This window comes from Lathyrus oleraceus, chromosome 7, assembly GCF_024323335.1.
Source record: "Lathyrus oleraceus cultivar Zhongwan6 chromosome 7, CAAS_Psat_ZW6_1.0, whole genome shotgun sequence".
Classification (NCBI taxonomy): domain Eukaryota; kingdom Viridiplantae; phylum Streptophyta; class Magnoliopsida; order Fabales; family Fabaceae; genus Lathyrus; species Lathyrus oleraceus.
In genome coordinates, this window is record NC_066585.1 from 17746335 (window position 1) to 17818423 (window position 72089).

The 72089-nt window shown below is 38.0% G+C and overlaps 1 protein-coding gene across 1 annotated transcript; it reads right to left on the reverse strand.

Annotated features, from left to right (window-relative positions):
- Positions 1-26740: 26740 nt before the first annotated feature.
- Positions 26741-27796, reverse strand: LOC127101746 (uncharacterized). Its single transcript, XM_051039193.1, has one exon. The coding sequence runs from the start codon at positions 27794-27796 to the stop codon at positions 26789-26791; it is 1008 nt and encodes a 335-aa protein (XP_050895150.1). The 3' UTR covers positions 26741-26788.
- Positions 27797-72089: the final 44293 nt, after the last annotated feature.

Here is a 72089-nt window from a genome sequence, read left to right on the forward strand (position 1 = left end):
TTCAGACAAAATGACCTATAATGTTCTGAAATGAATGATGACCTTCCAAGCTTCAAGTGGATTTTTTGATGAACATGAAAGTTGTTCATATGGTTCTTAGGAACATTTTTTCTCTTGGGGTCATATTCATTTGACAAACACATCAAAAATTATATCTCATTGAACCTCAGATTAGTCAGATGACTTGACTGGTCAACTTTTCAAGGCCAAAACTTTCAATCTTGATGAATAAATGATTGAGGGGCCTCAAATAGGATCATATATGCATAAAATGATAAATGAAAGAACTTCTCGTGATTAAATTTGATCAGAGGTTGAGGTTGCTTCATGGGCAAGGCACAGTCAAAGCATATTGAAATTAGGGTTTCCTTGGGAAACAATCTTCAAGCCCTTTGGGTTATCTTCATCAAATTGGAAAATTGAGATATTTGGGAGACATATATAACGATTAGGAGCTTTGTGGACCATTTTCATGCTTTTTCTCTTCTTCATCTAGCCATTGCATTGGGCTTAGGAGCCTCCTAGGAGCATTGTGGAGCACATGATCAGTTGAGCTTCAAAACAAAAAGAGTTAGTAACATATTTTTGTGCTTTTGGATAGTAATCAAATAAGAAAAGCAATAATATACAATACAAGCATGCTTGGTGATTTCAAAACACTCAAACAAGTCCCAACCCTAGGGTTAAGAAGCCAAACATGCTATGATCCTTAAGGCAATGCACTTGTGCAATAACATGGTGCCATGAGGGATCTTAGGTTCAAAATTAGGGTCTTACAGATGCCCCTATTTAAGGTCGTTCTATCCGGAGATATGAAGGTTAAAATCTTCGTCTCAACGAGATAGAATAAGCTGAAATAATAACAAAGAGACGAATTTTTGTCCCTGAGAGACCTCATGATGCAAATGTATGCATGCAAAATAAAATCTTCATGGTGAATAATTGCCACAAAGGAAAAGAAATCGGGAGAAACTGAAGGTTCGTATGAGTAACACACTCACTAGGGAGACAAAGGCTCTGGGGAAAATAAGGTAAACAATGCGTGAGCAGGTCACGATTTGAAAACTTGCTGGGAGACACGAAGGGATTCCACGAAAATAAATCGATGGAAAGACTTGAGTTGACGCAAAGATGCATGTATTGGGGAATATGCCAATACAGCAAAACTATCCACAAAGGATACATCGGATAAAAATCCGGACTCAGACGGGGATGTCCACAAAGGACTCAGCTAAGAAAGAAACAACGAGATATTACCGGTTACTGGGTAATAAACTTAAAGAGAGACATGTTATCAAAACACCGGTTACTGGGTGAGAGAACAACACGCTCAAGGAGAAAGAATATCTAAGATCGGTATAAGGGTGAGAGATATCAATCATCCGAAATATCTGAGGAGGACCCAAAAGTCACATCTTAACTCAGGAAAAATCTGACTACACAGGGGACAATAGTCATTATAGGGAGCAGAAGGAAGGAACACCAGTGATATCGGTTACTGGGTATATAATAGGTGACCAACCAGGCATGAATTGGGAACATATCCAAGACACTCATCGTCCGAAAGGAGGGCTGAAAAAGCAAACTCGACTTACAGGATGGATATTCGATTCCACAAGGAAATACGAATCTTACTCGACTGGGGAAGAAAAAGACTTCGACTGAAGAGCGCATGAGATATATTATCTACTACCGTTATATGGGTAAAAACGTAGATAACATACTCGCATGGAAGATTATCCACAACCAGTTACTGGGTTAATAAAGGATAAATCGACCGAAAAGAAAGGACACCAGGATACCGGTTACTGGGTATAAAATGATGACCAATCAGAAGGAGAAACAATCATTACCAAACAAGGGTAAATGAAAGATGACTCGCTAGGGATGAATTGCCTGACAAAAGCAATTATCCAAGAGATATATCACCGGTTACTGGGTGGTATACTCAAAAATGAAGGAATATCAATACCGGTTACTGGGAAAAGACAACCAACAAAGAGGGGATTACATCTACCGGTTACCGGGTAGAAAACCACAGAAATAGGACTTACAACTACCGGTTATTGGGTAGAAGGCCGCAAAATCCGCTGGGGAAAGGATGAACAATTATTGGTTACTGAGCAATTGAACAACTGATCCATAGGGAACTGTAGGGGATAACAAGAAAGGAATCAATCTAGGAACAAACTAGAAAGACACAATCAAACCAGACTCAACCCGATGAGGATATAACTCAGGGGAGTGATTCCATCCCGATACACAACTGGGGAGGAAACTGAAACAATAATCATCCACGAGGACATAACTCAGTGGGGAAGAAAGGAGGAAAGATAGACACTTTCTGCCTATGAGGCTGACTCTATATGGAGAGATCAGACACAACATCTGCTTGGGGAAGAACATTTCACCAATAGCAGGAGATAACAAACAAAGATATATGGCAAAGAAATGCAATCATGAATATCTGAATGCTACGATTATGCATGTATATGCATGATTTGTGTATGATTAATGCTGACAAACAAACATATCTAACACAAACAAGTCCAAGAATCACGAACAGACACTCGGTAAACATCTCGACAAGAGAGGTAAAGCCTACTATGGAACTCAGCTTGGGAATAACCCGAGAAGGATGAAAATAAATCATCGGGGATATCAAACCCTATCCCAAAGCTACACTCGCTGAGGATACAAAGAAGATGTATTCAGAAGTAGCAGAAAAAAGATGACCCAAAACAGAGAACTCAACTATGATGGGGATTATCTCTGGAACAATAATAAACAAAGGAAGACTCTACCCACAACTGGGGATAAGCAAAGTCAAAGCTTCTAACTGCAAGAAATAACACTCTACACAGGAGAAGTCTTCCATGAGCAAACAATCCTGACATAAGGAAGATGCAGAAAGTCTGTCGGGGAGTTTCCATCAACTCTCTCGGGGACAAGTGGTTTAATAACAATAAGATCCGCCGGAGAAGAAACTCTACTGAGGAAACTTAGCAAGGAATGATGTGGAACTCCGTGGGGAACAACCACCAATCAGATGTACACCAATCAAAACACTCTCTTCTATCTGCCGGAGAGGAAACTCTGCAAAGGGGAATAATAGCATTTTTCTCCACTGGAGAAGGGAAATAAACATCTTCACCACCAGCTTTAAATGCTAGAAGAAATATTCAGACTCGGAGGAGATACAAACATCAAACTCTGATCTGGAAACCCTACTAGGGACAAGCTGCAAATGCTCTCGAGGGAACTACCCTGGCTGGGGAAATTGGAAATGAATCCTTCATCCACAAGCGACATACCGGGGATACCTCTTTTCAAAATAAATGAAAAGGGAAACAAGCCCTTCATCAACTGCACTAGGCAACTTCCTGCTAAGGAGGCAAATATCTGGAAAGATAACTCTGTAGGGAACACATGCTTACTCTGCTGGAGATTCTTACTCATGCTGGGAAAAGACACACTTCCTCGTGAGTAGGTAGTGTGGCAAGGAATATTCTCAACTTGAAGCAATATCAAATTTTATCAATCTATAAGGGGTTTTAGGTCAGTACACACAAGGGATGACAACCATACAAATGATAAAACACAAATGCTAGTGCCTGATATAGAGGGATACACATCTCTAAAAGATGTTGAGGCAAAAACTGGGAAAGAAGGGATCATTCACCGATCAACCACATACCAAACATGGATTGCTAAAATTCCACGAGAGAAACAAGTATGTATATAAACAAACTACCCGGGAATGTAGTGGAGGAACATCCAAGAATCCTACTAGGGGAAAGCAATCCATAAGACAGATCAATCCACTGCCACCAAAGAGAACTTCTCATACCAGACTCTCTGGGAAGCTGATGATGTATTATTCTTTCTGCGCTCGCTGGGGAGACAACTTAAAGGCTGATGAAGAGGATATAAGGAGCGAGATTATGAACAAATTTCTTACCCTTTGGTGATCATACCATCCTTGAGAAAGCAACTGAGGACATCCCACTTATCCTTTCAGTCATTGCGAATGTTCACTTTGTTTAAAACAATTTATTTATGAAAACTTTATTTGTTTAAAACACGGATATTCATCAATTAAAACATGCAAACATTTGTTAAACAGAAACAAATAAGAGTGCAAAGAATTGGATAAAGGCTCAAATTTATTTAAGAGAATGGTAGTCCGCAAATGGCGAGACTCCATGGATCTTTACAAGTTTGAAATTGGTGATATACATGGAAAAGGGCTACATTGAACATAATGACCGTTTCTCCTCCGAATCTGAATCCACTGTATTCGAAACTTCAGTTGATGATGACTGAGCGAGAATCTTTGACAAATGACAGTTGTAGAACAAAGTCTTGTCAGGATGCAGTTACTTGCCAAATCCCTAATTTTTGCGTAGATTGCCCCAGGGTGAGGTACTCAATCTAGCGGGATATATATTCATTTTTTTCATGTCTCTAACTTTTGCCTAGATCGCCCTTTTAGGTTTTCAATCCACCGAGACGCTCATTTTTGCCTAAGCCTCCCTTTCGGGTCTTCAACTTAGCGAGCTATTCTATTTTTATTTTTAGGCGAAGTATTTCTTGACTGCATCTGAATTCACAGGGCGAGTGAAATCCTCCCCATCCATAATTGTGAGCAACAAAGCACCGCCTGAAAAGGCTCTCTTAACAACGTATGGACCTTCATAATTTGGAGTCCACTTACCCCTGGAATCGGGTGCGAAAGACAAGACTTTCTTGAGCACGAGGTCACCTTCTCGGAACACATGGGGCTTGATCTTCTTATCAAAGGCTTTCTTCATCCTTTGCTGATACAACTGACCATGGCACATGGCAGTTAATCTCTTCTCTTCAATCAAATTCACCTGGTCATAACGACTCTGAACCCATTCAGCCTCAGTCAACTTGGCTTCCATCAAGACTCTCATTGATGGGATCTCGACCTCTACGGGGAGCACAACCTCCATGCCATATACAAGAGAGAAAGGGGTTTCCCCTGTTGAAGTGCGGACGGATGTACGATAGCCATGCAAAGCAAATGGCAGCATCTCATGCCAATCCTTATACGTAACAACCATCTTCTGAATAATCTTCTTGATGTTCTTGTTAGCAGCTTCAACAGCCCCATTCATCTAGGGTCTATAGGGAGAAGAATTATGATGTGCAATCTTGAACTCACTACACAGCTCTTTCATCATCTTATTATTCAAGTTAGATCCATTATCAGTAATGATATTGTCGGGCACACCATATCGGCATATGAGTTGGTTCTTGATAAACCTCACGACCACCTGCCTGGTCACATTTGCATATGATGCCGCTTCAACCCACTTGGTGAAGTAATCAATGGCTACGAGAATAAAACGGTGACCGTTCGACGCCTTGGGCTAAACCATGCCAATCATGTCAATTCCCTACATGGAGAAAGGCCATGGTGAGGAAATAACATTCAGAAGTGTCGGAGGAATATGAATCTTGTCCACATAAATCTGACACTTGTGGCATTTCTTCACAAACTTGCAGCAGTCAGACTCCATTGTCAGCCAATAGTAGCCTGCTCTCAACATCTTTTCTGCCATGGCATGTCCATTAGAATGAGTACCAAATGAACCCTCATGGACCTCAGTCATCAACAGGTCTGCTTCGTGTCTATCCACGCATCTGAGCATAACCATGTCAAAATTCCTCTTGTAAAGCACATCACCATTAAGGTAGAAATTGCCAGATAATCTCCTCAAAGTCTTCTTGTCTTTAACAGATGCCCCAGGCGGGTAAGTCTGACTTTGGAGAAAGCACTTGATATCATAATACCATGGCTTATCATCTTTCACCTCCTCAACTGCAAACACGTGAGCTGGTCTATCGAAGTGCATCACGGTAATATTTGGGACTTCATTCCAATAATTGACAGCAATCATTGAAGCAAGCGTAGCAAGAGCATCCGCCATCCGATTTTCATCTCGAGGAATATGATGGAAATCAACCTTAGTAAAGAAAGTTGAAATCCTCCTCGCATAATCTCTATATGGGATGAGGCCAGGCTGATTCGTCTCCCATTCACCCTTAATCTGATTAACAACAAGGGCTGAATCGCCATAAACATCAAGATGTTTGATCCTAAGATCAATACATTCTTCCAAACCCATAATACAGGCCTCATACTCCGCCATATTATTCGTGCATTTGAAAGTTAGCCTTGCTGTAAAAGGAAAATGTGTGCCTTGAGGAGTAATAATCACTGCCCCAATACCATTTCCATATTGATTGACAGCACCATCGAACACCATACCCCATCAGGAACCAGGCTTTGGCCCTTCATCGAGTGTAGGCTCATCACAATCTTTCATTTTCAAATACAGAATCTCTTCATCAGGGAAGTCGTATTGCCCAGACTGATAATCTTCAATTGGTTGATGTGTCAAATGGTCAGCCAAGATACTACCTTTAATAGCTTTTTGAGCTCGATACTCAATATCATACTCAGATATCAACATCTGCCAACGGGAAATCCTCCCAGTTAAAGCAGGCTTCTCAAATATATACTTGATCGGATCCATTTTGATTATCAACCAAGTTGTATGATTCAACATATACTGGCGTAAACGCTTAGCAGCCCAAGCCAAAGCACAACATGTCTTCTCAAGCATTGAGTACCGAAACTCACAGTCGGTGAACTTCTTACTCAAGTAGTAGATTGCATATTCTTTCTTTCCTGATTCATCTTGTTGACCAAGGACACAACCCATGGAATCATCAAGCACGGTCAAGTACATAATCAACGGTCTCCCTTCAACAGGCGGAGACAGAATCGAAGGCTCGGACAAATACTCTTTGATACTGTCAAAGGCTTTTTGGCAATCCTCGGTCCAATCATGACGCTGATCTTTCCGGAGGAGCTTGAATATAGGCGCACATGTGGCAATCATGTGGGATATAAATCTCGAAATATAATTCAAGCAGCCAAGAAAACCTCAGACTTGCTTCTCAGTTCTGGGCGCATGCATCTCTTGTATTGCTTTGACCTTGGCAGGATCAACTTCAATACCCCTCTCGCTGATAAGCCCAATAACTTGCCGGAACGGACTCCAAATGTACACTTGTTCGGATTCAAGTAGAGTTTGTACTTCCTTAAATGCTGGAAAAGTTTCAACAAGTTTTCTACATGTTCAACTTCCGTTTTTGACTTTGCAATCATATCATCGACATACAGCTCGATCTCCTTGTGCATCATGTCATGAAACAAGGTAGTCATAGCACGTTGATACGTTGCTCCCGCGTTCTTCAAACCGAAGGGCATTACTCGAAAACAAAATGTTCCCCAAGGTGTGATGAATGTTGTCTTCTCCATATCCTCGGGTGCCATTTTAATCTGATTATAACCGGAAAATCCGTCCATAAATGAAAAGACATTGAATTTAGCCGTATTGTCTACCAACATATCAATGTGTGGTAAAGGAAAATCATCTTTTGGACTAGCTTTATTCAAGTCACGGTAATCCACGCACATTCGGACTTTTCCATCTTTTTTAGGTACAGGCACAATATTTGCCACCCATTGAGGATATGTAGAAGTCACCAGAAACCCCTCATCAATTTTCTTCTGAACTTCTTCTTTAATATTCACTTCCATATCAGGATGAGTTCTTCTGAGCTTTTGCTTCATATGCACACACTCAGGCTTCAACGACAAGAAATGTTGCACGATATCAGTATCTATACCAGGCATGTCTTCATATGACCAGGCAAATACGTCGACATATTCTCGTAGCAACTCAATCAACCCCTTCTTAACAGACTCTTCAAGGAGTGCCTCAATCTTCACTTCACGAATGCAGTCTTCAGACCCCAAGTTGACTGCTTCCAGATTCTCAAGATGTGGGTGAATGATCTTCTCCTCGTACTCAAGCGGACGGGTAATCTCATCAGGAATGTCTTCAACATTGTCTTCTTTTTCCTCAAATACAGGTAACTCAAAGTTGGGAGATGATGTTGGATCATTATGTTCAATGAGTTTGATTAACCTGCATAATGATTTTGAGTATAAAAGAGATTTCATAATTCAAACAAGGCAAATCATTATGCAGATGAAGAATTGATTTTATTATCTTTTTTAGGGTTTTATGGTGATCACCAATTTCATGCGAAAAGTAAAAAATGAAAAATAATTTGAAAAATAAATATTTAACATGCGATTATTGAATGAATATCATTGTATTGGTCAATTATGCCAACAATGTCTTCACTTCTCCTTTTGGCATGGGAGAAGGGTTTTTAAACAAAATGAACATATTACGTTGACTTATGGATAACTGTTGGAATGTCCACAGCGACCCAATTATTGCAGATCCCGCCAGGTATGACAAAGTTGCTGAGGTCTTCCTCTTCATCTTCTTCAATGATGGCAGCAACTTCTTGATCTTCATTGGTATGGATGAAACCTCCACTCTGAAACAGCCCAAGATCATTAGAAACACTGGAAGAATACCCTATACCAGCCCGAGACTTATTATCTTCCATCTTTATCATTTTCCCTAAACCATAAGCTGCGCCATGCTCGATGGCTAACTTCGCGTCTTTATAGGAGACAAATGAAGAAAGTCCTTTCCTAGAAGGCTCAGCAATAGACAAGGCTTGGAACGGAGTTCCAACCTCATCCTCAGCATCAATGTAGGAAAAGGAAGATTAATGGCTGACCAAGAGAGCCTTCTCTCCCCCTATCACCACCAACTTCTTGTTCTTGACGAACTTCAACTTTTGGTGCAGGGTGGATGTCACGGCGCCTGCCTCGTGAATCCATGGTCTATCAAGTAAATAGTTGTATGACGGATGTATGTCCATAACCTGAAAAGTGATCTGGAAATCACTAGGTCCAATCTTGATCGGGAGGTCTAATTCACCGATCACGGTCTTACATGATCCATCAAAAGCTTTTACTACCACTCCACTCTGCCTCATGGGAGGCCCCTGATATGAAAGTTTGGCAAGAGTGGACTTTGGCAATACATTAAGTGATGACCCTGTGTCCACCAACACATTGGACAGGGCATCATCTTTCCAATTCATAGAGATATGTAAAGCCAAATTATGGTCTTTTCCCTCCTCGGGAAGATCATCATCACAGAAGCTCAAATTGTTGCAGGCAGTTATATTCGCAACAATGCTATCAAACTGTTCAATTATGACATCGTGATCCACGTACGCCACGTCCAACACCCTTTGCAACGCTTCACGGCGTGGCTCTGAATTCATCAACAAATATATGACAGATATCTTTGATGGAGTTTGAAGCAACTGCTCCACAACATTATACTCGCTCCTCTTGATGAGCCTTAGCATCTCATCACCATCCTCTCTCAAAATGCCAGACTGGCCAACCAGGATAGGAGTTTTATCAGCTTTGACAACAACAGGGTCAACACCCTTCACAACAAGAATAGAATAATTTGAAGAAGAAGTCCCCACGGGACCGACAGGACTGACAACATCTCTCTTCATGACGTCTTCATGGGATTTCAGCTTAGCCGAGAAAACACGACCACTACGGGTCACTCCACTAACATCGAAAATGCTTACAACAGAGGTTGAGGGCAACGACATCTCCTTCCCATCTTCCAGCATAACAACATTATAACGGTACGAGACCGCTTTATCTGACACATACGGGACAGGGCCCGCTGGCTTAATCACAAGAGTGGGCACTGCCTTCTTCTTGCTGCCATCATGCTTAATGACAACAGGATCAGGAATATTGAACACGGGGGTGATAACATCAACTTCATCCTCATTACGATTCTGAAGTATCTCAATCATCCCTTGGTCTAGCATCTCTTGGATGTCCCTTCTTACTTTGCGGCATCCTCTTTCACTAATAGTGCACACATGGCACCTATCATGATCGTGCTCATAGTGACTGTGCTCACATAGCAGCTTATGCATCTCTACTAAGGACTGCCTTATGTCATTCACATAAGGACTTTATATTTGCCTTCCCATGCTTGGGCAATGGGTTCTTCTTGACATTTGGGCCTACATCTTCAAAGAATAGTATCCCACTCCTCACAAGGTCTTGCACCTTGGTCTTCAACGGAAAGCAATTCTCCACATCATGTCCGGGAGCACCAGAATGATACACACAATGATGTTCGGGCTTGTACCACCATTGAGGATTGGCTGGCACAGCAGGAGGATCACGTGGAGTTATCAACTTCCTATCGATCAAGGAAGGATACAATTCAGCATAAGTCATAGGAATTGGGTCAAAAGTCACCCTCTTCCTCTCATAATTATTGGTGTTGTTGTTGTTATTGTTGCGAGGCTGGTAAGCCTGTTGTTGTTGACGAGATTGTTATTATGGTTGTTGATCTTCTCTGAAAGCAGGTGCTATATGAGCCACCTGGTGTTGGTTGACGACGGGTCGCACTTCCTTCCTCCTCACAGAGGGCCTCCTTTTATTATGGGAAGAAACAACATGAGTCTCCCCTTCCTTCTTCCTGGCAAATCCTCCATACTTCTTTGCCGAGGAATCATCACGGGACAGATGTCCTTCACGGACTCCCTCTTCTAGCCTCATCCCCATAATTACCATTTCGGTAAAGTTCGAGGGAGCACTAGCAATCATGCGCTCATCGTAGAAAGAGCTCAAAGTCTTCAAGAAGATATTTGTCATCTCCTTCTCCTCCAAGGGTGGCACTAATTGAGTTGTCAATTCTCTCTACCTCTGGGCATATTCCTTGAAGGTTTCTTTATCTTTCTGGTACATCGCCCTCAACTGATCTCTGTCTGGAGCCATGTCCATGTTATATTTATACTGTTTCACAAAAGCCTCTCCTAGATCATTGAAAGTGCGGATGCTTGCACTTTCTAGCCTCACATACCAACGGAGCACAGCACCTGTCAGGCTATCCTGGAAATAGTGAATCAGTAGTTGATTATTATCTGTTTGGGTCGACATCTTGTGGGCATACATCACAAGATGACTGAGTGGACACGAATTTCCCTTATACTTCTCAAAGTCAGGCACTTTGAATTTGACTGGGATTTTCACGTTGGGCACTAAGCACAGTTCAGCAACACTCTTCCCAAACAAATCTTTGCCTCTCAACATTTTCAGTTCCTTGCGCAGCTCAAGGAATTGGTCCTTCATCTCATCCATCTTCTCATAAATGTTCGGGCCCTCAGATGGCTCTGAGTGATAGATGGTGTCATCAACACGCGACAAAGTGTGCACAATGGGAGGTGGCACAGACATGACCGGGCTAGATGTCGACATATAAGCAAAAGTGGGAGCGAAACCCTCTGGCACAAAATTGGGTGGCATTCCCCAAGGGAATCCAGCAGGCAAATTCGGAGCGAAGTGGGTTGTGGCAGCAGGCACTGTTGAGGTAACCACTTCAGAAATGACAGTCCTCGCGGGAGAAGTTGCAGGAGTTAGAGAGGCTTAACTCTGAGCAGCAAGAACTGACTCCATCATGGCAGTCAGTCGGGCAATCTCCTCTTTCAGATCTTGGTTCTCTTGCTCAAGGTGTTCCATGATCTTCGAATGATTTGCTCGAGTGTTGTACCGGTGCGTCAGCTTGTCTTCAAAATAAATGAAGAGCAAAGAGTTAAACCACTGTATCAAGGGCTCGGGACCAAAATCTGCTTATGCATATGATGGATGCAATGCTCGTGCATATGATTTGTTTTTTATCAGAGGAACTTTTATAAGGATCTATTTGCAAATGTTTTGAAAATATTGAACTTTTTAAGACATACGTGGAATACTCATAGCAATATAATATTTGGAAATTTTTTACACCAAAGAAGTAGTACAATCTCGGTAACCAAATATAATACAAGAGAAAAGGAGAATAAACATCCTATGGAGCCCTAAAAGCAGTCGTCCAAAGCCTTCGAGATCGGAAGATACGTCGCACGAAGCCTCTTCACCTCTCTCTCATAAGATGCTTCCATGTCGGCCTTCTCTTTGGCGAGCTGATCATATCTCTTCTTCCAAAACCTAGATGAGTGAGGTAGGAGAGAAGTAACCACATCATCGGGCTCATCAATAACCTGATGCTCTAGAAACTCGATCATTGCATCCTTATCCTTGAGCTGATGAAGAAGCTCCTCACGCTCACGAACCCAAGCATGCGAACAGTCTTCGTCTCTCAACTTCTCTACTCCTTGATTAGGGAGGGTTGAAGGCCCAACCATAACCATAAGGGTAGGTCTCGGATACTCATACGGCATGCGGTACTCGAGGGCTCTCTTCCTTACCCAAGAGGTGTAAGGCTCTAAAGCAACACAGTTCTTCAGACCAAGCTCATTCCTCCCTTTCCTGTGAACCTTGCACCAGGCGTGGACCATCCTACCCTTCAAGTTTTGGGGATCTTTACCCTCTTGAAAGAATAAGCCTTCCAACAAAATGTTGTTAGGTTTGTCCTTTAAGGGGAACCCAAGCTGACGGCGAGCCAAAGCAGGGTTGTAGTTAATTCCACAACATGTACCAAGAAGAGGTACATTGGAGAACTCACCACAATAATCAATAATCTGTACGCCATCATAAACACGGTTATACCAAGAGATATCATCATTAGTGAGAGACATAAGTCTCGTGGACCACCGTAGACATCCCTTGTTCTCCTTGAAGGCAAGCGTCTGAGACAAGTGCGAAATAAACCACTTGTACAACAGAGGCAGACAACATACAATGGAACCACCACCCTTTGCATTCCTCATATGCAAAGAGAAATAAGTGTCACCCAACAGATTCGGAACGGGATTAAGAGAAGAGAAAATCCTAATAGCGTTCACATCCACGAAGTTGTCGATGTTGGGAAATAACACTAGCCCATAGATGAGGAGTACAAATATGGCTTCAAAGGCTTCCTTACTCATGGCCTTCCCAAACAAGATAGCTTTGGCAATCAGAAAATCACACGGGAGACCTTGAATTCCACCATTGGTAGTCATATTGGCAACAATGTCGGCTACCTCCACATGAAGCATGTCAGCAATCTCTTGAGAAGACGGAACCTTCTCCAAACCACTGAACGGTAATTGGTCAAGAATAGGTATACCCACATGATAAGCATATTCCTCCAATGTAGGCAAAAGTTGGAAATCCGGAAAAGTTAAGCACCGATATAGAGGATCGTAGATCTGCACCAACACACTCATCACACCCTCATCCACCTTGGTAGAGAGAATAGCTAGAAGCTTCCCATGGCGAGCTTTGGACTCCAAGGGCTCTAATACATAAGATGTCAGACGCCTTAACTCTTTCAAGTCGGGTTGTCTGAAACTGTACTTCTTCGTATTCCTTCTTTGCTTATCCATGTCTGAAATTCGCAAATAGACCTTTTTAAGTTCCTTGTAAAAATCTTTATTGTTGATTGTAACACCTCAAAATTTGCCCTCCTCTTCTTGGGACTAGTTTAGCATTGCATTTCATTTTAGGACATTAGGCATTTCATTTTGCATATCATTTGAAAATAAAAAAAGATCATCCTCCAAAGTCTTTTTCAGAAGATGGAGGAGTTACATGGTTCAAGCCTGGGGGTTTCTATGGATTGATGATCAACCATCTGAGGGTTGCACTTCAAATAGGGTTTCCTGATCCTTCAAAGGTCTTGAGTATTATTTTGTTTGCAAGGATATGTCACCATCATCATGGTTATGTCATCTTCAAGGGCTTCATGATTCATGTTCAGTTTCCTTTGGATTAGGGTTTTGACCTCTGGTCAACCCTAATCAATTGCATTCTCTCAGCCAGGGCTTTTCAAGGAGATGAGGTATTTTTATGAGATGAAGATCATATGATTATCATGAGGAGCTTACTTGAGCTAGGGGTTCATTTCTAAGCAATTTTCCTCAAGTGGTAGAGGCTCAAGCTGATCAGAGCATGGCAAGGTCATCTAAGGACCTATATAGTCAATTGTGCAAGAGCTGAGGGCTATGAGGTGGGAAAATGAATTTCTTCATCCCAATCATGTCCAAAAGAGGTCCATTCATCATTACAAACATATATCTTGAAGAATTTGAGGTCATGGCAAAAGTTTCCCAAAATGGAAAATGACCTGTAATTGAAAGTTTCCAAAGATGGAAAGTTTTCAGTCCAATTTCAACTTGACTTATCAATATCAAAGAAGCTTCAAATGGATTTTTGGTGAACATGAAAGTTGAAGATCTTTCTCTCTTCTTTCCAAAAAGTCCAAGATCATGAGCATCTGATGAATGGTTGAGGAGTTATGGCCAGATGATTGCACAATATGCTTGGAACTTCAAAATGGCATAACTTTTGATCCAAAACTCTAAATTGATCCACTCTTTTTGCAAAATTCTTGTCTTAACCAATACTTTCCAAGTCAACCTTTGCATTGCATGAAAAGAGTTCACATGATCAAATGTCTATTCAAGTGCATTTTGGAGGGAAAATGGAGAATTCAAATTCTATTGATCATACATGAAAAATACCAATGTCATTGTGTTCCTTGGATGATTTTGCGTGAGTTTGAGCCATGCATGTGCACTGTTCACGCATAAAATTTTCATGCACCATACACTTGCCAAAATTGGTCATTCACCTTACATTTCATTAATCCCAATTAACCAATACAAATTTTGATTAGCAAGGTGATTAAGACTTGGTATAAATACATAATCATAACAGAATTTGCAGAGTTTTCACATTCTAGATCTAGAAATTTCACTTCCCTCCAAAAATTCTCTCAATGGAAACTTGAATTTTCTTCACATAACTCATCAATATTATTGCATATTCTGGTTTATCTTGTGTGATTTATGAAGAATCAAGGCTTGGATTGAAGAAATTGATCAAGATTCGTGCACCTTCAACACATGAACATGAACATGGAAGTTTGAATTTCAGCTAGATCCAGATCAATTCAAGTGTTGATTCCTGTTCAAAGCTTCAAAAGAGGTGTTAGAGAGAAGATCTGGAGCTGGAGAAGGCTTAACCACAAGGATTTGGTCACTGCAAGTTCAGGTTGGTGAAAATTCGAATCTCACATTTCTCCAATTCATTGCCATGATTAGATAGATCTTTCATTGCTGGTGATGCTGATATAAATATCTTTGAATTTGGATGAAAAATGAGTGAGATATGATGATTTCAAGTTTAGATCTAGAAACTTCTTTGCTTCGATTCAGAAAATCCATGGAGATTTAGGCTTAGCTAATAGGATATTTGGAATGTGCATTCAAAGATCTTTCCAACGGTATAAAATTCACTAAATTCTGCGTTTGGTGACGGTGGCGCTCCGCCGGAGACGGCCGGAGAAGACGGTGGAAACCACCGTCCGCCACCGCCTGTTATAACCTAGGGTTAGCTTCCCAAAACGGCGTCGTTTTATCCCAAGCCCGCCTTGAACCCTTGGGTCGTCTGTTCGATCCTGGCTGGGAGCGGTTGTTCAATTCCAATTCATGTTTCCCTTGGACGCGCCTAGAACCTTGATCACTTGGGTTCGATTCCCTCCCATGTGCTTTCTTATTTTATTAATTCAGCGCTGCATTAACCTAGCTGACCAGGGTTCGATCCCTGGCTTTGCTCTTTTCCTTTATTCCAATTAATTTTCCTGAGCGCGCTGGTAGTAACCTCATAGGCCCTGGTTCGATCCTGGCTGATGTATTTGTGGATTTTATTCCAATCTTTGTTTTCTCTCCATAATTGCCATGCATTTCATTTTATTTTCTTCAAATTGAAAAAATCCTAAAAAATAGAAAACTAATCCAATTTGATCCTAGTTTTTTCTCATGTTCTTGTTTGAATGTCTAGTATTTTTCTATGCTAATTGCATGATTTTTCTGTTTCTGGATTTTTATTGGTTGATTTTTGATTACACATGATGCCATGAACATATGTTGTGATCAATTGCTTGTAAAATGATCATGTTTAATCCAATTGCCTTGAAATTTGGTGTGCTTAATCTCCTCTCATGATCTGATTTGTTGGCTTTGGTTTGGCATTTTTAGCATTTGTTATCACTGTTTGGGACACATGAACTTTAGGTGTGACAATTTGTGTCACACATTTGGATGTTGCTTGTGTTCATTTTCATTCCTAGGTCATTTGATCTCTTCTGATTCCAATTTTTTGCATGATGCTTGTGTTTAATGTGTTGAGCTTACATAAAAAATTTCATGATCATTGGATTCATTTCTGTTTTAATATGGAATTTCTCTTCTTGATGTCCAATTTTGATCACCTTTGCTTGCTCTTGCTTTATCTTGATCATTGGATGGCTTTGCCTTATGATTTGAGTTTGATCCTTTTTAGGACATGTTCTTGCTTGATTAAATGTGCTTCATGTTGAATATTGGCTGCTGTTTTGACTTTTGCTTTGCCTTTGACCCTAGTCTTTGCACTAGTGGTTTGTACTTACCTTTTGAGCTTTGTATTTCAGGTTCAAGCATCTAGCTCTAGTGGTTGATATGATCTCATTACTTGAGATGCAAATTACTTTGTCCACTAACCTTTGTTGTGTTGTAGGTCCCTTGGTGATGAACTCACTTGAGTTGTTTACACATAGGACTTGTATTGTGCACATATTGGAAATGTCCCACTGTTGTTGACTGTTTGGTTTGTCTGAATATGATATTGACTTGTTTGACTTTTGTACAGGTACATTAGTCGCTTTTAGCTCATTGCTTGAGCTTTGATTTGGTTGTGGTTGGTATACCACCTAGGTAATCATTCTCTAACTCCATGTAGTCTGGAAGCCCTGTCGTTTCTTTTGGCAGGCATTTGGCTGAAGTCCTCCTTAAGAGGCAATGACTGTGATTGTTTATATTTGTGTTGTTACTTTGTGAAGTCCTCCTAAGTGAAGAGGCAATTGACAGATAGAAGGGACTAGCAATCAGTCCCCTGTTAGTCGTTGAGTCGTTCATTATGCTCGCACTACGTGCTGAGGCTCTTGAACCTAACCCAAGATCTTGTACAGTGTCGGTCAAGTGGAGTAGGGTCCCTCATTCTGGACCCCCACGTTTTCTTTGATTCAAGCTCACCCAGGTCAGGGTTAAGAGCTATGAGGTCTAACCCTCATTACCTTTCATCTGCTCACCCTGACGGTCAATGTCAGTGGTTAAGAGCCTCAGACACCCCTTCCAGTTTTGGCTTGTTTGTCGAGGTTGATATGACCCCTTGACTAAAGCCTAGCCTTGTATGAGCCGCTTGTTTGCATATAGAGTGTGATACCTGTTCACATGTGATTGATGCTTATTTGCTGTTTGAGCTAGCTTGCTTCCTGTGCGAGTTAGGTTCTGATTAGAAACTTCAACCTAGGGCTATTGTGGATTGCATGACAACTATTAGGCTCGAGTCAGTCTCCCTTTTAGTTTGTTATTCCCTGGTCTCTGGTTAGGAGAAAGTTTCTCCCCTGTTAAGGGGAACTACGTCGCCCTGATCCTCATACCAGATGAGGTACGTAGGCAGGAGATCGTGTGAGATCTCTCCGGGCGCCCTTTTCTTTTTTTTTGCGTGTGTTTTGCTTGACAGCTATTAGGTCCGAGTTCCAGACTCCCTATTAGCTTGTGTGTTCAACCTTTTGTTTCTTTTGACGACTCAGCGTCTTCTTGGTGTTGGCTTGACTATTAGGCTCGAGTTCCAGACTCCCTTTTAGTTTGTCAATCGGAGAACTTTCTTCTTTGGTGTTCGCTGGTTAGCGATTGCTTCTTTGCCTAGAGTCGGATGTAAGCCCAGCTATTGGAATTCCGTTTCCTTGTTTGCCTTTGTTTGGAGTCGGATATAAGTCCAGCCATTGGCATTCCGTTTCCTTGTTGAGTTTTTCTTTGACGTCTCAGCGTCCCTGTGTTGTGTTTTGTTTCGGCGTGCGTTAGCCGAACTACGAAAGCTCTGATTCTCATTCCAGATGAGATACGTAGGCATAGGATGCGATATCCTAGCGAGCCTGTTCCCCATTTCCCCGAACTACATCGACTCTGATGTTTGTTTCTGACAAACTACGTAGGCCCAAGATGCGACTTCCTGCCGAGTCCGCTTCCTCCGTTTTCTTCCATCTGTTTGTTCCAGTGTGTGCATTCTTTGAGAAGTCTATCAGCAACCTTATCCTATTCTTTTGAGCGTGGATCCCGTCGAGTACGGCGGACGTGAGGGGTGTTAATACCTTCCCCTTGCGTAACCGACTCCTGTGCCCTGCATCTCTGGTCGTAAGACCGTTCCTTTCCCCTTTTTCAGGTTTACTTCGAGCGTTTCCTTTCCCTCCTTTGGGATAAATAACGCACAGTGGCGGCTCTGTGTTTTTTTCCGCCGGTTGTTTTTCGCGTTACACCATTGATGACATGAATGCGGATGAATGCATGGATGCATGGGTGAAACAAACACACTCAAGGATCAAGCAAGTCACACCACACAAAGGTCACGGGATGGCTCAAGTCATCGTCAATATCAATCATCCATTTTGGTGGATTATGGTTTACACCTTATCAACACCCAAGTTCCATTGATTTTGAGGATATACGAGAACGGATCGACCGCGAATCACAGGTTTGTTATGAGTCACGAGCATGGAGTCTCGGTTAAGAACCACCCAACGGGAGTGTACTATGGTTAAACCTAATAATCATGTTCTAAAAGGTTCCCATAAGTCATTATCCCATCTTTCTGATATTATCGGATAAAATGACTACTCGTCCTCCAAAAATATTCTCAAGAGGGACTCTTATGAGTGTAGTATCGCGTAACAATCGCATCAAGTCTTACACTTGAACGACCTTCGCACTACGTCCTAAAATAGGCTAAGATGGGCTAGGTATCTAAGGTCCTTGGTTTCTAAGGTTCCTATTGGAAAGAGTAATGCCTAACCACGACTACTTGTGTGACATTAGTGATCCCAATAAGACCTCCACCAAGTGAATGGACTTGCAAGCTAACTTGTTAAGGAATAACTCCACACAAGTCAACAAGACTATGTCATTCTCCTATCATAAGTGCACTCGAGTTTGGGTATAGAACTCATCTCACAAGAAACCACCAAGCATACGAGCAATTAGTATATCAAGCAATTCATACATTACAAACAATACATTCATCCCAAATTTGCACAAAAATATGCCACAAATAAATATAAACATACAACACATACAAGCAAAAAGTAGGCTAAACCCACGGGGCAAAGATCAATATCCTCAGCAGAGTCGCCACTTTTCTGTAGCGGGGTTTTCATTACCTCTAGGTTTATTGACTAAATCAAAAGTCAACATACAATTCGAGTCGCCACCGCACTTTTATTTGTCCAAAGGAAAGGCTAAAAAGCGAACAAAAGCCAAGTAAAAAGTTTTTCAAATAAAAAACTAATAAAAATGTCAGAGATCTAGGTATGGGGGTTGGTTATGAAATGGGAAGGTTTTATGCACCCAAAACATCCTTAGTGAAAAGATTTGTAGGTTGGTATTTGTGAAAAGATTTGTGCAAAAGATTGGAGGGATGAGAAGATAATATATTATATTTACAAATTTTGTTGTTTGAATGGATGAACCCATTGCCTACGTACCATCACAAAGGAGGATCAAAACCTCGTAGTTCGGGGGTAAAAATCTCAAAGATTGGTAAGGGGCTACTACAACTTAGAATTAGGAGTTTTTATGTACTTGGATCAACAACTCAACAATCTTGCCAGAATCGTATTTGCAAATTTAATTTCAAATCAGTTTTTAATTCAGCTTTTAATTTCAAGTTTAAATTTATTTACAACTTTAATTTTCTACTTTGTTTATTTCAGTCTCTATTTAATTTCTGCTTTTATCGTATTCATTGGTTATTGTTATATGTTCTTAATTTTCAGTCAAAATTATTGCCCATTGTTGTGTCACTAAATTTCTAGTTCTAGTTCATTTTGCTTTTATTATTCATTGCACCATTCTAATTTACATATCATTTTGGATTTATATTGTACATATTGATTCAATTGCATGTGTATATGATTAGTCACTTACAGGTACTTCAATATATATATATATATATATATATATATATATATATATATATATATATATATATATATATATATATATATATATATATATATATAAAGTGTTTCTATTTTTATTTACTTAAGAATGAATTCATGTTTTGATTACTATATTCAATGAATAATAGGATATTTCTTTCAAACATGTCCGACTAAACTCTTAGAGTTTGGAATTTGAGGACCGTCGTTTTGACGGAACTCGGTAAATTATACGACATTGATTTTTAATATTAATTTATTTTTCCGATTTTGAATTTTATCTTTCTAAAGTTAAAAAATTTTGCACGACGGCGCAAGCACTTAGATACTGATCAATAGCTGGGCATTGTGAGACCGGTATTCGATTAATAAAATTTGAATTTTTAATTTCTAAAAACAACGACAATGCTTTATTAACTAATTAGGACTTATCGGTTTTCAAAATTAATTTCGAAATTGTAACTTGCAGAGCGACATCATGGCATTTACGGTTTTAAAACACAACACGAGCTGTGCGAAAGAGATTATATTTACAAATTTTGTTGTTTGAATGGATGAATCCATTGCCTACGTACCATCACAAAGGAGGATCAAAACCTCGTAGTTCGGGGGTAAAAATCTCAAAGATTGGTGAATTGATTTTGATCAAAAGCCTTAAGGTCTTTTGTTATCAAAGGGAAAAAACTCATCCTAAATCAACAATCCACCATGTGAGGAAGGCTTCAACATGCTAGTGAGGGATTAACCCTATAATAAGCATGGAAGACTTATAATCCAACACTAAGGATGAGGTGAGATTTACATCAACCACTATGATAACTCAAACATATTACTCGTATTTTGAAAAGGTTTTAACAAAGTGGCCATTGGAACCACAAAACAACTTGAAATGGGTTATACTTACAAGTTAGATTTATTTACAAAATGAAGTCCAAGTGGGATTAAAGTTTGTTCACAATGAGTATTTATGAAAATGGTTTTGAAAAAATCAAAGGCCTAAGGCCTAGGTTTCTATTTTTGAAATAAAGTCAAAGTTTGAAAATGATTTTTGGCTTGGTTAGAGTGGGGAGAAGATAGAAGGACTATTCCTAAAGCATACAAAGATAAGAGAGGAAAGAAAAACCCTTGGAGTTCCTTTTCTTGAAGTCATAGAGATGACTCAAGATGCTCCTTTCCTTTGAACTTAGCACGCAAACAAGCAATCAATACTTTGAATTCAAGCTCCTAGGATCTCCATTTGGCCTGGCTCTTAACTTGGCTACTCATGACAATGGTCCTCTTTTCACAATCTTAAGATGGGATCCCTATCACACAAAAGCAAACATCAAAAAGCTCATAACACAATAAAGGAAATGGACAAAGAATAAGTTTGAGGAGAAATCCTTTGAAGTCAACTTTGAGTTTTAGCATTCTAAAGGCATGAGGCCTAGTTGCTCTTCAACAAATTTTGCATTCTAAAGGCATGAGGCCTAGTTTCTCTTGAACTCCTTTAAGCATGGGTAAAATCCTAATTCTAAGTCTTTTCTCCTTTTGCATTTGGTTCACATCAAAACAAACACAAACAACACAAAATAGCAATATATTTATATACAATAATGGGCTCAAATGAGTAAAAGAAAAATGACATAAACATAAAATATATGCTCAATTGAGAAAATATGAAAATCAAGATGAATAATGAGCAAGAAATAAATGACATTAAAAGTAAATGGCAAGAAATTAAAAGCTCAAATTAAAGTTAGTAGTTAGTAAGGTTATGTTAGCTTGTCATAAGACAATATAGCGCTATGTTAAGCAATCGTAAGTGGACTAATGTAGTAGTCACACCTATCTGAGGCCGGTCAATAAGAATATAGGCAAAGAACACAAGTTAGAGGTCATGACTAGTAAGCCAAACTCCATAAACTTGCCATGCCAAACAAAAGGGGAAGGGCCTTATATTGACTTTTGGTTATTTGCTTGATCAAGAAGCAACCTATGTTTGACACAAAATAACTCACTTGATCATGGATCAAGTTGAATTTGGTTTGGATCAAAGAAGGTTAAACTTCTTATTTGTCAAGACCAACCTCAAGACTTTAACTCATTGGCCATTGAGGGAAAGAAAGGGATGAAGATGAAAGGGAAGGGGTAAGAAGTCAACAAACAAACCCAATTGATCAAGGGATAACACATCCTTGATCAAATTCATTCATCTTTCTAGGTGATGATCCTTAAGGACTTTCAAACCACAAGATCCAATGAATTTGATACAAGTTGAATCAATTCAACCTCAATCAACACCAAACAGAAGAGAAATGAAGACAACAAGTCAAGAAGTCAATGATATATTTTTGGTATTTTTTTGAATTAAAATAAAATAGAAATAAAAAATAAATAAACCAAATGGAACCTCAAATTCAATTCAAAGCAACTTCAAAAAGTCCAATTAAATTCTCATAGGTTCAACATAGTCAAACAAGCTTTGACTAATTTTCTCACAAATTTTTGAAATCAAAAAGTAATTAAAATCAATTAAAAACAACTAAAAATAGCATAATATGAATTAAAATCTCAAATAATCTCAAAACAATCAAGAAATTGTTGAGACAATTTTTCATTGACTTATCATGATCCATAGATGCTATGAAAATATTTTTGTATTTTTTAAAAGTCAGAGATTATTTTAAAATGAATTAAAATCATTAAAAACCAAGTAATTCATAAAAAATATCAAATGAAGTCACAAAAATAATTAAAAGTCATAATATGAAACTAGATTTTTCAAGAAAAATTTTAGAATTGGTCTCATATTTTTCTGACTTCAAATGAATTTTTAATGAATTTTTGAAAATAAAAGGAATTAACAGAAAATAAAAAGAAAATGGAATAAGCGAAAAATGCAGAGCCACATGATGCGCTTCATTAATTGACGTGGCACTTGTGTATGGTCCAGATCTGATGACACACGGTGCTCTCAAATCAAACGCGAAGCATGGCGCATTAAAACAAGTAATCAACATGGATGATCAAGATTAGATTGTGAGAACAAGATCCAAGGGTTATGAACCAGTACACGTGGTGGTGGTGGTGGAAACTACCATCTTCTCCGGCCAAACACAAAACTCCGGCGAAAAGTTGCAGAGAAATTAAACTTAATGAAAATTAAAAACAAGGCCATGGAAATGAATCTCGTGTGATGTAGATCATCACTATACCAATGGATTTCCCTCACTCTTCCTATATTGAGATAAAGATGAAGGAGAAAATCATGGTGTCCACACGGATTGTTCATGAAATGATAAATTAAACGCACCAAAGGCATGCCTCAAGTATGAGGACTTCAGAGAACCACAGAAACACAAGCAAACTACATTGAATTAGGAGTTTCAGATCCAAAAAGTTTGAATGGATACCTTCAAATTGATGAACTTCTGGCCACGAATCCTCTAAGATCCTTGCTTCTCTTTGATCCTTGAGTGTAATGGAAGTGATTGGCTAAGGAATTTGGCTTTAAAACTCAGCTAATTGTCGCACCTCGAAAAAATGGGGATACGACTTCAAAGCGAAGCGCGATCGCACGCTCGCAATGATGGACTGGACAGAGTCGCCACCGAACTTTATTTATTCCTAAAAAGGAAAGGGGAAATATTGATAAAACCCAAGATAAAAGAAAGGATAAGATATGGTCATCGCAACCAATATCAGGGTTCGGGAGTCGATTATGCAAGGGGAAGGTATTAGCACCCCTCACGTCCGTTGTACTCAACGGGAACCATTAGGTCAGTTGTGTGCATTAATGTTAGTTTGAAATGTTAGGCTTTTCAATTTATTAGGTGGGAAAGAAAGAATAGAAGACAGAAGAAATGTTTTTGAATTTTTTAGACAAAGGACTAAACCTAAGTTTTTTATTAGTGGGCCTGACAAGATTTAAAAAATCCTTCTCCTACGTATCTCAAAAGAGAAATCAAGGCTTACGTAGTTCTGGGTAGAAAAATGTTTGTTTGTTGGTCGATTTTAGCGAAAGCTATATTGTATTAACTGACAAAAACATCGTTTTACCCAAAACAGATGAGGAGTAGACGCATACCACACATCGAACGGATTTATAAATCTACATTCGGAAAAGCGTCATTTATCTCTACTCAACAATCGTGGCCGAAACATTGTTTTGTAGTACTTAAGACAATATACCTTTCGTTTATGAAAAAGGTTTTTGGCTAATCGCACGGCGGCGAGAAAAAATTTGATTGGTTGGATGTATTTTGAGGGATGGCGAGAACTTGGATGAGCGAGATATACATCTCGAATCCTAGCCTCAGGAGTGCATGGTATACACCATGTTCCATTTCCATCTTTATTAAAAAAAGTTAAGATAGGAATTAAGTATTTTTGGAATTTGATTGGGAAAGGGTTTGAAGAAACCGCATTGACAATTTTAGGCGATGGCGAGAGTTAAGATTGGCGAGGCATACGTCTCGAATCTTAACCTCAGGAGTGCATGGTATACACCATGTTCCATTTCCACCTTTATTGAGAAAGTGTTAAATAAGATTTAAGTATCTTAGATTTGATTGAGAAAGGGTTTGACGAAACCACATTGACAATTTTAGACGATGGCGAGAGTTAAGATTGGCGAAGCATATGTCTCGAATCTTAACCTCAGGAGTGCATGGTATACACCATGTTCCATTTCCACCTTTATTGAAAAAGTGTTAAATAAGAATTAGGTATTTTGAGCTTTTGTTGTGAAAAATGACTTGACACTAGATCAAGTATTGATGGACGTTTAAGAGAAATTTGAATGAGTGTTTGAGAGAAAACAAAATGGATAAATTTGGATGATGGCGAGAGCTAGGATTGGCGAGATATACATCTCGAATCCTAGTCTCAGGAGTGCGTGGTATACACCACGTTCCACTTCCATCTTTATTGAAAAGGTCTTAATTATGAAATAATATTTTTTGAGTTTTTGATTATGAAAAATGGCTTGACGTTGGATCAAGCATTTGATGAAGTTTTTTTTTGAAATGGGATGGAATAGGAGGGAGAAATGAGTTGATTTGTTTATTGAGAAAAAGCTCGACGTTGAATCGAGTCATATTTTTGTATTTTTTAGAAACGGTTGGTTTTATTCTTGTGTTAGCATCTAAAACAAATAGAGAAATAAAAACAAATACAAAATTATATACACATTGGGGAAGTGGGGTACATTTTGTCAAATGGGGATTCAAAAATCATGAAATAATTAAATCAGGCCCAAACAACAAATGATGCGAAATATGAGTGTAAGTGCAAGAGAACCGGCTCATTGTAAGAAAGCCCAAGAGTAAGCTATGTGAGGTTGATGGCGATGCTTAAAAAGCAATCGACTTACAAGGGTGTGGAAATGGGCTCGATATTAAATCGAGAAAAGAAATGATTTTTACAGTTTTAAAATGGTTTTGCATGCATGATGAACTTAATAAAAAACATAGACATAAAAAATATTAAAAGAAACAAAATGCTAAAGAAAATGCTACATATGAGTATTGAACCCCCTCCTCTTGAGACTATGGAACTACCCTCTCTCCACTAGGCCATTTATCATTAGTTATTATTTTAATGCTATTTTAGATATATAAACCAAGATAGATTAGACATTAGAATAAAAATTAAGATAAAAAAAATTTGTTGGACTACCAGGAAAATGAGCAAAAATCAAACCCAGCCGCTTGGCTGTTGGGTTTTTCAATGGGGTATAAATTGGAAATAGAAAAAACAATTATTAACTAATACCTAGGAAAATTAAATGAATTTTAATAGTTTTTTTAAAAAAATGACTTATTCTGAAATAAAATAAATAAACACCCCTCACTTGAATAAAAAAAAATTGAAAAAAAGAAAAGACAGACTTCATCGTCCTCGTCTAGCTCTCTCGCTCTCACCTTTCAAACTTAACCTTACCTTTCTCTCTCTAGCGCGTTCTCAATCGCTCATCTCCCTCACGTCCTTAATCGCTCAGTCATCGTCTCTCAATCGAAATCTCTTTCTGCTCTCAACCTCACTCAATCGCCCTCAACCTCGCGTTCCAACCTCTCTCTCGCGTCCAACTCTCTCTCTCTCTCTCTCAAACTTTACTCTACATGCAAATAGAGGCAAGGGCGGTTGAAAAGGGCTCACCTTCGACGGTGACGGCGAGCTCAGGTAACGCTTGAGTCCTCCTTTCCCCTCTTTAAACGCTGGTTTTCTGATTTGGGATTTAGGGTTTTGATTCGCTTTTTTAGTTTCAACTCCGCCTCTTTTTTGTTTATGGTCGCCTCTCACCTTTTTTTTCTCTCACGAACTCCCTTCCCCTTTTATGCTCACAGATTAGGGTTTGAATAGGTATCTTTGGTGTTGCAAGAAGTTACTCTGCGAAGTTCCTTTTGTGCTCAGAAATTGGAGTGGCCTTTTTTGATGCTAGAATTTGTTAATAGGTAATCTGAGCATCTGAGCATTCCTCTCTGTTTTGTTTCTATTCCAATTTGGGAATATTTCTTGAATTACTGCCTTGGCTACTTACTCTATTTTTTTTACTGCAGTGAAATTGGTGAGCATTGGTTTCGGTTTTCTCACAGCCTTGTTGGTGTACTCGGTTTTGGGTGGCTCGTGATTTCAGTTTGGATGTATGAGGATGGTGTAACGTTGATTAGAAGACGTGTTGCCGTAACTTCCGAATTGAAAAGTGTATGGTCTGGGTCCAATACAAAGCACAACTTCCTAGCAGCAAACATTCCGTTCTATTCTTCAAGCCTCTTAGTTCTCTCTTGTTTGGTAAAAAGATTTGTGGGGTTCGTTTGCTTCCATGCTTAATCAAGCTTGACATTAGAGTAGAGAAGTGTGTCCCTTGTGATTGGCATATACAAGAGGTAACATGTCCCCATAAGAGTTGAAACAAGCAAAAGTATCCCTGTTATCCAGGCAAGGGTTATCCTAACCAGTGCCACTTCTGCAAAAGTTGTATTCAGTGCATTTGCTTCTTCCAACATGCGCACCTTATGGTAGTCAGAAGGAGTAAAGATCACATTAAACGTCTTGCCAGACTCTTGAGGAGTGGCAGTTTGACAAAAGATAATTCCAACAATTTGACCTTTGTATGCTTCTTGTAATGAGCCAAATATCTTTGTCAAAGACACAAGTAACAATTCAACTCCATGCTGAGCAATACTTTCAGCTTCACCTTGCTCTTGCAAAACCTTAATGCCATCGAAGCATCCTGTTAACAACTCAGCCGGACTTAGTGTACTCTGTAATTGATGATGCATCTGAATTGCTCTTTTGGCATTTTGAGCAAGAGACAAAAGACCTATCACAAACATTCTTTCTACTTTCTTTGACATATGGACATTCACAAAGGCACCATTTGCCAAAGGAATGGTAAGCACTCCATTGACTGGCTCTACGGCATCAGGGGCATATGATCCACCTATCAAAGATGAAAACTCGCTAATTTCTTTGTCTGTGAAATATTCCAATTGCTCATCCAACGAGAACACAGAAGCGTCATTTTCACCTGGAAGTTGAATGTCAACTTTATCTGAACCAATAAAATTTGCCTCCCATGATGACTTACTGAACAGTGCATTATCCTGGGCAATGCTTTCAAGACCTTTGATTCTATTCACTTCTAGCAGAAACACAGCACGAGGCCTATTGAATGGATCAGGGATCAAAACCTCATTCAACTTGGATGAGCTGGAGGCTGAAAGGGTGGAAGGAGGTGCGAAAACGAGCAAGATTGACACAGCAGCACCAACTTCTTGAGGCAAAATTGAAGGATTCTCGTGGTATGATACTGAGATGACTTCGGAGGTCATGAAGACTGATGTGTAAAATATTGATGTTGTCTATGTGGATACTTCCTTCTGCGGGTTCAATCAGTCGAAACAAGGCTTGAATCAATGCAGATTTGCCACTGCCGGTTTATTACTTTATGTTGGCTGTTGTACTGCTGTTATGTTAATTATTGTTTGTTGCAGGTTGGGGACGAGGTTCTGAGCATGTTGATAAAGGAGTACCGGCAGCGTGTCGGCGCTGGTGCTCCTGTATACCTCGCTGCCGTCCTGGAATATCTTGCCGTTGAGGTTCTTGAATTGGCTGGAAATGCTGCAAGGGACAACAAGAAGACTAGAATTGTGCCAAGGCATGTTCAATTGGCTGTTAGAAACGATGAAGAACTGAGCAAGCTTCTTGGTGATGTTACCATTGCCAATGGCGGCGTGATGCCCAATATTCACAACCTGTTGCTTCCAAAGAAAGCTGGTTCCTCCAAGGGTGCTGGTGACGATGAACGATTCTTTGATAAAAGTTGATTTCGTTAATGGGTTTACAGTGCCTGTTTCGTTTCATTTTTTGTTAGAGGCTGATCGTTCAGATATGTAGGTTCTGTTAGTCATGTGAATACATTGGTTTCAGTTTGTTCCTTTTGATGAGATTTGGTGAAACTTTATAAAATTTATCCATTTACTATTTGGTGTCATCCCTTTTTATTGTGAATGGATATGCAATTATGAAAACAATGGATTTAATTGTGGGTTTAAGGAATTTGGATATTTGATTATAAAAATGGATATGGATTCTAGAAATAATCCGAGACTAATCTAAATATCAATTTAAATAATAATAACAAATCAGCAAAAACCAAATAAAAATCAAATTAATCTATAATTCGTTAAAATTACTTTGATATCAACTCTAACATTCATTTGGAAATTAAAATCAAATAGAGTTTGAATCATTAGTAAAATAAACAATTAAGATTAAATTGAAATTTGGAATTAAACTTAATTCGAAATTAAAATCAAATTGAAAATTAAAAAAAAGTCAAATAATTAAAATCCATTTTATAATAAAAAAAAAACACCATGATCAAGAAGCTAGATAATGACCAATGTCTGTAAATAAAAAAAACGGATTTGGGAATGAATGTATGCAAATGAATTTTAGGCCAAATGCCAAATAAAAATAAAAAAAATTCAGGACCAAAATCGGGGTATGACACTAATGATACTGAATTTCAAGCTCGAAAGTATGAAAAATTATGAGTGATTCCTTTGGTGAGGGTTATGGTATCAATTTTGTAGCACTTGGGATCTCCAAAAGGTTTTTAAATGAAGCTCATGAAGCCTCTATTTATAGCTGAAGGTATCAGATCATCACACTTCTCTCATGTGCATGAAGTTTAAATTTTGGATTGCATGGGCCTTTGGGAACGTGTAAAAGGCCCATGGATGGCTGAAGCAACTTGATGATATCACATGAAGGGCATTTGGTCATGTGCATTGGACTGAAACATGCTTGCAATTCAAGTTTCACCATAAAATATCAAAATGCACCTAAATGAAAATAAATTCGAATCTCCCAAATGCTGAATCCAAAACACTATTGTGAGTAATGGTTGGAAAGCCCTTAAAATGAGGAACAAAAGTCATTTTGGGAAAAAATAATAATTTGGCGTGTGCAAATTAATCAAAACTGGCTGGGAAAATTCAGGTACAAAACATATTCAAATCATTTTGAAAAAGTTCACCAAAAGTAAGCTTGATCAAGCCCCTCTGTCTTCATGATACAAGCTTCAAATGAAAAACTCTTTAACATAAAAGTTGTATATCTTTTCAATATGGTCAATCTAGACTCAAAGTTTGCATCATTTGGATTTTCTATGACAAATTTAGGGGCATTTGAAGTTGGGTACTTTTTCAAATTCAATGAATTAGGTCCAAGATGACCTATAATGTTTTGCATTATCACATGTATTTATTTTAGGATTATGAAATTTTGTCCAACATAACATTTAAAGTAGAGATCTAAATATTTCCAATTCCTTTGGTCTCACCTCAAAATCATAAAAATTAAGGAAGTTATGCCCTTGGTAAGTTGACCCAAAATTAGGGTTTCAGTCAAAATGACCTATAATGTTTTTAAATGAATGATGACCTTCCAAGATTCAAGTAGATTTTTTATGAACATGTAAGTTGTTAATATGGTTCTTAGGAACATTTTTTCTCTTAGGGTCATCTTCATTTGACAAACACATCAAAAATTATATCTCATTGAACCTCAGATTAGTCAAATGACTTGACTGGTCAACTTTTCAAGACCAAAACTTCCAATCTTGATGAATAAATGATTGAGGGGCCTCAAATAGGCTCATATATGCATAAAATGATAAATGAAAGAACTTCCCTTGATAAATTTGATCAGAGGTTGAGATTGCTTCATGGGCAAGGCATAGTCAAAGCATAGTGAAATTAGGGTTTCCTTGGGAAACAATCTTCAAGCCCTTTGGGTTATCTTGATCAAATTGGCAAATTGAGATATTTGGGAGACATATATGATGATTATGAGCTTTGTGGACCATTTTCATGCTTTTTCTCTTCTTCATCTAGCCATTGCATTGGGCTTAGGAGCCTCCTAGGAGCCTTGTGGAGCACATGATCACTTGAGCTTCAAAACAAAAAGAGTTAGTGACATATTTTTGTGCTTTTGGTTAGTAATCAAATAAGAAAATCAATAATATACAATACAAGCATGCTTGGTGATTTCAAAACACTCAAACAAGTCCCAACCCTAGGGTTAAGAAGCCAAACATGCTATGATCCTTGAGGTAATGCACTTGTGCAATAACATGGTGCCATGAGGGATCTTAGGGTCAAAATTAGGGTCTTACACCGAAGGTACATCGCCAATTACATTCCGGTCTCTATTTATTTAAATTCTAAAACTAGTAATTTACATCCGTTCTCAAACAAATCAAAATTCGATTAGCTTTAGATTTACAAAGCGTCAATAGATCATAGTAGGTTGACATTGGTCTCTGTGAGTTTGACATTTTTATACTATAATTGATTGTTTCGTGCACTTACAGATTTAACACATCAGTTGGGTAGTGGAATATATGAAACTTAATTGTTTTACTTATTGCGTAACAATTGACGGTAAAGAAAGAACAATTAATCGTTGCAGATGAATGAATTAATGATGAAGATATGATAATACAAATTAATATGATTTAGTGTTATATGGATGTTTATTCGATGTGTAAATATATGATGTGGAGTGCAAGTATAATTATTGAAATTATTGTAAATACTTGCTGATGATTGTTGAGATGCGTAGTTTAAAGTGATAACTATTGTTGATGTGTTTAAATGCATGATTTATTTACAGTCAAATGTGGGGCTGTAATCATTGTTGTGTTGTTATCATTTCATGATTATTTACATTCAGATGTGGGGTTTTAATCATTGTTGTGGTGTTGTTATTGCATTATTGTATGCCATACATCATATATTGTCGTTGTTATGAATGAGGTGAGTCACAAATTCAGATGTTAGGACTAGTGATTTGTCTCAAGCTTAGATTAGGGGGCTTGATGCTCATATGAGGGGGCTCAGGGTTCATATGTTGGACCTAGTTCGTATGAAGAACCATTGTTGAGTTGGTACCACATGCATATAGAGTCGAGGTGTTATCACATTTTATACAAGTTGGCATTTATGAACCAATTATTGTTGTGTGAATACATTAACTGTTTATGATTGTTGTTGTTGTTTAGGCTACTCTTCCTGATCTCTTGCACTATTAACATATTTGAGCATATTTTCAACCCTTTGTTGTTTTGTTTATGTGTTGATGTACAATGTGTAAAGATACTCAGAAACATGAGTAGTAGCTGTTGTGAGTTGGAAGATAGCCTTGGAGCTCATCTTACTTTACTTTATCGTTTATCGCTTTTTAGTCAGTTAAATACCATGATCTCTAACATCGGGAACAAGGCTTTTTTACTATGTTTTAAGTTAATGCTGAATTATATGGTTTAAAGTCTAATTCTTTATTTGAAAATTTTAATTTTGAAGTTATTGTGATATGAGTTTTCGCTGCTTGTTGTCAAATGTGTTGTTGAGTTTTTGGATGATTGTCGTAGTGACACCTTAAATTATCGATTAAATCTTTTTATATAAGTTTCAAAGTTTAGGGTGTTACAACAAGTCTACTAGTATCATATATCAGTCATCTCCTAAACAGGTTGATTCTATAAGGGAATTTATCCTACAAAACCTACCAGGAAAAAATAATATCTTAGACGGAACCCAACTACGCCAAATAAAGAAAAGGATATGAATTTAAGGCAAAATATGGGTCATATAAATAGATAACCCCCCCCCCCCCCCCCCCCCCCCCCCCGGGACAAGGTAAGCGGAGGTCACTGAAAAAGAACTATCTAAATAGGGCTTCCAAATCCATATCATATTTGTCTAGGGTAAGGATAACATCTCTAAGCAAGACTCGAAACTCCTCAAGAAAAGGAAATTATTTAAGGAAGAAGGTTCTCCTCCATCTAAGATTACATGTCAGGATTCCATTAATACTAACTCCTATTGAGATGATAAATATAATCCAAGTTAAGTTGTGTGGTCCAAGCCCGAAACTAATTAGGATTTAGGGTTTGTTACTTAATTTATTATTTTACTTAGTATTCAAGTCACTTAAGTGCATGTAAATAGACACTTCGCAATTCAGTATTATAATTCAATTTAATAATACAATCATTATTTCCTTATTCTCTCTTTCTCTCCTTACTAAAAGTGCATCAAGCACTAACAAATTGGTCTTTAGAGCTCCGGTTAGATTCTTGATCGTGTTTTCAAGAATCACACGTCAGGGATCGTGTTTTAGGGATCGTGGGTTGTTGTTGATCAATCGCTGCAAAGATGAATGGTAACGAAACTTTACTAAACTCTCTTACAACTCTTGACTGCAAGAATTGACTTCGATGGAGAAAAAAATGCAATCTCTATTTGGATTTCATGAAACCCTAAAAGTGGTTACTAATGGTGTTCATGTGGTTGATGAAGATGCAACCGACGCACAGAGAACCGCTCACAAGGATGCCTAGAAGAAGGATTACAAGGCGGCATTTTACATCCAATTGGCAGTTGATGCGGCTAATTTTTGTTAGTGTAAGCCCTAAAGGCCAATACTTTTGGTACTTGTATCAAATTATTTATTAATAATAAAAGGCTTTTTCTTTATTATGTTTGTCTAATAAAGTCCCTAGAATAGATAGTCCGTTTAATGTATCAAGTGTGACTTAATCATGAGATCACATTAAACATAAGGACATTATTCTTAAAGTATCCATAGTCGAGCTTTATTGTGAAGTGGGATAACATTAAAGCATTAAGACTATTATATATATAGACTGATGACCACATCTCATGGATCATGGATAAGGAGTTATCAAGTCTTAAATATAGGTATGAATATTAAGAGTAATATTTATACTGGATTGACCCGCTATGAGAATACTATTTAGAATGTTATGCAAAGTGTCATAAGTTATTCTCATGGTGATAATGGTGTATACCACCCTTCGACATGAAACCACTATCGACCCTAGATGTAGAGTCGAGTGCCTTATTGCTGATCAAACGTTGTCCGTAACTGGATGACCATAAAGATAGTTGATGGGTACTCCACGAAGCACGCTAAGGGACATGAGTGACCTAGATGGAATTTGCCCATCATGCGTAACAGGATAAATGTCTATGGGCCCAATATTGAACTGGACAAGGATGACACGGTCTATGCCTTGTGTTCAATATAGACATAAGGGTAAAAGGGTAATTATACACATAAGTATTATCACAAAAGGATTTGTCATATCACATGACATTTTCGTGTCTTGGGTAGCAGTGATGTGTTTCTAGATACCGCTCATTGTTTATTATGTTAAATACGTGATTTAATATAATTGCCAATGCCGCGAAAACCTACAGGGTCACACACAAAAGGACGGATTGATGAGAGATAGAGTAACTAAAGAACACCATAAGGTATGGTGCACTTAAGTGAATTGTAGAATATCGTAAGGTACATTGTACTTAAGTAGAATACGAAATATGGTAAGGTACCACGCGCTTAAGTGATTTTGGCATATTATAAGATATGAGCCACATACACTTAAGTGGGCTTTTTTAGCTTATAGCCCACACAAGTGGTTCTTTAAATAGAACCCTTGTGCAGAAGCATTTGTGGAGTTGTAATTTCGTTTCTCTCTCTCTCTCTCTCTCTCTCTCTCACACACACACACACACACACACACTCAAAGCCTTCATTTGTAGCAGCTAGCACTGAGATTGAAGGAATCCGTTCGTGTGGACTGAGTATAGGCGTTGTCATCGTTCAACATTCGTGATCGCTCCATAGATCTGCATCAAAGGTTACAATCGCCACAAGAGGTAACGATTCTATCACTGATCATGCTCATTCGTAAGGATCACTAAAGGAGAAATTTTAAATTCCTCTGGGTTTTGGATCGCTCTTCTCCTTCAGTGGTATCAGAGCCACTTACGAAACCATGCATCTGATAGCTATTTATTTTCAGTATTTTCTGTATTAATACGATTAAAAGACAGAATGAATCAAAGAATAAACGAGTAACTAAATTTGGCATCATGTGTGTACGATTTGGATGATTGATGTTGACTATGCTTCGGAATCCGACATTAGTATGGTGAAGCAGCGATACATCGATCGTACATAGGTTATGCAATTGAGATCGATTAAGTTATATATATGATATAAGTAATCCTGATGCAAAATATGGTATATATGATATATTGTTTCTGTTTCGTTCATTCAAACACTTAATGGTTGTTTTCCTTTGAGCGATCAATGGTTGTTTGCTTCTTGATCCGACATTAGTATGGTGAAGCAATGATGTGTTGATCAATCATACTGAATTAACAATCGAGGTGTGTTTGACGGTCTGAAATTGGTGCATTAGGGTTAATGACGGCACAAGGGGTGTGTTGTCAAAGAGCTATGCGATTAGGGTTGTGACTGCGCAAGAGTTGTGCTTTAAAGTATCAAGTGTTGATGCGAAAAAAGACGTCGATTTCAAATGAATTGTTCATTAAAAATTTCGGCCAGGGGCGCTTCCCCCTTGACCCCCTTCCGCTGATCGGTCAGCGGAACCCCCGTCCCGCTGACCGGGCAGCGGACCCCCGGCTAACTCTGCGTAGTGTGATCGGTCGCCAAAATTTAATTTGGTATTAATTAATTAAAAGAATTAAAATTAATAATAATAATAATAATAATAATAATAATAATAATAATAATAATAATAATAATAATAATAATATGTTTATTATTATTATCTTGTGGTGATCGGTAATGGCCTTAGTTTTCTTTTATTTTGTTTTGGGTTTTTAAAATACGACATGCGTGTCGTGTCTCTCTTTTAATCTCATAATGTAACTTCTTTCTCATCTCACTCCCTCGTATGTAAAACGAGTTTCTTTTATGTAATGTAATGTTATGAAGAAAGAAAAGAATTAAAATTTCAAAGGAGGACAACCTTGAAGATCTTGCTTGGAGAAGCTTAGATCGTTATTAGGTTAGCTTAGGTTCTCTCATTGACTTGGGAGAACAATTGCGCTAGGGGCGATAACTGTTTCATTATGTATGTTGATGCATGTGAATGTATGTTGATGCATGTGAGAGACGATTTATATGATAAAAAAGCCGATGAGATCAGAATAATTGCAAATTCCCTCAAATTAAATATTAAGTTTATGTTTTCCAAGTTTTAGCACTCATCAAGACTAGTATCGAATAATGTAGGTTTCGCCTACGCGAGGTGCATGTTCTATATTATTAAAGTGCGATGGGATAATTGTAATATCCAATTGCTAAAACAATGGGTCAAACTTAACTAAACAAATTATAATAAGATTATATATGTTTAGAAGCAAGAGTTGGAAATGATTCATGTGATGGATTGGAATAAGGAGTTATTCGCCCAACTAAAATATTCGGGAGTTATATTAGATACAATTGGAAGGAGTCCCTACCTAAATAACCTAGTTTTGTGTAATCCGCCTACGCGGACTTAAAACAAAGTGAAATGTGGATCTCGACCCACTAGAAAATCTTCCAATGGGATTTTCCGAATCAAATGGTGAGGGTCATTTGTTTTGAATAAAATAGTGGGAGCATATTTAATTAAAGGCCTAATTAAATATGTTATTGATACTTATATTTTCATTATTTTCATGTAGATTACAATGACAACAAAAACCTCTAACAACATTTTGCGATCAATCCTTGACAAGGAAAAATTGTCTGGGATAAATTTTCTGGATTGACACCGAAATCTGAGGATTGTCCTCAAACACGATAGAAAGCTGTATGTCTTGGAGAAACCTGTTCCTGAAGAGGAACCTCCTAGTTCTGCACCTAAGGCAGAAAGAGATGCTTATAAGAAGCATGTCGATGATGCCAATGAAACTGCTTGTCTCATGCTAGCTACCATGAACTCAGAGTTGCAAAAGCAACATGAAAACATGGCAGCGTTCGATATGATCGAACACCTGAAGATGCTCTATCAAGAGCAAGCGAGGCATGAAAGGTTTGAAGTTTCAAAAGCCCTTTTTCAAGGCAAGTTAGCTGAGGGAGCCCCTATAGGTCCCCATGTGCTCAAGATGATTGGGTATATGGAAAACCATGAGAGGTTGGGTTTTCCCCTCGGAAAGGAACTTGCGACTGATTTGATCTTGCAATCATCTCCAGATAGATTCAGTTAATTTGTCCTAAATTTCAATATGAATGATATGGACAAATCTCTTCCTGAACTGCTATCCATGTTAAGAACTGCTTAGTAGAATCTGAAGTCAAAAGGGAAGTCCATTCTGATGATCAGAAATGGAAAGAGACAGAATAAAAGACCCACCAAACAGGGTGATAAAGGGAAAGGCAAGGAAGTTGCCAAACCCAAACCCATTGTTGCTGCTTTGAAGCCTAGTCGAGGCATAGCAAAGGAAGGCACCTGCTTCCATTGCGGTAAGACCGGACACTGGAAGAGAAACTGCTCAAAGTACCTGGAAGATAAGAAGAATGGAGTAGAGAATTCAACTTCAGGTATTTTTGTTATTGAAACTAATTTATCTACTTCTGCATCATGGGTATTAGATACTGGATGCGGTTCTCACATTTGTACCAATGTGTAGGGGCTAAAAAGGACTAGAGATTTGGCAAAAGGTGAAGTTGACCTACGAGTTGGCAATGAAGCAAAGGTTGATGCTTTAGCCGTAGGAACTTATGTATTGACTTTACCTAGTGGTTTAATAATTCAGTTAGAGAACTGTTATTATGTACCTGCAATTAGCAGGAATATTATTTCCGTTTCTTGTTTGGACAAGTTTGGTTTTTCATTTATAATAAAGAACAATTGTTGCTCAATTTATTTGAATGATATATTCTATGCTAATGCACAAATGAACAATAGACTATATGTCTTTGATCTTGAAATGCCTATTTATAACATTAATACTAAAAGGATGAAACCTAATGATTTAAATCCAACTTACCTTTGGCATTGTCGATTAGGCCATATAAATGAGAAACACATTTCCAAACTCCATAAAGATGGACTCTTGGACTCTTTTGATTATGAATCATATGAGACATGCAGATCTTGTTTAATTGGAAAGATGACAAAGTCTTCATTCACAAGAAAAGGTGAAAGAGCTAATGATCTTTTGACCCTCATACATACTGATGTATGTGGACCACTGAACATACCAGCCAGAGGAGGTTTTCAGTACTTCATCACATTTACTGATGATTTCAGTAGATATGGTTATGTGTATTTAATGAAACACAAATCAGAGTCCTTTGAAAAGTTCAAGGAATTCAAGAATGAAGTACAAAACCAACTAGGTAAGAATATTAAAACTCTTCGATCAGATCGAGGTGGTGAGTATTTAAGCCTAGAGTTTGATGACCATCTGAAAGAGTGTGGGATCCTATCCCAACTTACTCCTCCTGGAACACCCCAATGGAATGGTGTATCTGAGAGAAGAAATCAAACCCTGTTAGACATGGTCTGATCCATGATGAGTCATGTCGATCTTCCAAACTCCTTTTAGGGACATGCACTATTGACAGCAGCTTACACACTTAACCGTGTTCCATCCAAAAAGGTTGAGAAGACACCATATGAGATATGGAATGGTAAGAAACCACATATGTCTTACATGAAGATTTGGGGTTGCGAAGTTTATGTGAAACGACAAATTTCAACTAAGCTTGAGCCCAAATCTGACAAATGCTTATTTATGGGGTATCCTAAAGAAACAAGAGGGTATTAATTCTACAATCCTTCTGAGGGCAAAGTGTTTGTCACTCGAACTGGAGTTTTCCTAGAAAAGGATTTTATTTCCAAAGGAATCAGTGGGAGGAAAGTAGAGCTTGAAGAAATTCAAGAATCACAAAGAATTGATATACCTATGGAGGAATTAGAGCAGGAAACACAAGTAGTTGTGGAAGAGCAACCTGCTCAAGTAGAACAAGACCAACGTAGGTCAAGCAGGATATGTCATCTACCTGAGAGTTATGGATATATCATAACTGATCAAGGTGATGTATTACTCATGGATCAAGATGAGCCTATGACCTACCAAGAGGCCATAACTGGTCCCGAGTCTGAGAAGTGGCTAGAAGCCATGAAATCCGAAATGGATTCCATGTACACAAACCAAGTTTGGACCTTGGTAGAGCCTCCTGTAGGAGTTAACCCTATAGGATGCAAGTGGGTCTTCAAAAAGAAGACTGACATGAATGGTAAGGTACATACCTATAAGGCAAGTCTGATTACAAAAGGATATAAACAAATTCATGGGGTTGACTATGATGAAACCTTTTCACCAGTTGCAATGCTTAAATCTATTTGGATTTTACTCGCTATCGTTGCATATCATGATTATGAAATATGGCAGATGGATGTCAAAACTGCTTTCCTTAATAGGAATCTTCTTGAGGATGTGTACATGACACAACCTGAAGGGTTTGACATACCAGAAGAAGCCCAAAAGATATGTAAGTTACAAAGATCAATCTATGGATTGAAGCAAGCTTCCAGAAGCTAGAATCTTAGTTTTGATGAAACATTCAAACAATATGGATTCATCAAGAACGAAGATGAGCCTTGTGTCTACAAGAAGGTTAGTGGGAGCATGATCGTTTTCCTGGTATTATATGTAGATGACATATTACTCATTGGAAACGATGTCCCTACCATGCAACAAGTAAAGTCTTGGTTGGGGAAATGCTTTTCTATGAAGGACCTAGGTGAAGCAACCTATATATTAGGAATCAGAATCTACAAAGATAGATCACAAAAACTGCTTGGCCTAAGTCAGAGTACGTACATAGACAAAGTGTTGAGACGCTTTAATATGCATGATTCCAAGAAAGGATTCATACATATGTAACATGGCATGTGTCTATCAAAAACACAATCCCCTTCAAATAAGGAAGAAAGGGATCGCATGAATAAGATTCCATATGCATATGCAATAGGATCTATCATGTATGCCATGTTATGTACTCGACCAGATGTCTCGTATGCTTTGAGTGCAATGAGTAGGTACCAATCTGATCCTGGTGATGCTCATTGGGTAGCTGTCAAGAATATCCTTAAGTATTTGAGAAGGACTAAGGAATCATTCTTGATATATGGAGGTCAGGAAGAGCTGGCTGTAATTGGATACACCGATGCTAGCTTCCATACAGATAAGGATGACTTTAGATCGCAATCTGGTTATGTGTTTCACTTAAACGGTGGTGTTGTGAGTTGGAAAAGTTAAAAGCAAGATACAGTTGTTGATTCTACAATCGAGGCCGAGTATATTGTTGCCTCAAATGCAGCAAAGGAAGTTGTTTGGATCAAAAAGTTCATTAGTGAACTTGGCATAGTTCCTAGCATTGTGGATCCCATTGGTCTCTATAGTGATAACAATGGTGCTATCGCACAAGCTAAGGAACCTAGATCTCACCAACGATCCAAACACATACTTAGGCATTATCACCTCATTCGAGAGATAATAGATAGAGGAGATGTGAAAATATGCAGAGTACCTACACTTGACAATATTGCTGACCCGCTGACAAAGCCTCTTGCGCAGCAGAACATGATGGCCATACTAGATCTATTGGCATTAGGGGTATGCCTGATTGGCTCTAGTGTTAGTGGGAGATTGTTGGTGTAAGCCCTAGAGGCCAATACTTTTGGTACTTGTATCAAATTATTTATTAATAATAAAAGGCTTTTTCTTTATTATGTTTGTCTAATAAAGTCCCTAGAATAGATAGTCCGTTTAATGTATCAAGTGTGACTTAATCATGAGATCACATTAAACATAAGGACATTATTCTTAAAGTATCCATAGTCGAGCTTTATTGTGAAGTGGGATAACATTAAAGCATTAAGACTATTATATATATAGACTGATGACCACATCTCATGGATCATGGATAAGGAGTTATCAAGTCTTAAACATAGGTATGAATATTAAGAGTAATATTTATACTGGATTGACCCGCTATGAGAATACTATATAGAATGTTATGCAAAGTGTCATAAGTTATTCTCATGGTGATAATGGTGTATACCACCCTTCGACCTGAAACCACTATGGATCCTAGATGTAGAGTCGAGTACCTTATTGCTGATCAAACATTGTCCATAACTGGATGACCATAAAGACATATGATGGGTACTCCACAAAGCATGCTAAGGGACATGAGTGACCTAGATGGAATTTGCCCATCCTACGTAACAGGATAAATGTCTATGGGCCCAATATTGAACTAGACAAGGATGACACGGTCTATGCCTTGTGTTCAATATAGACATAAGGGAAAAGGGGTAATTATACACATAAGTATTATCACAAAAGGATTTGTCAGGTCACATGACATTTTCGTGTCTTGGGTAGCATTGATGTGTTACTAGAAACGACTCATTGTTTATTATGTTAAATACGTGATTTAATATAATTGTCAATGCCGCGAAAACCTACAGGGTCACACACAAAAGGACGGATTGATGAGAGATAGAGTAACTAAGGAACACCGTAAGGTACGGTGCACTTAAGTGAATTGTAGAACATCATAAGGTACGGTGTACTTAAGTAGAATACGAAATATGGTAAGGTACCACGCGCTTAAGTGATTTTGGCATATTATAAGATATGGGCCACATACACTTAAGTGGGCTTTTTTAGCTTATAGCCCATACAAGTGGTTCTATAAATAGAACCCTTGTGCAGAAGCATTTGTGGAGTTGCAATTTCTTTTCTCTCTCTCTATCTATCTCACTCAAAGCCTTAATTCTTAGCAGCTAGCACTGAGATTGAAGGAATTTGTTCGTGTGGACTGAGTAGAGGCGTTGTCATCGTTCAACGTTCGTGATCGCTCCGTAGATCTGCATCAAAGGTTACAATCTCCACAAGAGGTAACGATTCTATCACTGATCATGCTCATTCGTAAGGATCACTAAAGCAGAAATTTTAAATTCCGCTGCATTTTGGATCGCTCTTCTCCTTCAATTTTGACAGAATCTCTCATGATGAATCGGAAAAGGAGGTATGGGATATTCTTGTCAAGTACTATGAAGGATGAGAGAAAGTCAAGGTTGTCAAGTTGCAAAATTCTCGATGACAATATGAATTCTTGTCGATGGGAGAAGATGAAAAGATTGCAGGCTATGTGTCGAAAGTGCAGAAACTCGTCTATCTCATGAAGGGTTGTGGTGAAACCCTAACAGATAAAATGATAGTTGATAAGGTAATATGTACGTTGACCTCTCACCTTGAGAACGTTATCATATCTATTCAAGAATCCGACAATCTTGAAACCCTAAAACTGGAAGATTTAGTTGGTTTGTTGTATGTGCATGAGATTAAGATTATCGAAAGGAAAGGAGTTCAAGACTCGAAACAAGCACTACAGGCTCAATCATGGAAGAAGAATGGTGGTTCCAACAAGTTCAAAGGAAAAATCAATAAGGATCAGGGTAAGAAGTCTTGGTCGAATCCTCATAAGAATAAGGTCGACGATAGAGCTTTTGAATCCTCGAAAAGAGGAGAAGAAAATTCCTTTAAAAAAACACACAGAAGAGAGAAAGGCATGCAATTCTATAACCGTGAAAAATGGGGTCACTTGGCCAAGCATTGTTGGTACAGGAAAGACAAGGGATCAACAAAAAGCAAGGACGAAGGAGCGAACCTTGCATGTCAAGATTCTGATGATATGGTGGTTATGGCTGCAGTTGCAGATGACCATGTCAAATCCAAGATCTAATTCCTCACCTTGGGATGCTAAAATCACATGACGGGTTAAAAATTATGGTTAGTATATTTCGACTAGTCGAAGAATGGAAAGGTTAAACTTGCTGATAATAGCTCATTGCAAGCTGAAGGTACTGGCAACATAGTTATTCAAAGGAGTAATGTAGCGAAATCTTTGATCAAAGATGTACTCTGTGTTCCTTGAATGAAGTGTGATTTTCTAAGTGTTAGACAACTGGTCAAAAAGGGGTTCTCAGTGGTTATGAAAGATAGAGTCTTAGAACTTTTCAAAATCCAGAATAACTTGGTCTTGAAATCTCCTCTGTCGAAGAATAGAAAGTTTAAGACCATGATCAGTTCGACTGAGGTACTGAAATTCTGGTATCAGATATAAGATGTCGAAGGTAATGTCACGACACTAATATCTGTTAACACACAATGGATAAAAAATACAGAATGGTAAAGCGAATAACATAAGCAATTGTTAACCCAGTTCGGTGCAACTCACCTACGTCTGGGAGCTACCAAGCCAGGAAGGAAATTCACTAAAATAGAATTAGTTCAAAGACTCTCTGTACACTTCAACAAGTTACAGTCTTTCTCACCTAATCTCTACCCGTGCAATTTCTACCTAAGCACTCTTAGATATGAGAACCCACTCACTTCCCTACAATCACACACCAGTGATTTTAAACAACAATCCCTTGTGAGAAGAAAATACTTTTCAATTACACATTCTTGATTTTACTTCACAGTTTCAATCAAGAAGACACACTCTTGATCTTGCTTCACAGCTTTGATCAAGAAGACACACACTCTTGCTTAACAGCTTTAGAGTGACAAATTACAACCACAAATCAGTCCAATTCAATCATCAATGTATGACTTGAATGAACTACAAGTCTTACGACTAAACAGACACAAACCCTAGCTCTCTCTCTATATTTCGCTCAGTATTGGTTGTGTATCCAAACAGGTTTTCTAAGTCCCTTTTTATAGAAGCATTTTGCTGGGCTTGGACATCTTGAAAACCCTAAATCTATTTTCCAATCAAATCTTTTTATAACAGCTAGTTAGATCTCTTTGGAAAATAAGTAAATCTGGTTGTAATCCATGATTGAATGCGCCAGCTAATCAGATCTTCAATCATTCTAAGATTGCCATTAATTGTGCAATCATAAAACACCAGACATTCATACTGAATGTTCTGTGTACAGGATGTCATGACATCGAGTCTGACATCCTGGAAAAATCCTGCATAATCCAATAATTCCTTTTATAACTTTCAGCAGGTACAACCATATCAGATGTCATGTCCTTGTGTATGTCATCTGAAACAATCCTGCTTGAACATGTCTTCCATTTAAGCTCCAGCAGGTACAACCAATATCAGAAGCCATGGTATTGTTTGTGGCATTCTGAAACAATCCTGCTTGCACATGTTCTTGAACTCCAGCAGGTACATAGGATATCTTATGTTAAGACATCACATATGACATCTTGTGAACATTCTTTGTTTTACCAAAATTGCTGCCAACACTTAGAATCAACAAACTCCCCCTTTGGCAAATTTTGGCTAAAACATATATCTGTCCTTTTTGTTCACAAGGTAAACTACCAGCAGTTAAACAACATATCAGTAGTTTAAACAACAGCAGAAGCAATAACAATTACTAGATATAACTGCTAGTAATACACATATGCACAATGGTACTTCTCCTCCCCCTAAGTCTGTGCAACAAACAACAGAATTACTAGTTATGGATGCAACTAGTAAGACACACAAATGCACAAGGGTACTCCTTCTCCCCCTAAATCTGTGCATACATCAAACATGAAAATAACAGCTACTGTAACTACAGCACCTGTATCAGCCAGAATGTCATTCTGACATCTGCTTCAACATGTTAACATTCAGAATTTCCTTCTGACATCTCCTTCAACATGTTAACATTCAGAATTTCCTTCTAACATCTCCTTCAACATGTTAACATTCAGAACCTCCTTCTGACATCTCCTTCAACATCACCTGTACAACACAGAGCTTGCACAGACCATCAGACATCTCCTCCAACATCTCAGAACACCATTCTGTCTTACATCAGACATCTCCTCCAACATCTCAGAACAAAACATCATAGAATATCATTCTATTCAACATCATCAACTATCATCTGTTTAGCCTAGCTAGCTACATCAGCACTGCAGATCTCCATAACCACATATTTAACTGCAGCTCTCCACATAAACACTTCTCCCCCTTTTTAGTCAAAATTGACCAAAGGTGACCAATTAGACAAAATAAATGTCAATTAGCCTAGCAGAGAATGTCACAATAGATGTTATAACATTAAAAATGTTAAAACATAATTGTTAGGAGATATAAACCATCATCATACACAGCTGTGACAGCTGAGATAATGAGAAATCCATGGAACTCATTAAGAGCCCAAATCTTACATCAAGGCATCAGTAAGGACTGCCACAAAATACAAACATTTCAACAGAAACAAAACATCCAAGCTTCCAAAACAGTTATAACAGCATCCAGAACAGCACACATGTCATCATAACATAGGGACCATCACCACAACTTAGTTCGAGGAGGTAGCATCTTCTTCACTTTCAGATTCAGAACTGCCACTAGATTGATCTACTTGAGGTATGGGCATCTGACTCCTTGGCTTCACCATCTTCCAGATGGAAGGAAATGTTGTCCAAATGCACAGCTGCAACCTTAGCTGGAGACTTTCTAACAGTTTGCCTTTTAGCAGGTGAGATGTCTGGGACATCTTCTTCGATATCATCTTCAGAATCAGAGTTTTCTCTGATTTTCCTCTTCTGAACCTCTACTTTACTCCATGATTTAGAAGGATCTACAGCAGCAGCCTTCCTACTAGTTCTAGTTGTCAACATCTCAGCCCCAGTCTTGCCTTTCCTGGTTTTCTTTTTCTTTGCAACACTTGGTTTCAAGTGATGAACCAAGGTGTCATCTTCCTCTTCTGAGCTTTCTTCCTCCAAATCAATTACTCTCTCAGTAGTGTCATGCTTCTTTCTTGGCCATTCTTTGACTTGACCAGCAGTGATTATCCTACAGACTTCATTGTCTGTGGCTTCTAACTCAACAACTCCTTCTGTTCCTCTCCCTAGGAACTTATTCATTATAGTTGAGGAGAACCTTACACACCTTCTTCTCACAAAGACCTTGCAGAATTCTTTGTTATTCTTGTCAGAAATATCCTCTGGGATATTCACCACAAACTCCTCCACTAAACCTTCAAAACATTGGGGTAATACACTAATTGTTTTCATCAATCCAGCAAACTTGATAACCTCCTTCACTTCTACAACCTCCTTCCCTAGCTCCCTTTCTACAGCAACTTTCCTCTATATAATAAATTTCCACTTTAATTGCTATAAATTCTCATGAATACAAATCCCCAATTTCCCTCTTAAACATTCAAACTGATTAGCATCCAAAGCTTTTCTAAATATGTCAGCTAATTGTATTTCAGTAGTAACATGCTTCAGTGCTATGATTTTCTCTTCCACAAGTTCTCTAATAAAGTGATGACAAATATCAATGTGCTTTGTCCTGCTGTGCTGAACAGGATTTTTGGAAATAGTTGTAGCACTCAGGTTGTCACAGTACACTGTCCTGACATCTTGTGTGACATTGTGTTCAGTCACCATTAGTTTCAACCAACCCTGTTGAGAACAGCTACTTCCAGCTGCTATGTATTCAGCTTGATATATAGCACAAACACCATTTTCATCTTTGAATACTTTCGAATGTGTAGGAGCAGGAGTCCTTGCACTCTTCATGCCAATCTTCTTAACATTGTTCTTGACACATTTTCTTTGAGATAGAAAAATAGACTCTTCTATCTGCTTGACTTGTAGCCCAAGTCCAATAAAGCTCTTCCCAACTTCAGACTGCATTTGACGAGCAACATGTTCTACCATCTGACCTGACCTCCTACCAAACCCAATATTATCCACATCTGTTTGAGCCACCATGAGCTTTTCTCCTTGAGGTTTCAAACAACAATCTTTGAAGATTTCAACCACATCAAATTTATTTTTGGTCCAGATGTATCTGGAGAAATCATCCACCACTGCAAACTTCTTTCCACCAAGGCTTTCCACTTGCATGGGTTACATCAACTTCATATGGATGAGTTTCAACCCTTTGGAAGTCATGTTAAGTCTGAGTTTCTGGTGTGACATCCTTGTCTGACATTTCCCACAGACTTTCAATTTGGGAGTTTCTCTAGCAGATATAATCAACTTCATCCCTTTCTCCTTGACTGAGGTACATTTTGAGGAGTAACTAATTTGAGAGTTCCACATGTAGCAGTTGTCTTTGGTTCTGACTCCTTCCATGATTACTTCACTTTCTTTGTTGGTAATCAGACATTCAGTTTTAGTGAAGTTAACATTTAGACCTTGGTCACATAGTTGACTGATGCTTATTAGATTTGCAGTCAAGCCCTTAACCAGTAGGACCTTGTCAAGTTTCGGCACTCCAGGACAATCAAGCTTGCCTATCCCCTTGATTTCACCCTTTGCTCCATCACCAAAGGTTACATAGCTTATGGCATGAGGATGAAGTCCAGTTATCAGGTTTTTGTTTCCAGTCATGTGTCTGGAACATCCACTATCAAAATACCACTCTTCTTTGGCTGAGACTCTGAGGGGAATGTGAGCTATTAGACTTGTAACATTAGTCTTAGGAACCCATTGCTTCTTGTTGACAGGCCTCTGCTGTTTGGGTCTGGGTTGATAGTGAGTCTGATGATGAACAGGGCTATGATAACCATACAGCTTATAGCAGAAGGGCTTCAGGTGACCAAATTTCCCACAGTAATGGCATCTCCATCTTTGGTGTTTCCCTTTCTGTTGTCTTCTCTTCTGATGTTGTGACATATGATGTGACATCACATGTTTGCTTTTACTATGGCTGCATTTAGGTTTGGCTTGAGGTTTGCAACTAGTGTAACTGCACTCAGGCTTAGATTCATTATACCCAATGCCAGATTTGTCTCCTGTTATTTTTCCAGTTTGGAGAATCTTGTCTAGGGAGTCAGATCCATTGTTTAACATTCTTACATACTTGGTCATCTCTTCTAGTTTAGAATTCAAGAACATAGCTTCAATTTTTAGCTTGGAGATGATTTCCACATGGTCTGCCTTCTCATTCTCCAGCTGTATTGTTTTTTGGCTTTCAACTTGTTGACTTTCATCTATCTTGGCCTTCAGAACCACTGCTTCTGTTTTTAATTTGGAGATGGTTTCCAAGTGTTCTACCTTCTCATTCTCAAGTTGAGTTATTTCCTTCTTCTGGCTTTCAACCTGTTTACACCACTCTACACTTTTGAGACACAACTTTCTGTAGGTAGTGGCCAACTCTTCAAAGGTTACTTCACCATCACTTAAGTCTTCATCAGAATCCCATCTTCCAGTCAAGGCAATCATAAGATTTGCAGATTCTTCTGTTTCACTTCCATCTGACCAAGTGGCAGCAAGACTCCTCTTCTGTTTCTTGAGGTAGGTCCCACATTCAGTTCTAATGTGTCCATACCCATCACATTCATGGCACTGAACTCCTTTTTCTTCTTTGGGCGTTTCATCTGACCTTGTTCTTCTTCCAATATTGTTGGATTTACTGATGTCAGATGCGATGTTCTTGACATTAGCCTTAGATCTTTCATCCATCTTTTTCACTAGCTTGTTGAACTGTCTTCCCAGCATTGCTACATCATCTGCCAGATCTTCATCAATATCTGGACCACCTTCTTCCTCTTCCTCCTCAGTGTGTGACTTGAATGCTATGCTTTTGGCTTTCTTTTCAGATCCATCACACATTCCCATCTCAAACATTTGAAGGGATCCAATTAGCTCATCAACTCTCATATTGGAAATGTCTTGAGACTCTTTTATGGTTGTCACTTTCATGGCAAATCTCTTAGGGAGTGACCTGAGTATTTTCCTCACTAATTTTTCATCTGACATCTTCTCTCCCAGGGCTCCTGAGGCATTAGCAATTTCAAGGATGTTCATATGAAATTCATGAATATTTTCATCTTCTTTCATCCTTAAATTTTCAAACTTGGTAGTGAGCAGCTGTAGTCTAGACATCTTCACTCTAGAGGTGCCTTCATGAGTGGTTTTGAGAATGTCCCAAGCATCTTTAGCCACTTCACAGTTGTTTACCAATCTGAAGATATACTTATCTACACCATTGAATATAGCATTCAATGCTTTAGAGTTCCCAAGGGCTAAGTCATCCTCCTCCTTGGTCCATTGTTCTTCAGGCTTCTTCTCAGTGGTGGCTTCTCCTTCTTTAGCAATGACAGGATGCACCCAACCTGTTAACACAGCTTTCCAAGCCTTGTTATCAAGCGATTTCAGAAACGCTACCATTCGAGGTTTCCAATAGTCATAGTTAGAACCATCCAAAATTGGTGGCCTATGAACAGATCCTCCATCTCTCTCCATTGTACCAGAAAGTATTGCCCCTAGATCTCACCCAGAACCAGAGCAGGATGCCTGCTCTGATACCAATTGAAATTCTGGTATCAGATATAAGATGTCGAAGGTAATGTCACGACACTAATATATGTTAACACACAATGGATAAAAAATACATAATGGTAAAGCGAATAACACAAGCAATTGTTAACCCAGTTCGGTGCAACTCACCTACGTCTGGGGGCTACCAAGCCAGGAAGGAAATTCACTAAAATAGAATTAGTTCAAAGACTCTCCGTAAACTTCAACAAGTTACAGTCTTTCTCACCTAATCTCTACCCGTGCAATTTCTACCTAAGAACTCTTAGATATGAGAACCCACTCACTTCCCTACAATCACACACCAGTGATTTTAAACAACAATCCCTTGTGAAAAGAAAATACTTTTCAATTACACATTCTTGATTTTACTTCATAGTTTCAATTAAGAAGACACACTCTTGATCTTGCTTCACAGCTTTGATCAAGAAGACACACACTCTTGCTTAACAACTTTAGAGTGACAAATTACAACCACAAATCAGTCCAATTCAATCATCAATGGATGACTTGAATGACCTACAAGTCTTACGACTAAACAGACACAAACCCTAGATCTCTCTCTATATTTCGCTCAGTATTGGTTGTGTATCCAAACAGGTTTTCTAAGTCCCTTTTTATAGAAGCATTCTGCTGGGCTTGGACATCTTGAAAACCCTAAATCTATTTTCCAATCAAATCTTTTTATAACAGCTGGTTAGATCTCTTTGGAAAATAAGTAAATCTGGTTGTAATCCATGATTGAATGCGCCATCTAATCAGATCTTCAATCATTCAAAGATTGCCATTAATTATGCAATCATAAAAGACCAGACATTCATACTGAATGTTCTGTGTACAGGATGTCATGACATCGGGTCTGACAACCTGGAAAAATCCTGCATAATCCAATAATTCCTTTTATAACTTTCAGCAGGTACAACCATATCAGATGTCATGTCCTTGTGTATGTCATCTGAAACAATCCTGCTTGAACATGTCTTCCATTTAAGCTCCAGCAGGTACAACCAATATCAGAAGTCATGTCATTGTTTGTGGCATTCTGAAACAATCCTGCTTGCACATGTTCTTGAACTCCAACAGGTACATAGGATATCTTATGTTAAGACATCACATATGACATCTTATGAACATTCTTTATTTTACCAAAAATTGCTGCCAACACTTAGAATCAACAGGTACAATGTCTGAAAACAGTTGTCAACCATAAAAAAAAGTTGGTTGTGGCATTTGGGGTTCGACCATCTGAATTTTAGGTTGCTCAATGAACTGATCACTCAAGATATGGTAACTGGTATACCAAGTCTTGAGATGCCCCACAAACTCTATGAAGGTTGTCTAGTCAGAAAGCAGTCCAGGAAGTCTTTCGTTTTAACTATGCCAATGAGATCATCCTGCATACTCGAAGTTGTACATTTTGATGTATATGGTCATTTTGAGGAGCATACCATTGGTGGAAACATGTATTTTGTTTCGTTTGTCAATTAGTTTAGTCAAAAGCTGTGGATCTATGTGATCAAGAAAAAGGACGAAGTATTTGAAATCTTTAAGAGATTCAAGATGCTTGTCGAAAACTAGAGTGAAAAAAGATCAAGGCGTTACGAACAGATGGAGGTGGTGAATACACATCCAAGATATTTGAAGCATTATGTGCAAAACATGGTGTTGATCATGAGGTAACTGCTTTTTATACTCCTCAACATAATGGAATATCAGAAAGAAGAAAGATGACCATATTGGACATGGCGAGATACATGTTGAAGCAAAAGAATTTGCTAAAATTATTATAAGGTGAAGTTGTTTTGAATGATGTTTATATACTGAACAAGTTCCCTACCAAGAAGCTGAAGAACAAGGTTCCTGAAGAAGTGTGGAGTGGAAAACAACCATCAATGAGTCATCTGAAGGTGTTTGGCTCTATGTGTTATAAGCATGTTCCTGATGCAAGAATAAGGAAGCTTGATGACAAGAGTGAACCTATGATTCTGGTAGGATATTATAAGACTGGGGCATACAGGATGTTTAATCCAATTAATCAAAAGATTATGGTTAGTCGAGATATTGTGATTGATGAAAATTCTGTCTGGGATTGGAATTCTAGTAATGCAATTGACAAGCCATTGATGAGCTATGGCTTCAAGGAAGCAAGTAATGATGTCGAAGTCGAAGATATTGTCAATATTCCATTTGAAGTTGAAGTTATTGTTGACATACCCAGAAAATTCGAAATCGGAGAGGTTATGGCTAGCACAAGTCAGAGACCTCAAAGAGATAGAGCTCATCAAACAAGATTTCAATACTATGACGTGGTTGGTGATGATGAAGTCACAATATATGAAGAACTAATTCATTTTTCTTTACTTGCAGGTGCTGAACCAATCAACTATAGCGAGGATTTAAAGAATATGAAGTGGAAGTCTGCTATGGTCGAAGATTTACAATCAATCGAAATAAACAACACATAGGAGTTGTTCGAATTGCCAACCCATACAAAAGCTATCAAAGTGAACTTGGTGTTCAAGTTGAAACATAATATTGATGGGTCGATAGCAAGACATAAGGCGAGATTGGTAACTTGAGGATTTCTTCAGCGAGCAGGACTCGACTACTCGGAAGTCTTCGTATCTGTCGCAAGATTGGAAACTATTCGATTAGTGGTAGCCTTGGCATGTAAGCAAGGTTGGTTGACATTTCACTTAGATGTGAAACCAAATTTTTTGAATGAACCTTTAGATGAAGAGGTGTATGTCACACAACCTCCTGAGTTTGTGATTCATGAGGAAGCAAGGAATGTATACAAGTTGCACAAAGCGCTTTATGGTCTGAAGTAGGCACCTAGGGCATGTAACAAGAAGATTGACTCATACCTGGTCGAATTGGGATTCGTCAAATGCAAATCTGAGTATGGTGTCTATGTCCGGGTTGTGGAATAAGATATAACAATCATCTACTTATATGTCGATGATTTTCTAGTAACTGGAAATAGCATGAAGAACTTGTTAAAGTTCAAAGAGTTGATGAAGAAGGAATTTGAAATGTCAAAATTGGGAAAGTTGTCATACTTCCTAGGCTCGGAATTTCAAATGTCGAAGCAAGGTATGATGCTACATCAAAGAAAATATGTCAAGGAGATACTCGAGATTCAGGATGGATGATTCAACTCCTGAATCTTTGCTTATCGAACCAAATTTGAAGTTCGAGAAGCATGGAGAGGAAGACAAAGTCGATGTAACTTTGTTCAAACAAATTGTTGAATCTCTGAGATATGTGTGCAACAGTCAACTTGATATATGTTTCTTAGTCGAATTAGTGAGCAGATATATGAGTGGACCAATGGTGTCACACATGAAGACTGCAAGAAGAATCCTGAGATACTTAAAAGGATCGACAAACTATGGAATTTTATTTTGACGAGACTCTGAAAGCAAAGAAACTATGTTACTTGTTATTCAGATGTTGATTGATGTGGAGATAAGGAAGATCTAAGAAGCACTACTAGATATTTCTTTTAAGTATTTGGTGTCCCAATCTCATGGTGCTCGAGAAAGCAACTTGTGGTGGCATTATCATCGTGTGAGGCTGAATATATAGCAGGATCTTATGTTGTGTGCCTAGCAATTTGGATCAAATCTGTGCTGGAAGAGATCGAGGTTGAAGTGAATAAACCTCTGGTACTGCAGATTGACAACAAGTCAGACATAAATCTTACGAAAAATCCAGTTTTGTATGGAAGAAGTAAGCACATAGAAGCTAGATTTCACTTCTTAATGGAGAAGGTAAATCGAGGTGAACTTGAAGTAAGACATTGCTCAAGTGAAGCACAATTGGCCGACATTTTCATCAAAGGATTGAAGATCGACAAATTCCTAATGTTGAGAAAGAAATTAGGAATAGTGCAGATCGATAATGATTAGTATGTTTCGACAACTTGGATTATAGAGGTGTATGTTGATATAATCCAAGTTGAGTTGTTTGACCCAATCCCAAAGCTAATTAGGATTTAGTGTTTGTTACTTAATTTTTTATTTTACTTACTATGCAAGACACTTAGATTTAGATAAATAGACATTTTATAATTCAATATTATAATTTAATTTAATAATATAGTCCTTATTTTCTTATTTTTTCTTTCTCTTCTCATTAAAAGTGTCTCAAGTACTAACAACTCTTATCTCACCCACCCGCCTTTTTTGCCAGAGAGAATTAGAGAAAACCCCATGAAACCTTTGAGGATTGTGTTTTCTACATAAGGATCCTTTCAAAGGAAGTGTGATAGCCAAATCACTTTTTTAGTAATGCCTTCAAAAAGCTAGTCTGATATGCAACTCTCTCTTGACTAAAAAAAACATATCTCTTTCACAAAGAAGAACGGATCTAACATTTTCACTTATTTATTCGAGAGATGTGAATCCCTATAACATCTCACACCCATATAATTTTCAGAATCAACATTTAGAAATAGTTATGATAGCGACAAAGTAGACAAGGTTTGAAATTGTTTGTCTTTTGTCATAGAGAATTTTGGAATTTAGCTATGAGACATAAGCATCCCGTGAAAAGAACCAAAAGACTAAACCTAAGTTGGTAGTAGCAACTGTGAGTCTGACAAATTAACCATCTTCGTAGCTACTTATTTCTTTAGCATAAATATATAAAAGCCACATACTAAAACGACACTTTTGGTTTACAATAATATATACTTTATAATAATACATTTTCAAAAAAAGTTAATAATAATAATAATAATAATAATAATAATAATAATAATAATAATATTTCCCACATGGACAGCTTGTTGATTAGTAGTTGCTCCGCTAGCAAGAGAGGTACGAGACGAAATAGTGTTGCTTTATGGTCCCTAAAATAAAATATTATAATGGAAAAACTCGAAGAAACTAATTTATATTTAATATATTTAATTGTTTAGTGAATTTTAATTATTATCTTCATATAAATTTTGCAAATTGTTGAAAATATTCTGGTTGTTTACCTCAAATGGATTTCTTAATTAATTGATAAGGATATATAATAATTGAGTCACGAGATTGTACTTAAAATAGAAGTAATAAAGAGTCACGAGAATACACATTGAATCATTCATCTAATGTTCATACATAAAACAAATGGTGCCAAAATACATTTATATTAGAAGAAAAGGTGTCACAATATTTTCAACATTTTCCATATTTGTTGTCAGTGATTAAGTTTGTTTCTCGATTATGGGGGAGAAATCTTGTTCATTTGTGGGTCTGCATGACTACATGCGTTAAATAAATGGCTACGAAGTCGATAAGGTGAGAAAAAAGTTTTATATACATGTATGAAAATAAAATAAAATAAATGGCTTTGAATTTGATAAGTTATAATACTATGTTGTATAAGACTATTGGTGTTGTCTACAGGGGAGAATGATTGAATGAGATAAATATTAATTTTAAAAAATATATTATCTTTGGATATTCTAATTCTAGATATATTTTTAATTATTATTTAGAGATAAAATATGTCCGATGAAAAATTAAATCATAATATATAATAAATTTAATTTGGAGATAATAATAAATATTTAATATTTTTCAAATTAAATATAAATTTAAAGATAAAATATCTGAATATATTAAATTAAAAAGTATATATATGAATATAAAATATATTCTAGAAATAAAATATTTGAATATATTAATAAACATATGAAGATAATATATCCAGAAAAATTATATCTGATAAAAAATCATATGATAATGTAAAATAAAATTTTATCTGAAAATACTAATAATATTTAGCATTTTATAATTAATATTTATTACATTTAATTAGTCTTATTTTATAAAATTATAATTTATTTAATAATTTCTATTTATTCTTTTTTATTTAAAAAAAAAATTCTCACCTAACACATGACCCGACAAAACCAAGACTATTACCTATTTCTAGTGATGAAATAGAAAACTAGTAAATTAATGCAGGGTCTTTAAGTATTGACTCAAATTTCATTATTTTTATTCATAAAATTTGCTCTATTTTATTATAAGTCGTGCTTGAATATTTTTAGAGAGCATATAATTGTAAGAATTTTCTAAATTTCAATTATCATCGTTACCTTTTTTGGATGATCTTTTTTATATTTTTAGACCGACAAGAGTATACGAAAAAAAGAAATATATGTAAGTTTGTTAACTTAATCATGATAGAGAAGAATGAGATTTAGAATAATAGATGTTTTATCGTACAAGTAAGAGGAAAATATATATATATGGACGACAGTGGTATTTTCACTTATAAAATTTAGAATCAAAAGATTTAATGTAGAATCAATAACACTCTCAAAAAGTCTTAAATTTGATATTTTTGGCTTTGTAGTATCAAATGTTGTGTATCTTATATCCTAGATCCATTGGTGTTGTGTTTAAAAAAACATTAGTTTTATCATTCAAAAGGAATTAGCAGTGCAACTTATTTCCCTCTTGCTATTCATTCTTATGTGAATAATATTCGTACTTTATTTATTTTTGAGTTTTTGAAGTTTTATGATGCAATATTTTCAAATGTGGCACGACTACTTTTTTGTTTCTATTTTTTCATGTAATGATATTTATGTGATAGTAGAATGTGCTTCTTTAGTTTGATTAATAGAAATATATATGTGGTTTTGGATGAGAGATGAGATAAGTCCCTCATTGAAAAAATCCAAAATAATTATTGTTAGATTTAATCAATGGTGAAGATTTGGTAAAAGTAAAAAGAAAAAACACATATACATATTCACACACAATCTTATTTATATCTCTCAATTCCCAACCATATGAGTTATATGTTGGTGTTGTTATAGAGGTTGATAGAATTTTTAGTTTGATTAATTGATATAAGTGCTCATATTAGACGCTTAAAGAAATAAAAGGACTACAATCTCAAATAAAAAGTTTTGATTGCAATCTTAAATAGAAAGTTTCAGCATTACCTTCTAAGGATATGACTAAATTTTGGGGAAGACAAGTGTGAACTAGAAGGTCTAGATTAGATTAAAAAAAATCAAACTTAGCCATCAAATCAAAGTATTGGCTGTCTTCAAAAAATGTGAGTAGTTAATTATTTTTTTAAAAAGCCAAAATAAATGGGTCTCATATTTTGGATGAATTAAATAAATACAATATGAGGAAGTTAGGTAGTAATTTGAGTCATTGAAGGCCATGTGTTATACAAGGGAAATGTGACGAGTATGATATGTGTGGGGATATCTAAAAAGCTCTTTACGAAGCCAAAAAACCACCACGTCAAGCACTCAGGGAGTTGATGATGATCCCCCTTATAACCTGTTTAGATAGGTGTTATGAAGCAACTTCCATCAATATAGGAAAAATTGAAGGAGTTTTATTTAATGACTATATCTTTCATATAAAGGTGTTAAAATAGATCGGATCTGCCATCTTCCCTCTCTTTTGCAGTATAAACGCGTGGACAGAAAAATAAAAGTGGGTCAACCTTGGGTGTTAGTAGTAAATAAAATTGAATTCATTTATTGAATTTGAAATGTTCGTTTGACGAGATAGAGCGAGCAATTAGCGATAATGGATAGAACTGTCTCATCTGAAGAAGGAATTGTTTGTCTAGCAAGTTTGTCAGGTTTCAGTTTTTTTATAGAATTTTTCACATGAATTTGTGTGTCACTTCCACTCATTTTAGACCTACTATGTATGAAAACTTTTAAGAACTTACAATGTTAGATTTCCTCTCAACAAACGCTTGTTTAACGTCGTTAGACCGACACATGTTCTATGATTCAGAGATTAGGTGGTAGGGTTGTCGTGGTGATTTTTTTATCAATCGCGCCACCTAAACATTGTATTGAATTTTGTTCTTTGAAATTTCAATCCTACTTTGAAGCCGATTCTTCCAAATTCTTTACATCACACACCGTCATTTTGGTAAGCATATTGCTTACTAGCTTGGTAACTTTGGAGAATCCCATGGTCACTTGCTTGGAAGATTTGGTTTATTCATGTTTCAAATCTTCTAATGTCCTTCTAAGAATAAGAGCTTTTGTTGATATGTCTTGCTCATTCAAGCATTCCTCAACCCTTGTTGTTTTCTCTTCTTGTTTTGATGGATGTTTTTGCACATCCATGATCATTTCATCAGTTGCATCCAGGTTAAAGTAAACTCATTTTTCTCTTGGATTATGCATTGCTTTAAATAGGTTAATGCTTACTTCTTCATCTTGAACTCGAATCTTCATTATTCCGTCATCAACATCAATCATCATTCGTGCGCATTTCATGAATGGTCGACCCAAGATTAGGGGAGTATCTTCATCCTCTTCAATGTCCAGTAGCACAAAATCAATAGGAAACAAAAATTTATCCACCTTGCCAAAACATCTTCAAGTATGTCGGATGGTCGTGTGATGGATTTGTAGGCTAGTTGCAATGTCATCTTTGTATTCTTCATTTCCATATCACCTATCCGCCTTATTATTGATAATGGTATCAGATTTATACTTGAGCCAAGATCAATTAGTGATTTTCCTATGTTAACGTTTCCTATTGTGACAGGTAACATAACTCTCTCAGGATCTTTCTCTTTTTGCGGAAGGTTTCTTTGAATAATTGTACTACAACTCGCATCTAAGTGAATGGTCTCCTTATTTGTATACTTCCTTTTTTCGTGAGGATCTCCTTCATAAACTTGACATATGTCGACATTTGTTCAAGCGCTTCAGCGAATGGAATATTTATCTGTAATTGCTTGAAGATATCCAAAAAGCTCGCATGTTTCCTCTCCTTGTCTTTCTTAGTAGGAGCATGAGGATACGGTAAATGTTGTAGCGGCAGAATGGTCATTTTTCCATTCTCTTCTCTTGTTCTCTGGTTTTTCTTCTTCTGCTCACCACTCACTTTTTATTCATTCTCTTCTTTTTTCTTCATTTCATTTTCAACTAGATTTTCTTCCTTATTTTTTTCTTCCACCTCCTTCTCACTTTATTCTTGCTCACCCTCTTGTTTTTCTCATGCCTCAACAACAACTCTCTCTTTTTCTAAAATTTTAGCAACTCCTATTTCAATTACTCTCCCATTTTTTGTTGTTATGGACTTGCAATGTTCATTGGGATTGGTTTGTGTGTTTATGATAAAGGTTCCTCCTTGTTGCTTAGCTAGTTGTTTTGCAATCTGCCCAACTTGCGTTTCAATATTTTTGATCGAGGCATTTGTATTTGTATGATTCGTAATTGACATTTGCATAAAATGCTTCAAGGTGTCTTCCAACCTTGAAGTTTTGTTTGGTTGGGGAAGATTCTGATTGAAATTTTGATAAATATTCTTCCTCTTCAACGACCCTATATCTTGTCTCCAACCTTGACCATAACTCGTATTGTTTCTGCGTTGATAGCCCCGATTACCTTGATACGGTGCTTGCTTTTGTTGTTTATTCCCCATATAATTAACTTCTTCATCAACTGAAGGACAAAATTCAGTAGGATGATCACCAGTGTAAAGTTTGCAAAAAGCGATTTGTTGAGGTTTACTAGGTGTCTCATGCATCTGCTTGAATTATTGTGGAAGTTTTGAAATTTTCTTGATGAGTTCTTCTACTGTTTGAGTAAGTAACTTATTCTGAGCCAAAATCGCATCATTCATTCCTAACTTGAGAATACCAACTTTCTGTTGTGATGCCCCTCTGTTATAATGGACTTGATGATCGTTGAGTGCCATCCGACCAATGATGGCTATTGCATCCTCTACACTCTTAGACATTAAGGAAACATATATTGTTGCACCTATCATTGTGAAGTTGTGTAATATCATTGAAACCATGACTAGGACACTTTCTCAACATAGACTTGTAACGACCCATGCTTGAAAAAGCATTTCTGTAGAACCTTGGGCAAACACGGTAATTGTGATCTTTGCATCTAGGAACTTATTGTATGGAAATAACCGATTAAGAAACTTTTCTTCAAGAATATTCCAGTTGGTCATGATTTTCACTGGTTGGTCTATGTCATACGGTGAACTGGACTTTTTTGTGGTTTTAATCGCAATGTCGCGGTTAGCAAGAGTCGCCACCGACTTTTCTTTTATCCAATAAGGAAAGGTGGAAAAGAACAGGAAAGACCTTAATTTAGATTTTGGGTTCGGGAGGTACATTATACAAAGGGAAGGTGTTAGCACCCTTTGTATCCATGGTTATCCATGGGCTCTTAATTGCTCGATCACTTATATTATTTTTGAAAAAATAATAAGTGTTTGTGAATTGTTTAGAAAAATTGTTTTGAAAAGAGAATTTAACTTTGTAATGATTCTTGTATGAATGTATACAAAGTGATTATCTCGTTTAGTTTTGAAAATTGTTTAGAAAAATATAACTCGGTAATGATTCTAGTATGAATGTATACCAAGTGGTGATTTTCTGAAGGTATTTTGAAAGGTGTGAGGTGTGAAAAAATGTTTTAGGTTGTGAGCCAGCAATTAAGAGTTATACCGACCCAAGGTCTTTATGAGTATTTCCTATCCTTATGAGGGTAAAACTGTCCTTATTATTGAGAAATAAGTAGTTTTATCCTTTGGATGTAAAAGGGTCATCGTAGGGTCATCGATTGGTCATTGAAGGCAATAGTTACGAGGATACCTTAGCATTCGAAGGGACTATCATCTTTTAACCGTAGGCAACATCGGAGGGTCATCGAGGGACAAAGTTGTATATTCGAAGGCAACATCCGAGGGACTATAATTTATTTTATGATGATTTAACCGAAGGGTCTTTGCTAAGGGTATCCCCACGTTCGCGGGACATGACCGTAATATCGTAATCGTAAGGCAACAAAGAGAGGTCCAAGATCACTTATTCAAAGGCAAAGTTTTACAATTAATTATATAATTAGGATGAAACTCCACATTAAAATTATTAAAAATAATATATTAAAAAATTAATACATTAGAAATTAATACATTAAAAAATTAATTTAGGGTGAAACTCCACAAGGGTATCCCACAAATAAAGTGGAATACCTAGCCAATAACCTTTTCCTGGGATATGTGAACCTTTACGAAACTCAAAAAAAAGAAACATGTCAGAACACCAAATCAGGGTGCAATCGAAGATTACACCGGAGAAATATCACAACAATAAATAGGATAGGATAAATAATGCATGGCTATGATAAAAACATAAAAAAAACAGACTAGAAGAATCAGGTACTGTCTCGTTCGCCTCTGCCTCGCCTAGCGAAGGCCACGGATTTTGAATTTGAAAACAGCCCCATGTTAGGAACTTTGAATTTTATGGCATTTTATCACAGGAATAACATGGTCAAACATTCAGGGTATTCAGGCATATTTAAATTCCCATACGAAAGCAAATTATATATCAACATTTAATCATGATGCATTATATATGTAGATATGGCCAATTGAAAGTATAAACAATAGAGATACGCAAAACCTGTTTGCCAATTCAAGGTTGAAGGGATTGACCACTTGTAGTATCGGAATAAGTTGGGCAGCGGGAATTGGACGGCGATGGCTTCGGTGCAGATGGGCTGCCTTCAGGGTTTCTTTACTCTGAATTCTCCGGGTAGGCAGGGTTCCTATGCCAAAGTTTCTATTCGTCCTTCTCTGTTCTCTCTCTTTCTTTTTCCTCAAGGTTTTGTTCCAAGGAAACCTCAGAGTGTTTTGCTTCTCTTCCTTCTTTCTCCAGTGAATCTCCCAGTGTAAATCCCAGTCTCACTCCCCCTACTGAAACTTCAGTATTTATAGACTAATTTCGTGGGTAATGGGCTTGGACTGAGGGAGACCCAAGTCCAAAATAATTTGTTATATTTTATTTATTTATTTATTTTAATTATTTAATTAATTAAAAAAAAAAATTCTCTTTTTTTTTTTTTTTTTTTTTTTTTTCGTTTTTTTTCGGTTTTTTTTTTTTTTTTTTTTTTTTTTTTTTTAGGAAAAATGATGGGTAATTTTTGGGGTATGACAGCTGCCCCTGTTCAATATTCTTGAACCGAGAGAGTTAGGATGGCGTGTATGCCATTCGTGGTCTGGAGGTGGAAGATTATTGAACACTAGAATGCCCCAAAAATTTGCACTTGAGAATCGACAGTTGGTCTTGATGGAGATGGGCTTAAAGATGCCATCCGGGAGGTTTGATGACGAAAGCTTCAGATCGCGCCGTATATTAGGCCAATTTGAAGACATGGGTGCCACACTGGGTCGTACGTTAGACCGTATAATGAGTCATCCATTAGGCTGCCGACTTCGCTGGGGAGTCGGAGTGTGTCATATGCTGTTGGGGATAAAGGATCAGAATGGACCATACGCTAGATCGTATCTGAGTTGCAGAATGAGCCGTACGTTAGGCTGAATCTGATGACGAAAGGGGTAGTCGTACGTTAGACTACACTTCAGAAATGTACCGTATGTTAGGTAGGATCTGATGATGAAAGGGGTAGTCGTACGTTAGACTACACTTCAGAAATGTACCGTATGTTAGGTAGCATCTGAGGGGATGGACATCCGAACGGGTCGTACGTTAGACCGTCGCAGAATGAGTCGTCTGTTAGGCCGCATCTGATGATGAAAGCGGTAGTCGTACGCCAGACTATACTTCAGAAATGTACCGTACATTAGGTAGCATCTGAGGGTTGTAAGATCCAAACGGGTCGTACGTTAGACCGCGTTGGGGTTGTTGAAGTTCATAATGGATCGTACGTTAGATCGTATCCGAGTTGTAGAATGAGCCGTCCGTTAGGCTGCATCTGAAAAAGAAAGTAGTCGTACGCTAGACTACACCCCTGAATGTACCGTACGCTAGGCAGCATCTGAGGATTTGAAGGTCCAAATGGGTCGTACGTTAGACCGCATTGGAGTTGCTGAAGAAGTCATATGTTGGGCTGAATCAGAATGAACCGTACGTTAGGCTGTATCTGATAACCTGTATATGTTGTACTTGCAATAAATGTCTGGGATGGGCTTAGAGATGCCATCGTTAGGAGGATATCGAAGTGTTGTCAGAATGAATGTTCCCATGAACTGTATTTGAAATATGTATCTGAATCTTGAATGTGGTTGATAAAGGTGTCTGTCTGAATGAACCTTCTACTTTGACTATATCAGGAGGATAATTAACCTGCAAAGAAAAAGTTAGCTTCATGCTATGTCATGATGCATGAGATGTTTCGTGTTATGCTAAAATAAATGTGAATGTTGTATGCATGCGTATGCTGTGAAAGGATGTAATGAATGAGTTATGCGTATGAGAAGTTCTGCTTGGGGACTCTACTGGGGAAAATAAATCCCCATCTACTGATTTGAGACATTTGTGTCGATGACCCTTTCTCGGCTGGGGATGCTTGATTTCTGTCTGATGGTGGAAATATTCAACAGAGCCTGGCTGGGGATGGATGAGATGATCAATCTGTCTGGTGACGCCGACCTCTGTTGGGGAGTAACTGGCTGTGCCGGGGAATACTGCTAATTTCTTCTGAGGAATAACAGACTTGCTGGGGGAATAGAATTGGTAGCGGATTCATTGGAAGCATGGTTAGACCTTCTCCTCGATCCTGAAGTCGGGTAGTAATTGCTATTGCTATTCTACGCATATATTTTGGTAAACATTTATCATATTCAAATGCACATATTAATTCAAATTAAATCAATGGACATTTACGCAACCAAAATAGAAAAGTAAAAACAAAAGCATCTTTTTTTGAAAGAGGGTTGTATTGATTTTGAAAGGAGGCCTATAAACAGGCAATTTGTGTACAAGGAGACAGAAATCCTAGTAAGAGGAAATTGTCGAAAACAAAGAGAAAGCTATGTGGAAGAAGTCCTATTGATTTTAAGCCTACTACTGTCATTATGTCTTCGAGCATCTCATCCCTTGCTGTCGGATAGAAGTGATTGGCTTGGTCAGTCCCTCGAACTTGGATGAAAGTTGACTGAGAACGGGACATAGTCATACGCTTTAATCCCTAATTTTTGCCTGGACCGCCTTTTCAGGTTTTCAGTCCACCAGGATACCCTTTTTTGCCCAAGCCGCCTTTTCAGGTTTTCGACTTGCCGGGTGTACATTTTTTTTTATATATCCCTAATTTTTGCCCGAACCCTTTTGGTTCGCCGGGATGCCCTTACTTTTGCCTAGATACGTCGATCTAGCGGGTCTCTTTTATGCGTAGTATTTTTTAACTATGTCCGCGTTCACGGGATGTGGGAAGTCTTCACCATCCATAGTAGCGAGTATCATGGCTTCACCAGAGAATACCTTCTTAACCACAAATGGCCCTTCGTATGTGGGAGTCCATTTGCCTCTGGGATCACCTTGTGGTAGAATGATACGCTTGATCACCAAGTCGCCAAGTTGGTACACCTGTCTCTTAACTCTTTTGTTAAATGCCTGGGTCATGCATTTCTGATATATCTGCCCATGACAAACAGCCGCAAGTCTCTTCTCATCAATCAGATTTATCTGATCGAGTCGAGTCTGAATCCATTCATCTTCATCTAAGCCCGCCTCTTTCATGATTCTTAGAGAGGGAATCTGAACTTCCACTAGTAAGATGGCTTCCATTCCATAGACTAAAGAGAACGGAGTTGCCCCTGTCGTAGTGCGCACTGAAGTGCGATAACCGTAAAGAGTAAAGGGTAACATCTCATGCCAGTCTTTGTATGTTACTGTCATTTCTTGCATGACCTTCTTGATATTGTTAGCAGTCCCCACGGCGCCGTTCATCTTTGGCCGGTACGGAGAAGAGTTATGGTGTTTTATTTTGAACTGCGTGCAGAGTTCAGTAATCATCTTGTTGTTCAAATTAGTACCATTGTCAGTGATAACTCTTTCAGGAGACAGCAGGTTTCTCAAATAGGTATTTGATAGAATCCATCTTAGAAGTCAATAAGGTGGTATGATTCAACATATACTGTCTTAGTCGGCGAGCAGCCCAGGCCAAAGCACAGCAAGCTTTCTCGGGTTGTGAGTATCTTGTTTCACAGTCGGTACCTTTTGCTAAGGCAGTATATGGCATGCTCTTTTCGACCAGACTCGTCATGTTGCCCCAACACACCTCATTGAATTTTCTAACACGGTCAAATACGTAATTAAAGGTCTTCCTTCAACTGGTGGCATCGGAACTGGAGGTTCTTGGCGATATTTCCTGATTTTGTCATAAGCTTCTTGGCATTCATCATTCCATACCATCTCTTGATTTTGTCTCAGTAATTTGAAGATGGGTTTGCAGGTAGCAGTCAAGTGTGGAATGAATCGGGCAATGTAATTCGAGTGCCCCAAGAAACCTCTGACTTCTTTCTTGTTTATTTCAGTACCCAGATTTACAATTTCAATTGATTCCTCATGCGGCTGTATAGTCTTTTCTTCTCGCAGTAGTCGGGCAAGTTCTCCAGGGACTTCACAATCTCCCTCGCTTCCATCCTCGGCTTGGTAGATCGGATTTTCAAAGTCATAATGAACAGTAGCAGAGTCATTACCAACAGGATCCAGAGTGGATATGGATCGGCAAATTGTTACGTGAGTGTGTGCAAGAAACATAGCTTGTTTGAAAAATAACAGGAAAGATAAAGAGCGCAATATTTGAATGCAAAAAGTCCATTGATCTATTGAATATGAATATGCTTATGAAAATGACAAACCCCTAACAAATTAGCCATTGTGCCTCGGGCATAGACACAATGCTTTAAGAAGTTTGATTGTAAAAGAAAATTAAAATTTGCAATTCTAGAATAAACAATAACAATTACTCCTGACTAAAGGAAATCGGGATAATGTCTTCAGTCTTCCAATTGTTGAGTCCGTCACCAATTGTTGGGAAAATCCAGCTATCCAAGTCGCAATCACTATCAGCATCTTCCATAGCATTAATCTGATTTTTGACTATCTTTCCAGAGTTAAACCCCAGGCCAGCTTTATCAGACTTGTACGGTACATTGATCAGTTGACCCCAACCAGCACGATCACCATTTTCAATCGCGGCTTGAGCATCTTTCAGAGAGATCATGACAGGGGGAGCACGAACAACCTTGGGCACAAGGGGAGTTGGCTTAAGGACAGGACTGGGTGGAGGAACCACTTCAAATGACTGAGAAGGAGTCTCAAAGAATTCACCATCCATCTCGACGTATTTGAAGGCTTGCACACTACTGACAATATACTCTTCTTCTCCACATACAGTGACAACCATGCCTGCTATTGGATACTTCAGCTTTTGATGAAGCGACGAAGCTACCGCACCTGCCCCATGGATCCAAGGGCGCCCCAACAAGCAGGAGTAGGCGGGACGAATGTCCATCACGTGAAAGGTAGTGTTGAAGACTTGAGGTCCTATCTTGATAGGGAGAACCACTTCACCATAGACAACACTCTTCGCACCATCGTAAGCACGCACCACAACATCACTAGGTTTCAGTTCAATGCCTTTGTAGTCAAATTTATCGAGTACAGCTTTCGGGAGCACATTCAAGGAAGAGCCGTTGTCGATCAACACGTGAGCCAGGGTGATCCCCTCACACTCGATGGAGATATGCAGAGCTTTATTGTGATTCTTTCCTGCTGGCGTCAGGTCAGCATCGGAAAAGCCTAGGCCATTGTCAACAGTCAAATTAGCAACATAATGTTCAAATTGATCGACGGATGTTTCTTGAGGCACATGAGCGGTCTTCAAGAATTTCATCAATGCATTGGCATGGGATTCAGAGGATAATAACAAGGACAACATTGAGATTTTAGACGGAGTATGCCCCAATTGTTCCACTACATCAAAATCGCTCTTACGGATGATTTTCAGCATCTCTTCCATTTCCTGTTTGGCAACATCTTCAGAAGTAACTTTGACCGATGTCTCTGACTGAGGAGGATTGACTGGTCTTTTTCCTCGAATTTCAGGAGCGGGAGGTGAGATTTCTGGGGAGTAGATCCTTCCACTTCGAGTAACTTTACTAGTCCCCACAATATCATTAGGATTAGCAGAACTACCAACTTGCTTTATGCCATGGATGTAAACGTCGCCTCCATAGTTCCACGGAATAGCTTTGCTGGAGGAATATGGCACGGGGCCAGGTGCGGTAATAATCAGGGGAGCCACTTTGGGCTCAGCGGTAATCTTCACAGGCACTCTAGTAGCGGTAATCTTCACTGGAGCTTTGGACCTAGCAATCACAGATACCTCTTCAATAGAGTTGTCCATCTTAGGAACCCTTTCAAATAGAATTGTACGATCATCCATCAGCCGTTGAATGCCGTTCTTCAACTTCAAACAATCATTGGGTCGGAGTACACAGAGATCGCAATCTTCAGCACAACCTGGAAATAAACCAGCTTGCAATAAATTCTTCTTAACGATCAGGAGAGGAGATGCTAAATCAGCAACGTCAGTAACGTGAGAATTGTCGTCCACAACATTAACATTCTGGTCATGATTAGGCATAGGTGCTGTGATGACATTGGGGGTCGCCGGAGGATCAAATTCAATTTCTCCAGCGTCGATCATATCCTGAATCTTGTTCTTCAACAACCAGCAATCATTCGTATCATGCCCGGGGCTATCGGAGTGATAGGCACACCTGGCGTTGGGATTATAACGAGGAGAAGTAGTGTTGGGATTTGCAGGAGGGCCTCTGAGGGTAATCAAATTGGCCTTTAACATACTCTGCAGTGCTTGGGTTAAAGTCATATTGATCTTGGTAAACTGTCTTCTCGACCTGTCTTGTCTGTGTTGGAAGTTCTGAGATGGCGGTGCGGCAATTGTAACTGCCCCAACAGTATGGTCACGATTCTTCTTGTTATGCTTCCTCTCACTGTACACAGCATTTGATTCATTCTTTCCCTGATAGGACTTTTTGGTGCTTGCAGAAGTAGCTGCCTGTATCTTTCCACTTCGAATGCCGCTTTCAACCCGTTCACCTGTCAAGATAAGTTCAGTGAAACCTGACGAGGAACTTCCCAGTAGATGGTTGTAGAATGGGCCAGTCAGTGTACCCATGAACATGTCCACTAACTCTCGATCAGTCATAGGGGGTTTGACTCTGCCAGCCAAATCTCTCCACTTTTGAGCATATTCTTTGAAACTTTCTTTAGAGCCCATAGTCATATTTTGTAGCTGTAGCCGAGTAGGCGCTAACTCAGAGTTATACTGGTAGTGCTTGTAGAAAGCTGTTGCTAAATCAGTCCATGTGCGGATGTTAGAGCTCTCAAGCTGATAATACCACTCTAACTGTGTGCCAGACAGACTCTCTTGGAAGAAATGGATCCACAGTTTCTTATCAGTAGTGTGCGGCTGAATCTTTCTCACATAAGCCCTTAGATGCATCTGAGGACAAGAGGCACCATCATACTTAGTGAAAATGGGAACCTTGAATTTGCGGGGAATGACCACATCAGAGACCAGACCCAAGTTTTCGAAATCCAGACCGGGCAATTTCTGCCCCTCCATAGCTAGCATACGTTCTTCCAGCAACTTGTACTTATCATCCTTCGGAGAGTACTGTTCATGTTCATAATCTTCATCGTCGTCCTCAGAATTGACGAGATTAGGATTCTCATCTTCCGAATCATTCTCGGTCTCTTCTTCTGAATCCTTCGGAATTCTAATCTTGACTCCTGTAACCTGTCCCTTAAGCCTTCTCCCCGGGTTGATGTAACCCACAGGTTTCTGGTCCTTCTTCTTCTCCATCAAAAGAGCCTTCAGTTCTTCCTGCCCCTTAGATAAGCTCAGCATCATTTCCTGGAATTGAGCATTCTGGGCCTGGAGATCTTTGACAGTTTGTTCGAGAGCCATTGTTCAATCTGTTTGAATCTGCTGGAATCTGTTTGATAGGAAAATCGTGAGAACACTGATCCTTTAGAATACCTGTTATGCGATGCAATGCAATGTATGAAATGTTTTCAAGGACTTTCGGGATTTAACTTTGCATAAACTAACAAAAAGAGCTTTTTTTTTCTTTTCTCTTTTGTTTTTGCTTTTGTTTTTGTTTTTTCTGTTTTTTTTTTAGCAGAGTTAAATCCCTAAATCCTTGAAATGGTTAGTACAATGCCATGATGTTATGATGTTATGATGTTATGTTGTTAGATAAATAACAAGCACAAGCAAGTCACACAACAATCATTCCTAGGTTTTAAGGCTTGCGTGAGTTCCATAGGTAAATACCCTCCCCACTGAAGTTTGGTTGGTTCAACCTGTCTTAGAATAGTAACCGGGTTCTAGAAGGATCTCAAATCATTGACCTTTCCTTAAGTCCACTTCAGTGCAACACCAAGTGGTTGACCGAAGCTTCCCTAAAGTCCAATCTCAAAGAGTGTAGTATCGAGTCTCAACCAACTCCAGTCGGAACCGAAGCCAGTTATCTCACTACTTTCTAATGGCCAGGATGAGTCAATTAGGGTTCTAAAGGTCTGGTTAATGCTTTTATGACACCACGCGAATGCCAAATATTTCCTCAACTAACATGAGGAACATCAGGACATCCAAAGTGCCACATTAACCGTAGCCATCATTTTGACCATTCCAGTATACGCCGGACAGTCGCGATGATCTCTTGCTACTTACCTAAGGTACACTAGATCCGGGTGTAGGATCTTTCACTCAAGCATAACATACCCAAGCAATCCCTTAAAAATAAATCAGACAAATTGAATAAGTGATCTTGTTTTTAAGGTAACCTCTCTTTTTAAATATTTAGGCTCCCCAGCAGAGTCGCCAGTTCTGTCATACGGTGAACTAGACTTTTTTGTGGTTTTAATCGCAATGTCGCGGTTAGCAAGAGTCGCCACCGACTTTTCTTTTATCCAATAAGGAAAGGTGGAAAAGAACAGGAAAGACCTTAATTTAGATTTTGGGTTCGGGAGGTACATTATACAAAGGGAAGGTGTTAGCACCCTTTGTATCCATGGTTATCCATGGGCTCTTAATTGCTCGATCACTTATATTATTTTTGAAAAAATAATAAGTGTTTGTGAATTGTTTAGAAAAATTGTTTTGAAAAGAGAATTTAACTTTGTAATGATTCTTGTATGAATGTATACAAAGTGATTATCTCGTTTAGTTTTGAAAATTGTTTAGAAAAATATAACTCGGTAATGATTCTAGTATGAATGTATACCAAGTGGTGATTTTCTGAAGGTATTTTGAAAGGTGTGAGGTGTGAAAAAATGTTTTAGGTTGTGAGCCAGCAATTAAGAGTTATACCGACCCAAGGTCTTTATGAGTATTTCCTATCCTTATGAGGGTAAAACTGTCCTTATTATTGAGAAATAAGTAGTTTTATCCTTTGGATGTAAAAGGGTCATCGTAGGGTCATCGATTGGTCATTGAAGGCAACAGTTACGAGGATACCTTAGCATTCGAAGGGACTATCATCTTTTAACCGTAGGCAACATCGGAGGGTCATCGAGGGACAAAGTTGTATATTCGAAGGCAACATCCGAGGGACTATAATTTATTTTATGATGATTTAACCGAAGGGTCTTTGCTAAGGGTATCCCCACGTTCGCGGGACATGACCGTAATATCGTAATCGTAAGGCAACAAAGAGAGGTCCAAGATCACTTATTCAAAGGCAAAGTTTTACAATTAATTATATAATTAGGATGAAACTCCACATTAAAATTATTAAAAATAATATATTAAAAAATTAATACATTAGAAATTAATACATTAAAAAATTAATTTAGGGTGAAACTCCACAAGGGTATCCCACAAATAAAGTGGAATACCTAGCCAATAACCTTTTCCTGGGATATGTGAACCTTTACGAAACTAAAAAAAAAGAAACATGTCAGAACACCAAATCAGGGTGCAATCGAAGATTACACCGGAGAAATATCACAACAATAAATAGGATAGGATAAATAATGCATGGCTATGATAAAAACATAAAAAAAACAGACTAGAAGAATCAGGTACTGTCTCGTTCGCCTCTGCCTCTCCTAGCGAAGGCCACGAATTTTGAATTTGAAAACAGCCCCATGTTAGGAACTTTGAATTTTATGGCATTTTATCACAGGAATAACATGGTCAAACATTCAGGGTATTCAGGCATATTTAAATTCCCATACGAAAGCAAATTATATATCAACATTTAATCATGATGCATTATATATGTAGATATGGCCAATTGAAAGTATAAACAATAGAGATACGCAAAACCTGTTTGCCAATTCAAGGTTGAAGGGATTGACCACTTGTAGTATCGGAATAAGTTAGGCAGCGGGAATTGGACGGCGATGGCTTCGGTGCAGATGGGCTGCCTTCAGGGTTTCTTTACTCTGAATTCTCCGGGTAGGCAGGGTTCCTATGCCAAAGTTTCTATCCGTCCTTCTCTGTTCTCTCTCTTTCTTTTTCCTCAAGGTTTTGTTCCAAGGAAACCTCAGAGTGTTTTGCTTCTCTTCCTTCTTTCTCCAGTGAATCTCCCAGTGTAAATCCCAGTCTCACTCCCCCTACTGAAACTTCAGTATTTATAGACTAATTTCGTGGGTAATGGGCTTGGACTGAGGGAGACCCAAGTCCAAAATAATTTGTTATATTTTATTTATTTATTTATTTTAATTATTTAATTAATTAATTAATTAATTAATTAATTAAAAAAAAATTCTTTTTTTTTTTTTTTTTTTTTTTTTTTCGTTTTTTTTTTTTTTTTTTTTTCATTTTTTTTTTTTTAGGAAAAATGATGGGTAATTTTTGGGGTATGACAGTCTAGATACCAATCCTTAGCTTTACTAATCAAAGAATGAGGAAAGAGTCTCATAAATACGGCTTCATCTTCTGCTTCAGAAGCTCCAAGTGTACCGGCTAATTCATAGAATTTAGTGAGATGAATGTAGGGATTTTTATGATCAAGATCGGCGAAAGGATTCACATAAGTAATCTGAAGTAATCTCGTCTTCATCTCTGCTTACCTCGAATCGGTAGGAGTTCTAGCCATGTGATCCAATTGCCTCAGGATGTTGTGACATGGCATACTTCTAACTACTGGTGGGTTGTTATTGATAACATTTTTGGCATTGTCTTCAACCTCAGCCATGACTTTCTCTTGCTGTGGAGAATAATTTGAAGTAGAAGCTATTTCTTGTTGCTTGTGTTTCTTGGCTAGTTGTTTGCATCTTCTGGTTTTGTTGATGTTCCTTTGGATTGTACTTTCAATGTCTAGATAAAAAATAAGTTGATCTTCTGGAGTTTTACCTCGCATACACAAAATTTATAACCTAACCAACACAATTGAGCAGTAGGATAGGTAAAAATATATGTAAAATATGAAGTTTTCAAAATTTCTTAAACAAATATGAATTGTCGCAATGCTTGTAATATCTAAACGCCAGTCCCCGACAATGGAGCCATTTTGATGGTCGCAGTATTCAACATCAAAAGTAAGTATTTATTTATCGTATCTACATGGCATGATGCAATATTAGTTTTGTTCAACAGTTGATATAGTTTAAGTGAAAATTTGTTGAGTTGTTTGTTTGCAAAAAGTACGTAATGTAAAAACGATAAATGATAAATGAAGTTTCAAAGATAAGACATCTTTTTGGGATTGAGTCTCATCCATCGATTATGCACGTATTTTTATGATCATTTATACAAATATTAGTCATTTGATTAACATTATCACGTACCACTCGCCGAAAGTATTTATGTCTAAACCCTGACGAGAGTTTGATTGTATTGTTTAATCGACAATCTCTCAACCTATTAAACAACACGGTAGCATTAAGATTCAATACTATGGTGAATGTTAAACATGAATCCATGTTTAGTATTTATCATCTAACAGTTGATTATCCTATATAGATATTCGAAGAGATAATGGTTCGAATCTATAAGGTAAATAAGTAAACAAGGATAACATCAATATCAATAAACGACTAATTCGTATATAATTCCATGATCATAATAAATACATATTATACCGATGGATTACATCCAATCCTAACAAGAAAGAGATTTATCTACTCATGGTAGCTTTGATTACAAATGAGAAGAAATAAAGATGGATGAGCATCAATGGTGATTTTCCGACGATTGATGCATATTCAACTGGTATTCTTCAAGTTCTACTCTTCTCTTTGTCTTTCTCTTTCTAATGGTGTGTATCTTTACAATTCCAACAGTCTCCCAACTGAAATGTTTTTGAAACTATATATAGTTGTTGTGTCCTACTGCTCTCGCCTGGAAAGCAACATTTCTTCACCCTAAAGTATTTGCCAACTCAACATCTCAAACCTCCTTGTCTCGCCTGGCGAGAAAAATGCTCGCCTGACGAGCTTCCTCGTTGCGGTATTGCCTTGTGAGAATGTAAATTTTTTTTATTCTAGAAAGTATCTGACTTGTCTCTCTTGGTTATCCTTGAGGCTTTAATGGGCGAGATGGCTCGCTTGAGGCTCGCCTGGTGAGAAGGATGAGTTA

What these genes read in the sequence shown, in the direction of transcription:
- LOC127101746 (XM_051039193.1), bottom strand. Translation starts at nt 27,796, where the DNA reads ATGACCTCCGAAGTCATCTCAGTATCATACCACGAGAATCCTTCAATT.